General features: G+C 38.4%; 1 protein-coding gene across 1 annotated transcript; it reads right to left on the bottom strand.

The window, feature by feature from the left end:
- Nucleotides 1-32,597: 32,597 nt before the first annotated feature.
- Nucleotides 32,598-51,441, bottom strand: LOC110681252 (glutamate [NMDA] receptor subunit 1-like). Its single transcript, XM_021857020.1, has 4 exons — nucleotides 51,255-51,441; nucleotides 51,069-51,191; nucleotides 44,706-44,799; nucleotides 32,598-32,806 (listed from the first exon to the last, which is right to left on the bottom strand). The coding sequence occupies exons 1-4, from the start codon at nucleotides 51,399-51,401 to the stop codon at nucleotides 32,613-32,615; spliced, it is 558 nt and encodes a 185-aa protein (XP_021712712.1). The 5' UTR covers nucleotides 51,402-51,441; the 3' UTR covers nucleotides 32,598-32,612.
- Nucleotides 51,442-68,640: the final 17,199 nt, after the last annotated feature.

Here is a 68,640-nt window from a genome sequence, read left to right as displayed (position 1 = left end):
AAAAACACGTTTAACAGGAAGCTCCGCTGTGGCCTTTCCAGATACATCCAAGTAACAATTGAAATGCATTAATTCGCAGTCATCATTCAACGAATAGAAATAGTGTTCAAGTATTACCTTTTAACACCTAGGATCGCTGCAATTTTGCAAAAATTAAATGCCAACAAAAACAGAGAGGGCAAGTATAAATTTCTGGTGAAAGAGATTGAAAATCTCCCTGCTAGCAAAACTCGACAATAGTTACATTTCTCAAAAGGTCCCGGAAAATGTAGGCAAAGGCAATGACACTCACATAGAAAGGCAAGCGGCGGCGTCACAATTAAATGCTCCTTCATTATATATGAGCGATTAACGCATCAGCCGAAAACTAAACCTATCCTAAAAAAGTAGGCGCACAATTCTTCTCTCGATTATAGAAGCCTATGCAAAAAGCACAACGAGATGTGCTTCACTGATAATACATCATTCGCAACCGTTATTGCCGAATTCAATGTTTGCGGAAATAAACAATTTACCAAATGAATTAGCCAGGAAAATGAATTTCCGACCGTCTCACCCCGGCAGTCTCTGCCCACGTCGCTCAAACTGGTCTCAACAGAAACGAAATTTTGGAAATTTGTCTATAGAGCATTCGGAGCGTCTTAATAACAAGACCCACGACCACCACCATTATTCATCATACTCTTCGCGTGGAAGCATTACCAAACGTGGTGGTTACCATACACGGATACAATAATCGTGGAAAGATTTAATGATGCGAATCTTATTTCCGCGGGGGGTTTTTCCCAAAACTTAATATTTTTGACAACCCTAATCGAGCTATATGATCGGGCAAATGTGGATCAACCGTCTACGGATTTCTCCCAGGCTCACAATAAATACCAGAACCGCGATCGAGCTCTTAACCAAACAGAGCCTTGCTCCCCAACAACAACAACCTCAACAACAACAGTCAAAGAAATTTCTTTAGGTTCCAGTCAGTGCTTAACCATAAACGATCTATAACTTGCTTCCACACATCTATACATCTTTAGTCGAGATCCTCGCCGGTAGTAGAAATGGCAATTATCAGGCTCTCTACAGCGCGACCTGATGCCGATCTGTCTGTACTTTACTTGTATCTGATTCTCCGGTGCGCGACCATTCAGTCTATATTGTAACAAAAAACTTGACAAAAATTTTAACAATCACAATCATAAACTACAATAGTGTTATAAAACATAAGAAATAGCAGGCATTACAGAAGGAGGAAGAATCCTGAAACAATGGCAGAATAACACGAGTACAGTGTTGAAGTTTGGAAATGGAAAGAGTTAACATTCATTTCAACCTTTAGTTTGATGCGAAATTTGTCGGATTTTTAACAGATCGGTAATTTTAGGAAGAATTTTATTGTCTCTTTTTAGATGCAATATTGGATTACGAATTCTTGGCTATTTGAATTATTAATATTGATTAATATAGCTGTATCTGTTCCAATCCAAATTTACAGTAAAGATGTAATTACATATATTCCGCAGGAGATGTGAAGTGATTCGGAAGATCAAGAGATCTTAAGAAAATCACGGAAGACTGGTTTTAATTTTCTAAGGAAAATTAAGCCTTTGGTCTTTTCTTTGGTATGCAATAATTTCCACAACCTGTCAGTATGTAAAATTTATGAATACTACATCACGACCCATCAACTGTTTCAAATGTTGGACCTAGAATTTATGTTAGAACCATTAACCGTTATCTAAATTGATGTAATACTAGAAAAATTAATTAAAACCCGATGACCACACAGAAAAGTAAATAATGAAATTTTTGAAGGGAAGTTGGACTTAACCAAATGGTTCCAGATTATGCAAAAAATGAATTAAAACAATTAATTACAAAATATACAGATATTTTTTCACTACCCGCATGAACCAGTAACTACAAACAATTTACGAACAGACCATTAAATTTGAAGATCCAGTTTTCCAACTTATATACCAAATTATAAAAACTATTCATTCCAAAGTGAATGAAATTACAATCCCAATAATAATAAATTGTTTGCAAGGAAAATTATTATTGAACCCTCAGTATCCTCATATAATAGTCCAATACCTCTTGCGTTCGAAGAATACAACAGATGATAAGAAAAAATGGCTTTCTTGTCAGTAGACTTTTCAGACAACTTCAACACAAGATTTTTAAGTGACAAATTTCCTTTACCAAGAATTGATTCCATAGATCAGCTCTGGTAGAGCGAAGTATTTTTCAACTTTAGATTTAATGTCGGGATTTCACCAAATCCCATGGATGAAATTCGAAAAAAATATACAGCTTTTTCGAACCCAATCAGGTCATTACCCAGTTACAAGATTGCCGTTTGGACTAAACATGTAGCCCAAACAGCTTTCAAAGATGATGACAATTTGGCAATGTTCTGGGTTGACGCCAGCAACTGCATTTGTTTACATCGAGATATAAGTTGTTGGTAGGTTGTTCAATGCAACACCCTTTACCACAACTTATCAGTTGTTTTTGAAAGAATTCGAAAATATAATTTTAAAAATTAAATTTGTCAAAAATGCAAATTTTTTTTAATACAGAAGTAACGTACTTAGGGCACAGAATAACCGATAGAGGTATTTTGCCTGACATGTAGTAATATTGATACCGTAAAGAACTATTTCCAGTTCCCAAAAAAACATGACGAAGTCAGTAAGTATTGTAGCTTTTTGTAAACTAACTACCGGAAATTCGTTCCCAAATTTTGCACAATTGCATACCCGTTGAATCATTGTGAGAAAAAAAACCATAAAATTTGAATGGTCACCAAAATGTGGAAATGCTTTAATGCTCTAAAATCATTTTTTGATTGTCACCAAAACTATTACAATATCCAGATGTTAAGCAAACATTTATATTGACTACCGACGCATCAGATGTAGGATGTTGGTGCGTTATATCACAGAATATGATGGGGCAACGATTACCCCATAAGGGTTTGCCAGTAAAAGTTTCTACGCCATGGAGAAAAGGAATAAATCAGTAATTTTGAAGGAATTGACGCAATACATTGGGCTATCGATACTTCAAAGCTTTATTTGTATGGACGTAAATTTGAATTCGTACAGATCATCGTCCATTGGGTATTTTTATTTAATATGAAAACAACATCCCAACTGACCCGGTGATGAGATTAGATTTGGAAGATTTCGATTTTACTATTGAATATATTCAAGGTTAAAACAATGCTTTAACTGCCGAGCGTTATACGTATAGTAAACGGACGTCAGATGAATTAAAATCTAAAAGGTAGATTTACTGTTAATACCCGAGCATGACAAAAAAGAAAACGAAGGAGCTAAACGTAGTCTAGGAACTACCTGATGAAAACAAAAAGTCAAACAATGCCAGTTAATAATAAGCCTGATCAACTTGTTATTTTATACGACAGAGAATCCGACTGAAACTTAGAAAATACTTACCAAAAACTTCGAAGTGTCAATGGAAATGTGGAATTTAATTTTTACATTTACATGAAGCATCACAAAAGAATAAAATGAATAATACGAAATTACAACACAACGCGAAGTATAAGACAAACATTAGTTCTTGCACTTTCAGTTGTTAGAAAAAGAAATGCAAATGAAGAGAATTAACAAAAATCGCGCTATCGAGTCATGACTGTATTTTTGAATGGGTTATACCCAAAGAAACATTTAAAGAACTCCAGGTTGTTGAAATCTATAAAAAATTTGCAGATAACTAATACTATATATCCACCCAAGTTCATTAGTGATCTTGAGAGATTAATAAAGAATACTGAAAAAATTACCATTCTCTAAACACCGAACTGGAGACATATAGCGTTCAGCACAGACATATACCTTCAAGTGAGGAGAAATTTTAATTGGCGACAAATATGAAAAGTTTCAATGCACAATTTATAAAGGCTGTGAATTGTGCTAAACTTGAAACAAGATTACCAAACATACCAAAGGAAAAAATTAACAATTTACAATAACTACACCGTCTAAACGTTTGAAGTGGTATCGTATTGATACTATAGGACCACTTCCCACAATCAAACAAAATAATTAGATTGCTATGTAACGATACCAGTGTGCAATTAACTAAAATATGATTTTTAGGTCCCCTATTTCCAACTAAAAGAAGCAAACGTAATTGCTAAATCTTTAGTTGAAAATTATTTAATATATTGCAAAATTTTATAGAGTTTAAAAGTCGGATCAAGGAACTGAATACCAAAAATGAAGTCCTTGATCATAATTTGTAAACTATATACAGGGTAAGCAAACTTTTTCTACAGCCTATCATCCTCAAACCGATGGCTTCGTTGGAAAGAAATCATCAGGTGTTTAAATTGAATACCTGCGACAACTTTTGTCAACGAAACCATCGCCAGTTCAGGATTGGGCACTGATTGGTCTACAATTTTATGCAATTTCTTTTTACATATCAAATACTAGGGCTCCCACTACACTCATCTCCAGATCATGGATTAAGTAAACATGCCATATGAATTGGTTCTTTGGCAGGTCTCATCCGCCAAGCTAAGACACCCATCCTCGAAAGCTAGTTCACAACTTAGCAAGATTAAGATATTTGAATCTTACCTTGTACTTGGTTCTAAATTATACCTTATGTATCTCCTATCATAGTAATAGAATTAAGGATGACATAAACTTCAAAAGATCACATGAAATACCGTCTCGTCTACACACAAAATCATACTTGAAGACATCTAAAAAAACAAATACGAAAGGAATAAATGTATCGTTGTCGGTATAAAGACCATTTACGAAGGTGCAACCGTAATAGGAGCCATACAGTTATTTCGCAAAAAGATAAACAGACGTAAATATAGATTCATAATAGTTCAGGTCCATCGCCATATAAAGTAAAATCCAATAACAGAACCAAAGTTGTGAGTGATCATTCATTTACAAATACAAATCCACCTATCCTTTAGTTCATAAAATAGAGTTAATAAATCCTAGGAAGCTGTTAGTTTAAACCGAGCCTCAAAATCTTCATAAAAAAATAATGAAAATCAAAAAACAGTAAAAAATGAGAAAGGTCAAAATTTCTTAGACGCAAAGCTGAGAAGTGAGAAATTTCGGATATTCAATTAAGCAATTTGTATTATCTCTTGTTTTTGAATACATTTACCCAAATTCTTATCCAAAAAATAACTATATCTACATTGTAAAGAGATTCGAAACAACATTTTTTTTTTTTTTTCTCATTTTATATCACATCATGTGACAAAGATTGAATGTCTTCACTGAGCGCTTACAGTCCTCATCTCACCCCTCAAAGCATCGGGTGATGTTCATGTGACCACCTGTGAAATAACGTCAGATATATGATATAATACGATCTTCAGACAGTCTAGAAATCATAATCTCAAAAGATCATAATTTAAGGATCATGACAGCTTACATTGCTCAACTTCATTCATTAGTGAACAACATGCCCACACGCAAGTTTAGCTGTACTTGCATCTTCAAAGCATTTGGTACATGTTCATTTTTTCAAACTAATTCGACTAGGTTCATTTTTCACAAACCCATCGCATTTATCCAACCAGTACCACACAACTTGAGCACACTTATTTTGTTCTTTCATACGAAAGCGCATTCATGCTGAGGAAGCTTCATAGTTTTTCTCAATTCCCATTAAACGACTCAATTTTCTTACTTTTGCCTGCACTGATTTGACCGACAGTGCAACGGCCCAGCGAACCATAATCAACAACCTAGAGTCAAGTTGACTAATTCGAATACAGTTCCTTATGTGATCAATACCAGACCACCAATCTTTTATTCATGTTTGAATTTCTACATCGCCCGCTAGACAGATTAAAGAAAATCGGGAATTTGTTTGCATCAGACAATTTTAATCAATCGAAACTAACTATGCAAAATTTCGGTTACCCACATGAATCGATATGACTTGTTATCTTGTATAATCAGCACTCTGGCCGATCAAGAAATTGATCTGGACAAATTGTCTCCGCCGAACAAAGCTAAGACCAACTAATTTAATTCCTTAAAGTATCAATACAACATCTAGAATACTTAAGTGCAAAGTGTAGTCTACTAGGATGACGAAATAAATAAATAAATAAAAAAATGCGGTTAGTTGCGTCTTTACAATCCTTGGGTTGTATACATCCTACCTAGTGCCTTCCCCTTTTTCTAAGGTAACGGGAAAAAGGCTCGACTGGACACGAGCCCTTGTTCAAAAAATTGACCCACAAACGAATATCTCAACATCCAAATGATCCTAGGAATCTTGGTGTCTTTAGATAAAAATTATTCAACAGACAAGCACTAAATCTGGTCGATGGGAAGATCTGATTAAGAAATTCAGGCCACCTAGGTCCGGCGCTAGTGACAACATTTTTCTCAATTGTTCTATCTAAACAGCTTGGAAGTTTGGTGTCTTCGTCAAATTGCTGTCAACAGATCAAAAGCTATTCTGAGTAATGAAGAGTCTGATTGAATTCATCCACTAGTATGGCGCTGAGTAGAAAAGGAAATCTTCAATCTTCTTACTTCTGTTAGTTTCTTATTCAGCTAGAAAGTTGTTTGTCTTCGGCAAAGTTATTCAGCATGAATATGATATGTTATCTGGCGCAGTATCCGCTAGGTAGCGCATTCCAATTGTATTGCATCTCAACAACCTTATCAGAGTACGAAGGTTCGATAGTCTGCAGCAAACCTGTTCTGTTCAGACTATATATATCCGAGGGATATACTATTACCACGGGAAGAGGCTGATTCGGAATTATTGAGATCGAGTCTCTTCAAACTTCTTCTACCATTTGCTTCGCAACTCTTCGTAAAAGACCACTTGAGAGGCTATCGAAAATTTTATCAGGAATGCATTCATCCATTATTTTACAAGTTTCTGTTAAATTGTTGTGTATTGATTCATTACGGAACTTCAAAGACAGATTTGCGCATGAGAAAGCGTTTGCGTAATGAAACATTTACAGCGTTAGTTTAAGTTTTCGTTTAATAACTATTCCGCACTGCAGTTACTTTCTTGTGCAAGGGAAAGATGGGCGCTCCATGACAAAGATTGACGTGATGAAATAACACTCATATTACGATAAGAAAATTATCAAAAAAATATTACTTGCTTCACAGGTCACCAGGAGATGGTTAAAGTAAACAGTTTTAAATTCAATATAAATTTAATACCTAATTTATATTGATATCGCGGAATCAAACCATTGGACAAACGTCTAATACTAATTGCATGATGAGACAATTGGATTCGCGACGCAAGATTAAAGTATTCCCTTGCGTGATAATGAATTTTGGCTATGCCAAAAGGGTACCCAAGTTTGACAGATCGCAGTACACTTCATGGCATTCTAGTTTTGCTCTATCTGTTATGTGCCATACAATTTGGGCAACTCCTTGGAAAAGAAGGTCTTTTATGTTCCGTTTTAGTTTGAGTCCAGCGTGCGCGACCACACAAAGACGAAAATAAAGGGACCACCATTGTTCCTAGCAGTTGCCCAAAATTTTATGGCACTTCTAGGTATAGAGAAAAACTAGAAGCCGGAAAAATGTACTGCCGAGCTGTCAAACTTGTGTACTTTTGCTAGTAGCAAGGGATGAAAATGCAGATGGGGCTCTGGCAATCAAAAATTCATTCTCTTTCTTTTTCATTCCCTTCTCCACAAAATTTGTAAACAACAAGGCCGTAACCGTTCAAAATTCCATGCAAAATCAAAACAGTTGCAGAGCCCTATTACTAGAAATGGTACCCATCTGAATCCGGACTACATGTCTCTATTCGTCTTCTTGGTACACGGGCTATAACCGACTGTTTGTTTACTTATAATTTGAATTGAGAAATAATCAAAGCTGCGAATTGGAGGAGTTGCTAGGTAAATGTCAGCTGAATTTCACTGAAATGTGAATGTTACAGATAAGTTTAGAAATCTGCGCGGGATTCTCAATTCTATCAAAACATTTCAATTTTGTTGACAATTTCTTGATCTCATGGTAAAATTTTATGAAAATTTGTGGTTGAGAACCAGTACATGCCATAACTGGCATAACCAGTCCACATTCGACACCTTCTATGACAAATTGGAGTTAATACTATGGCTAGATGTCATTCAATGCATTATTTATAATAACCAAAATCGGCCGCTATGGAAAGCATAGATAGCGCCACCGTAGCCTTGTGTGTTCATGACAGGAAATGAATTGCTCTGTCACAATGTAAAATGCCGCTCCACCGCAGTATACTAATGGCGCCGCTTGTCTGCCATCTTGTACGGCATCTGGCGTGTCTAATGGCACTGTCACAAACATACTCCTTCAATGAATCCATTGATATAATACTTTCGATTCAACTTACTAAATATGTGACATTGTTCTAGAAAAATTGAAAAAAAAAAAAAAGATACCAAGTTGTTTTTGTCGACACATTGCAATTGTAAACCGGCCCCCCCCCACTCACTCATTTTGCCTGCCTAGCTCGCATCCCACATAAACCTGACACCTGTTATACTCAACTTAGTAAATGTTATACACAGCTCTCGTAATGCTCACTTACAGTCAGCAACTGACAATCTCGTCTATTCAAATCTTAAGTATTTTCGCTGAGCCGGATTACTATATAATCCAATTACTCATATCGCGATACTGCAAGCGTGTTACCAAAAACTGGCAATCAGATCGATCGTCCTCAAATGAGCACTTCCTGATACCTAACTCCTACCCGGTACAACCTTTCTACAGGAAATGTCCAATACCCTCCCTTACTGCCTATAAAATGCACACTTCTTCGCAAACCAATGAGTCTCACTAATGCGTTAAGCCATCGGCTCTTTTTAGGTGCGAGATTTCATGTAGCGATCCCACTGTCCTCTAAAGTTATAACTCGCGAGATCTTTCGACAGGTCGACCGGCGTAAGATATATCCATTTAGTCAATGCCCTACTTATTGTCGGACTTCTACTACAAAATATGCACGTCTCGTAGCATGAGTGCAGTACATTACCACATTTCTGTTTTCATTGCTTGCGTAGCTAGTTCGTATATGGAAATCTACCTAACCCGTGGAAATAAAATCTCTGAATTCCTCCATATATCGATTGGACTTTATCACACACATCTAAGAGATTTCGCTAAATTGCGTTTCAGCTCACATAGCGGACTTTCGTGAATCGACTAAGCCAGAATTATGGTTCTCTGGAGTCATTACATTGCAAATTAATCGAATTCTTTCATATCAGTCGGTAATCAGCTCAGGCCAGAATGACAACCACTAAACACGGGACGCACGTGCAGTTTCGACATTCACTGGTCCGCTTTCTCTTTCGCATACTTTATATCTAACGTCCACGTAGTAATTTCCAACACTTGATTACTCCAGTCCATGGGTATGGGTCCTATGTGGTAGATATGTGATTACGGATCTCTCACATCACGAAAATTCTCTGGTGTTCGCTCATCTTCGCTCCTGATTTTTATCTATTTCATTATTTTTTTTCATGTTGGATCATAAACGGTGATGCGCGGCGCCATATCGTATAGGCATGTGACTTCATTAGATTCCGGCAATCGCGCACAAAAAACAGTACGGCGTGTGTGTGCGTTCTGGCAATCTGACTACATGATATCATGAAGTCCACCAATCATGGTGTATTTTTATTTTAAAACGCTAGAAAACTTCACTTTCAAAATTATGATATCGATGAAGTGTCACTAGTCTTGTTATCTGATTACTGATTTCCATCTCGTGTTAATAAAGTTTGTAAAAATACTGTGATCGTGCATATCTGGTTTAAATATTGCGCGATAGGTACTTGATTAATCTTAAAGATGTACCGTCTCGTCCCCATAACTTTTGTATGTAGGCGGGGACCATCATGTTCATCTATCATCCATCATTCTAAACCTAACCGAATTATATTCTCAAATAAGGTTTCTCACCTCCACAAACAATTCGTATTTTGCTATTTTAGCCTTTTTAAACAATTTCTGTTGAATATTTCAGCAAATTCTATGAATCAACTAGCATTGTTTATTCGATACATCTTTTTTACTTGAATTTTCAGCAATATATGGATTGCTGGACATGCTTTTAGCTCGAGGCAATCTGGCTGAATATTCCCTTTTGCCGAAGACACCCAACCTTCTGGCTTATAAGAATGCATCTTGCAGCCAACAATATGTTCAATATGGCACGCTTTTGTCTAAACCAGCAGATTATGCAAGATCGATAGTACCTCGATTTTTTTCCCGCTTAGAGATCTCGATATACGTGTAATTATATATTTCATAATCGAAAGGTTTTTTAAAACAGTTCTTATCATCGCCTATGAATAATATTTATTCCATACCAATTTTTGTATGCGACATGACAATGCGTGGAAAAACGTGATTGTTACCATGGAAGACTCTTTAATGAAAAAAATAGCCTAAAAAAAGTGAAAAAACTCCAATGTTTCACCCCGAATTAAATTCACGAATTTTGTTTTTTATGTTTAGAGTACATTCTTAGCATCTAAAATGACATTCTGTTATAAAATTGGGTGCATGATCCAATGAGTTTTCTCACCATCGTACTTATTTTTCTGCATTCAGTTGTTTTGGCCATTGTCAACCATCATAGAAAACAGACAAGAGAAAAAACCGTGAAAAATGATACAATTTACCCCCGAAATTACGGCTTACATTCAATTTCCATAAATCTGCTGGTTTCACATAGCGTGTATTGTTTCTGATTTGAAACGATTCTACGGACACAAACAATTTTTTTGTACAGTCATTCCAAATCTTTTCCATTAAGCGTTAATAAGGTAGTCAGGCTTTAGACTATAACACACTTCATAACTTTTCAAGTAACGCCATGGTAATTATATTTCTGGTCGGGCATACATAAGCGTCAATATATTTACACATTCCAAATAGCCCTTAATCTGCCTACACATTTCCAAAAGCCATAAACTTCTATCGGACTTCTGAAATTCGACTGAAAAAAATGCAATAAATCAATCAGTCTTATTGCTTTTCAACACCCTTTGATCCCGCTCTGTCTGCACCAGCATTTTTTTTGCATTATCTGAAACCACCCATCAAATACAATCAAAATCAAATTCCAAAAATGTATCCGAAATAATATGATGAATTTTCTTTTGCATGGACATGAATAGTAAGGAATCATCCCGTGTGAAAAAATCTGACAAATATTTTTAATTCCCGCATTCCCTCAGCGCGTTGATCATTGTTGCTGTAATTATGGTATATAAAGCACTTGGGCCACTCGACTGCATACTTTTATCGATTTTTAATCGATTCAAATTAATGAGGTTAAATAAGGGTTCGGATTATTAATACGTTGTAATTTAGTTTATATTTTTACTTTAATGGTTTCGATTATGCGTTTTACTAAGTGATATACTGTGCTATTTCACTTTCTGAAACTTTTAAAAGATACCGATCTTGTTTTTACGCTTTTGTCTTTGTCGTGGCTAGTTGTCTTTATAAAATTTCTTTATTAGTTTTTGAATTATTGGATCGGTTCTTTTAATAGACAAAACCCGTCAAACAGAATGAAGCCCGAAAGATGTAGTTTGGAGAAAAGTAGGACTTGAGTTTCCGAGGTGAAGCTACGGTGCATACTGAAGCCACTAAATAAATCACTTGCTGTTTGTTTAGGTGTCTAGAAATCAACTGAATTTATATTTCATGTTCTGTTTTTACGTCGACCACTCGATTCGCAGATCGAGGGCGATTCAAAACCGATCGTTGACGTTATTCAACTTGCCAGTATGACTACAATTCCGCAGCACAGGGGTGTGCGCATGCATTAACTAGTATAACATTAGTATCATAGAAACATTACATTCATTTCTTATATCTAGGTGTTCTGTGTTATTACAACACTATCATCCTTAATTGGTAAAACAAATTTAAGATTTTATTAACATTTTGTTAACAACTATTACATTTTTTCATTTTGCCGTAGCAGTTCAGATTTTTTTATACAGGTGAGTTGATTTCAACCTGCTTATCTATATACAATAAAAATGGAGTTGGTGTCTGTATGTCACAAATGGCTTTTGCGAACGGGCAGCAGATTTTGAACAATTCTTTCACCTAAAGTATTCGTGAAGTGTTCCGACGTGTTTGTGTGTATTGAAAAGTTCAGAATAATTCGCCGGGCAAAGTCGAAAGTTTTTTTTTATTTTGTATGGACGTTCATGGGGTTTTTCCACAGGCGGCCTACCTTGATGGCAAGACAAAGTTTGCGGGACACTAGTGAGAGATAAAAAAAACGTTTTCAATTTATTTAACTTAACTTAACTTTAACATAATAACGCATTAATCGTGGGCATAGAAGATTGTAAACTATTTTTGCCCTGAAATTATTAATGATTTTATTACATTTGTTCCAATGTTTCACATTGGATTTCTATGTAACCTATTGGTACTTTACCACGGAGGAAGCTCAGAATCATTTAAAAAAAATTATTTTGAATTCCTCTCAACGCTTTCTTCCTGGTATTACAACAGCTAGTCCATATTGGTAGCAGCATACCCACATGGTTGGCTCCTGAAAATTTGTTGAATATCAAAGCTTGTTCTTAAGACAATATTTTGATTTTCTATTTAATAAGGGGATTATAGACATTTACATATTTAATTACATTTGGCTGAAATGCATCAATGTGTTTTTTGAAAGTTAATCTTATCTAGGCATGAGCCCTAGATACTTAACTTCATCTGACAATTTTTGGAACCCCTCTCATTCGTTGACAACATGTCTATTTGAAGGTTTCAATAAATGAAGCTCTTTCCTCTCGAAACGCTAGCCAGAGTCGGCGTGCTTGTCTTGCTACCTACGAGTCAAGTGAAGTATTCTTGCAGAAAAGTGAACTGTTTTTTCCCACGTTGCGTGGTTTTTACGGTTATTTTTATAGTGGCCATATAATCGCTTACCCGCGTCCGGACCACGGAGGCAGCCAGCCTTAAGCCTAGTCTTCTGCTTGACTGATTCAACTTAACAAGGCCATCCGCTTGCTCATCATTCATCAGCACACCAGAGGCCATACATCAACAGGCGGCCGTTGCTGCCAATCGGCTGCTCAATCTTTCATTCCTAAGCAGCACCCGGACAATACATCCATCTGCTGACCAAGCACGATGCGCTATCGAAAACAACGCACCGAGAAGCATACATGATGCATTGAATAGCTATTATACTTCGTTCTGCGCGATCTCTTTGATCTACGGTCTGTCCTTCTCCGACGTAGTTAGCAGGTGATCAATCACCTTACCATCGTAATTTACTTTTCTTTACTATTTTTTTTTCTCATCGTTAATTTCGGTTTTCATTTTTCCAAATAAATTATTATAGCTATTAAAGTCCCCTAAAGGGCAATTCCCTTGTTTGCTTTTTGTTTTTTTTTCTAACGTTATTTTTTTTTCTGCTGTACATATTTTTTCATTATTATTATAATTCATTAATCCGTACATTATTTGTGGTTAATTTACCCAAAGTGCAATTCACAATTTGCATTCCCCTTTATTGTAAATATTTTGTAATTACCTTTACTTTGCAATTTAGTATTATTTTTCATTGTTATTTAAAACTACCGTTAAAGTGCAAAACCACCAAACACGTTACATTTCTTGGTCACTATATTATTTTTATTTTGCACATATATTTGAACTGTCTTTTTGAAGGCGTAGTACTACTCCATTGGAACCAAAAGACAGAAGGCGGGGGTTCGTCGCGCTTCGGAAATTTCCTCGGATGATGAATCAAGTACGAAAACATTCTAACGATTGTCCAAAGTGATTGAGTTCCGCTGCCAAAATTATTGCGAAATGGAGACGATCTGATACAGTTAACTTTTTCTCCATTTCTTCCAGTCGCACTCGGAAGAACACGCAAACAGTGTAGTCCAGCATTGACCCTTCCGAAGATGTGAATCTATTTGAATCTCCTTCTTACAAATTCTTGACCAATGATCAACGTGCCAATGATACGTCCTCCATCACTCGTAAAATCAAAATTCAACCCCTGAAGTGCTTTCCTCTTCTTCTGGTACAGTTAAGGAAGCGACCCCCCGCCTGAAGAAGCTTATCCACCCGGACTAAGGGTCCCTTTCTTGGTTCTTCCGGATCCAAAGGAACACGTTGAACATTACAAATTGAGAAGATCGGCAAAGTCGTTCGGGGATCGAATCAGTAGATGCTCCCAGCCGCCTGACAAACTGGTTTCACGGTTAGTGATTCGTGAAACAGGCCAATAAGTTGTTGCCTACAAACTCTTCTCGATGGAGGTACCAGAGGTATACCTTCCAAGTCGAGAAATTGAGGATCCAGGTGGTCACCGACCGTATTTAAGTTGTGCTGACATCCAAAATCTGGTGTTGGAGGGTTAATAAAACCGGTGCCGTTCCCTCCAGTCGCCATACTTGATTTGGCCAGACAAAATTGAACAGCGTGGCTCCTGATGGCCAAAAAAACAGCCCTCGAATTCATATTTGCGTAACCTTTCTCCGGATCGGCGCTTCCAGATTACCTTGGTGATCGGGGAAACTTCGCCCGTTACCCGTTCGCCTCTATAAACGACGTTATGCAACTGTTGATAAGTGCCAGCAAATTGGTCATACATCACCTTCTGCCTTGCAACCAAAACCACGGTGGCGCAAAGTGCGGTGAGCTACATGTGCAGGGTGCCTGCAGTCTGAACCCAAGTGTGCATGCTGTGGTCAAGCTCCACATTGAGCGTTACTGCGGCCCGAAAGTTTATAGAGCGGGAGAAATATCAAAATACGCTCTCTGAAACAACGGTCAAAGCAATCTTACGGCAGAAATGCTAAAGAAAGATTGCACCTACGTGTTTTCCACCAGCCCGCCAACCATAACTTCTTTACTTCCCTGCCTGATGATGATCAAGGCTTCTGGACTCTGGGGCAGGTGAAAGAATTAGTGTTTACAAACAGGAACAAAGCGAAAACGAGCATATAGCACGAAGGCCACCGTCAGCAAGTTTTCCATGTCCCTGTTGGCTCAACAGAATTCTCCACCTCCCGAAAAAAGTCAAGAGTGATGGAAATACATTCTAAAAAAATACCTCCAGGCTTTATAATTGAAACCTATCGAGATTTTCCATCACTTCCGGGGGAACATCTAAAACCCCAGATGCTCCAGTTTTTTCGCCCGAAAAGAACACCCATCAAACATTTCACAAGATCGACAAGAACGTGTCGAAACTTCCGACAAAATAACGCTTTCTGGGATTGGTGGAAATCATCTTTCGGATAACAATGGAAGTCTCACCCGCCAATAGAAACCTAATAAAAACATGCACTTTCGTTTAGAAAACCTTTTTCTTTAAGCGACTGACTTCCAAATGGCCGATTCTTGATCTTTTCATATCTTTTCGATGGTAATTCAACCACAGTCGGAGATATGATCGAAATCCTTCAGTGGAATTGTAGAAGCATTATTAAAAATAATTGAAGCTTTTAAATTTTTAAGTTCATAGCACACGTGTGAACGCATTTGCTCTTGTGAAACATTGGCTTACTTCTGATAAAAATGTCCCTTTCCACGATTTCATATTATCGCCACGATCGAGGTGACGGTTATGGAGGCGGTGTTATTGGGGTCAATAAGCGCCACTCCTTATAGAATTGATTTTCCCCCGATGACAGGCACTGAAGTAGTTGCATGACCAGGTTATTATACGAGGGGGAAAAAAAACTTTAGATTTGCAAGCGTCACCTGTCCGCCGAGTGCCAGGATATCTCGCACGAGACCTAGCAACATCTGCTGCGCTATGCCAGCCCCACGGGTTGATCGTAGGTGATTCGCACACGGTACAGCCTGGGGGTCAATGTATCGACGACAACCGTTCAACCTTTTATTATGATCCTATGCGACGGACTTCAACGTTGACTATTTTGAACACTGGGGAAGCAACACGCAATTAAACCTTCCAGCTCCTCCAATATTTTAGGACCTCTCAATATGTTTCGAATTCGCATCATTGGATTGCATCGTGGAAAGTGATCAGGCATCCCCATGGTAGTTGATCATCTGCCTATCCAAAATTTCAATCACCAATTAATTCGTGTCAGGTCCGCCAGATCGGACGTCGCATTTGACCTCACGAAACACATTGACTGGGGGATAAATGCCGAGGCGGATTTCGATGGCGAGCAGTCGGTCAATGCTCTTCCTCCGTTGGAAGATATCAGTCCTATTCGAGTTAATCATCAACAGTGCTCTTTTCAAGCGCAAGCGTCGACCAATACCGGGATCGAAAGTTCGACGTCGAGCCACCACCCCGTGGTGGGATGAGAAGTGCAACCGCAGTTGTACCGGGAAAAATCACGCCCGCGTTTTAAAGAAATACCGGAAACCGTGGTTCTAGGAAAACTACGAGCGCTAAACCTCTCTTGAACGCAAGTTGGCGTAGGCTCGTCAAGCGAAGAAACGAGAATATTGGCGAAATTCGTCAACGGGCTTTCGCGAGAAACTTCGATGTACTACATTGTGGGGACCGTCGGAGAAAAATGCGCAACGCTTCTACGGTAAATGAAGATAAAGAACACTCTTCTCGGTTGGGATCTTCCAATTTGCCAAGAAAGTATGTCCTGACTCCGTTACCCGTGTATGGAACGGTTTCGCGAAATGGTTTACAGAGAGAAGCAAATCGCGTATAGTCCCCTTTCGATGCTCGAACTTTCGACTTGCTCTCCTCTGCATTAACAACCTCTGCTCCAGGAATGGATAGAGTTAAGTTTCAACTTGCTTAAAACCTTCCCAGACGTCGCGAAAAGGCGTTGTAACTTTACAATCAGTTCCTGGAAGGACAAAACATGTTCCGGATTGATTTTGGAGAACAAGTGAGAGTGATTGCCATCCAAAAGCCCGGAAAATCCGGTCCGATACAACTCGTACGCCCTATTGCGATGTTGTTCGTGCCTTGCGCAAGCTGTATAAGAGAAGATGATTCTCCATCTGGGCTTGATAAATGCGGTTGAATCTAATGGCTTTCTTTCAGGCTACTCCAATTTTGTTTTCCGCAAGAGGCAAGGGAACGAGCGACTGTCTTGCGCTGCTTCAACAGAATTCCACCTGGGCCTATGCTCGAAAGGAACAAATGGGATCAGTATTTTTTGACATTAAGGGAGCTTTTGATTCAGTATGTTTGATTGTCCTTTCAGACAAACTCCATTGAATTGTGGACTGCCCCGTTCCACCATAGGCTTCGCAACAAACTATTTGGTATAAATTTGTTCGTCTGCAGAAAACCGAATCGAATTTTTCTCAACGGAACCTTCAACAACTTCCACCATTAGCTACATGGTCTCCCCCAGGGCTCATGTTTAAGCCCCCTTCTTTACAATTTCTATATCAGAGATATTGATGATGTCTCATGGAAAATTGCTCGCTTAGGACAGCTTTGCGGATGAATGCCGTGTTTCTGTAACAGGATCAGGGCGGAAAGATCTGCAAGGGACATTGCAAGATATCTAGACAATTTGTCTACTTGGGCCTTAAAGCTGGGTATCGAATCTCTCCGGAGAAAACCAAGTTAGGTTGTCTTCTTCTACAGAAGCATAACCCAGCAAAAGGTAGTGCTTCAAATGGTGGTAAGAACTACCAGGATCTTCATATATACTAGGGGTGGGTCGACTCTAAAGCACCGGGGAAAAGCCATTAAGATCTTACAGAAACGCAACAACGAACAATTCAGCGTACTCTCACTCGGATCATGCGTGGGGAGCCCATCCGGAAGATCTGATAAAGCTGTACGCGCACACAATCCTATCCGTCCTCGAAACGAGCTTTTGTTTCATCCGGGCCTCCGCGCGAAAACACATATTCTGAAGCTTTGAGGCGTATCCAGTATCCGCCTGTCTTCGCGATTTGCGTTAGGCTGCATGAAACTCGACTCATACAATGAGTGGAGAGATCAGGAGTTCTTCCTTTATCAGATCGTTTCGCGGAATTGTCGACCATCTCCTCACCATGTGAAGTATTGTAATCCTAATTGGTAAATTGAACCAAATTTTGAACAAGCTGAACGTAGATATAAAATCCTCAAACTCAATATCATTCATGGGACCACTGTACTACTGATACATGAGTCTGGAGATTAATCCCTTCTTTGAATGCTCCCAATCGTTAGTTGCTTCCCAAATCTCTTCAACCTCCACTACTGACCATGAGGGCGAGAAACCCATGGAATTCCAGATCTACTCCGATCGGATCATTACCACTAATTTTTGCAAACAAGTTTCGGCCAGGTCAGCAGCGACAGAACGTTTATACTGACGGCGGTCCAAAAACAAAATGATTCCACTGATTTTGGTGTATACAACGAATTCATAGCGCCGCTCCACAAACCTTTTCAGAACCTTGTTCAGTATACGGCGGCAGAATTAGGCGGCTATACACTATGCATTAGGCGAAATTGCCTCTCTTCCCTCTGATCGATATTTTCATTTACGGATAGTCTTCAGCTCCATCGAGGCTATGACGTTCAATGAGGCCTGGGGTAAAGCACTCACCGTATTTTCTCAGTGAAATACGATCTAAATGACGTGCTTTGTCGAATCATACCATCCACCTTGGTTTGGGTCCCCTCGCTTTGCTCGATTTCCGGGGCATGAGAAAGCGGACGCACTCGCCAAGGTGGGCGCTATGGAAGGCGATATTTATGATCGACAAATCGCCTTTTGAAAGAATTTTTCACAATTGCTCGTCAGCAGACCTTGCTCAGTTGGCAACAAAAATCGGCTAAAGGGAGATTTGGGCAGGTGGTTACATTCCATTCTCCCGCAGGTTGTCAAAAAGTCGTGGTTTAAAAGGGGATGAAACATGAGGCCGCGACTTTATCAAGATAATGTGCTCGGCTGATTTGTCCAACCACTACTCGTTAGGCTTCGCATCTCTATCGAAATTAGGCTCGCAGATAACAAATCGATTGGTTGTGCAGCTGGTTACCAAGACATCAACCATGTTGTCTGGTTACTGTCCCGAAACGGAATTGCAGATCAAATCTATGTATATCTCTCAGGGCCCGAGAAACCAGAACAAGGAAGACATTAGAGATATGTGGTAGACTGGACTTTGACTACAGTTACTTGTTACAAGTTTCTGAAAGCAAAATCGACGTTTTTGTTTGATTAATATCTTTTTGTTTCGCTTGTCCACCTCGTTTACCCTTCCCGTTTTTGGATGTCCACCTTGCTTTCCTCGAAAACCCGTTTGTTTTGTACGTTACAGGTTGTCGTCCATGTCCACCTCTGCCGTTGATCAGCACATAACGCCATACATATGTGCTGTTGAAGATCACAAGTAAAACCCAAAATTCCCATCCCTTCCAAAATGATTTGTTCTCCTTTAACTCGACCCAAACCGCGAGTTTTTACGGTTTCCCAAACTAACCTAAGATAATAAAGAAGCAAATATGCATTTTGTAAAATAACAATAGAATCCGGCTCCGTAATGCCTAAAGAGCGCTTGAGCCTGCTAAAATAAATGATAAGATAAAAAAAAAAAAAAGAAGTTTCAAATAAAGAGCTTTTGGTTTATGTGGGAATATTATTAGTTGAGTTTTGGAAGCATTAGGAGAAATCTTCCATTTTTGCAAGTATGAAGAAAAAATATCCAAACTTTTTTGCAATCGACTACAGATGACACGCAGGCTTCGTCCTTTGGCGGAGAGGCCTGTGTCATCCGCAAACAAAGATTTTTGACATCCCTGAGGTAGCTCAGGTAAGTCAGATGTGAAAATATTGTATAATATTGGTCCCAAAATGCTGCCTTGAGGAACACCAGCTCTTACAGGAAGTCTTTCAGATCTGGAGTTCTGATAATTAACCTGAAGTGTACGATTTAACAGATAACTTTGAATTATTCTAACAATGTATGTTGGAAAATTAAAGTTTTTTAATTTTACAATCAAACCTTCATGCCAAACACTGTCGAATGCTTTTTCTATGTCTAGAAGAGCAAGACCAGTAGAATAGCCTTCAGATTTGTTGGAACGGATCAAATTTGTTACACGTAAAAGTTGATGAGTGGTCGAATGTCCATGGCGGAATCCGAACTGTTCATTGGCAAAAATTGAATTTTCGTTGATGTGGGCCATCATTCTGTTCAAAATAACCTTTTCAAAAAGTTTACTGATGGAGGAAAGCAAACTGATTGGACGATAGCTAGAAGCTTCTGCAGGATTTTTGTCTGGTTTTAAAATTGGAACAACCTTAGCATTTTTCCATTTGTCAGGAAAATATGCTAATTGAAAACATTTGTTAAATATATCAACTAAAAATGATAAGCTACTTTCTGGAAGTTTCTTGATGAGGATGTAGAAAATTCCATCATCGCCAGGAGCTTTCATGTTTTTGATTTTTTTAATAATAGTTCTCACTTCTTCCAAATCAGTCTCCCAGGCATTTTCGAAAACGTTCTCTTGATTGAGAATATTTTCGAACTCCTGAGTAACTTCATTTTCAATTGGACTAGTAAGTCCTAAATTAAAATTGTGCGCACTTTCAAACTGCATAGCAAGTTTTTGAGCTTTTTCGCAATTAGTTAGTAATAATTTGTTTTCCTCTTTCAATGCCGGTATTGGCTTCTGAGGTTTTTTCAAATTTTCGATAATTTCCAAAAGGGGCTTGAGCCAGGGTTCCAATTGAGAAATTTTATTTTCAAAATTTTTGTTTCTTAATTGAGCAAAACGTTTCTTGATTTCTTTCTTGCAAATCCTGCCATATAATTTTCATAGCAGGATCGCGAGTGCGTTGAAATTGCCTTCTCCTCACGTTTTTAAGACGGATCAAGAGTTTAAGATCATCGTCTATAATCAGGATTCAAATTTTACTTCACATTTTTTGGAATTGCAAATGCTCCGGGCTTCAACAATGGAATTTGTTAAAGTTTCAAGAGCATTTGTCAAATATCAAGTTTAGTTTCTAAAGAAATGTTAACATCAAGATTAGAGTCAACATACGTTTTAATATATATTCCAGTCGGCTCGTAAAATAATTGAAAGTGGAGCTGATAGGATTGAGAAATCGCTTCTTGGATATTTTGAAATGTAACAGGGACATGATCAGAATCAAAATCAGCATGAGTAACTAATTGGCTACAAAGATGACTAGAGTCGGTTAAGACCAAATCAATCGTAGATGGATTTCTAGAAGAGGAAAAACATGTGGGGCTATCAGGGTATTTGAATTGAGAAATATCCTGAAGAGCACTCATCAAATAAAATTCCTGCCGTTGGAATTACTTTGAGAATTATTCCATGACCGATGTTTGACATTAAAGTCACCAATGACAAAAAATTTTGACTTATTGCGAGTCAATTTTCGCAAGTCAGTTTGGAGCAAATTAACTTGCTGCCCAGAGCATTGAAAAGGCAAATAGGCAGCTATGAAAGTATATTTACCAAACTGTGTTTCAACAGAAACACCTAAAGTTTCAAAAACTTTAGTTTCAAATGATGAAAACAGTTGATGTTTTATACGCCTATGAATGATGATTGCAACTCCCCCACATGCCCCATCAAGTCGATCATTACGATAAACAAAAAAGTTAGGATCTCTTTTGAGTTTAGATCCAGGTTTTAAATACGTTTCGGTAATAACTGCTATATGCACGTTATTAACCGTAAGAAAATTAAACAGCTCGTCCTCTTTACCATTCAGAGAACGAGCATTCCAATTTAAAATATTTAAATTATTATTTGGATCCATTAGAAAAACGTAATCCAATAACAATTTGATTTGTAAATTTTACACCTACTTGGACTGCTTCAGTCATAGTGGTGGCTTTGAACATTGCATCAATCATTAGATTCAATTGTTCAGTTAGAAAATTAAAATCAGAGGCAGACATGTCATGTGATTTCCCATTGGAATTTTCGGTAGACGAAGAAGCGGAGTTACCTGTGGCGGTAGGGTTTTTTCCATTTGATTTGAAACAAGTAGAATGGGTACCCATGGATCGAACAGGGGAGGAGTTCGAATTTCCTGCTACGATATCGGCAAAGGATTTACCGTGGGTAGATACATTCGAAATAGAAAGATTCGAACGGCTACCCGACGGAATAAAATTAGTTTGTGAATGAGCATGATTATGATCTTCCTGATGGGTATGATTCATGATCAAGCGATCGTTAACTGAAAAATGAGCATTGTTCGATACTCTACCAGGCAAATTCCGGAAACGACCGTTATCGTAACGGATATTATCTTTCATCTGTCTGGCACGAGCCTCAATGACCTTTTTGCGTGAAGGACAATTCCAAAAATTGGACTTATGGTTAGCCCCGCAATTACAACATATGAATTTGGTGGTATCTTCCTTCACTGGACAGACGTCTTTGGCGTGAGAAGAACCTCCGCAAATCATGCATTTAGCATCCATGCGACAATTTTTTGTACCATGACCCCACTTTTGGCACCGACGGCACTGAGTGGGGTTCTGGTAATTTCCTCCAGGTTTCTGGAAATGTTCCCATGTCACACGGACATCAAACAAAAGTTTTGCTTTTTCTAAAGCCTTAATATTATTTAGTTCTTTTTTGTTAAAGTGAACTAAATAAAATTCTTGAGAAAGCCCTTTCCGAACAATGCCAGATTGGGTTCTCTTTTTCATAATGATTACTTGGACTGGGGAAAATCCAAGTAAATCATTTATTCCATTTTTGATCTCTTCAGGTGATTTATAGTCACTTGAGAGACCTTTCAAGACAACTTTGAACAAACGTTCAGTTTTGTCGTCATAAGTAAAAAATTTGTGCTTCTTCTCTTCAAGATGTTTGAGAAGAAGCTCACGATCTTTAAGAGTTTCCGGCAAAACGCGACAGTCTCCTTTCTTTGCGATTTGGAAGGAAACCTTGATTCCCCTAATGGAGTTCAAGATCTCCTGCCTAAATCCCCCAAATTCGGAACAACTGACCACGATAGGCGGCACTCTTTGCTTCCTCACTTGAATCAAAGAGCCTGGGCTAGAGGCTGCTTCGATTTGGTGTTCGGAAAATTTGTCTAGAGCATCGAACTGATTGCTCATTTCGATACAATTATTCATTTCACCCTTGGAAGAAAGTTCGCATTCCGGGGAAACGTCCTTTCTTCCATTCTTGCCACGTGTAGTGACAGTTTTAAAACCCACTTTTTTTGGAAGGAAGTAGTGAATTCAGAGATTCACCCTTCCTTTTGTTAGTTGTTGATACCATGTTTAATTAATAAACGAAAGAAGACGTGACCTTCGAAAGGTTTTTTTCCCAAGACGGTGTCCAAGAAGGATTACCACCGCTAGCTTTCGCCAACGGGTCCAACGAAAAATCGAAGGCACGGGTCCAAACAAGGATCGTAAAGGGATCAATAGTAGAAAAAATAGTACTGAAAAGTACTGTTTTAGTAGCACTGAAAAGTACCGTTTTTAATTTTAGCACTGAAAAGTACTGTTTTTGTAGCACTGAAAAGTACTGTTTTATTGCTTTAGGTAGTTTTAAAGAAAACTTCCAAGAGCAGAGAGAATTCGTGTACGCACAGCACGAAGGTTTACGATGCCGCACTGATCTGCAAAGTACTGCTGCCACCGAATGTTCAATGACTGCCGAACGCTACTAGGGTGAGCGCAATCTCGACGAATCGTAAACGATTGAGATAAACGTAAATGAAAAGATATACGGAGCGGGAGAGAGCACCTATCCTCTTTAAATTGGAGACACGAAAGAACGCGTTCGCCATTCAATCACTGAAAGCTTCCTGCGAAATGTACAGATTTTGCGTTCACTGAAATATTTCGCCTTGTGTATTACCAGTCAGTGAACACTCTTCAGCTCTCAAATACGAATGCCACTCGTGCGGAATCGGAATGTAAAGAATCATTCGCTACAGCAATCGGATGCCTTCGGCACAAGGAGTCGGTAGTGAATCATTATTTAGCCGTTTTTGTCTAACTTGTCGCTCGGCGAACAAGAAGAAAGCGCATTGGAAATTGAAACACTCAGCTTGGTCGGAGAAACGGCAATCTTGCTCTGACCGCTTGTGGATGTGAGCGAGAGAAATGCAATATTCGAGTGAATGTTTCCCATGCTTGCACATAATTATCAACAGAGCTATTTCAGAACCATGAGATGAGCAGTTCAATTGCCAATATTGTCGCTCCGCCATCAAACTGGATCGCTCCAGTGTGATTCAAGACGCGCCTCTACTCGCCGCATTATAAAATCAGTTTTTTAGTGTGGCGCTGCATTCTTAGGATTTTACTATTCACATACTAGTTGCGACGCTCGCGGCCCGAAAATGAATAAAAAAAGTGTTGGTCTTGATTTCTACCGGACCCATAATAACAGCGATTCTGCGATGGCTTTCGTTGTTGGTGGAAAATGTTGTTCGTTGACTTTTTTGGATGAAGCTAGTCATGGATTCTTTCGTCGATGACGAGACGACGACCTGCTAGAGCTATTATACACGCAGTGAATTGGACTATCGAAATTCATACATTTTGCCTTATGAAGGATGGAACGATTATTGCAATACGAACGCTTTATGTATCGTTTAAGCATCACTCTTAACTAAGGCGTCGATAGGCGCGTGGTGTACGCTTTTCGATTACTATCCCAAGTAACCACAAGCATTAAATCATTGCACTAATTCAATAGAGAATCAACATTGCTAATGCAAATTAGCCCTTAAGTAACAACTGTTAAGGCATGACGCATTACAATGGCATTATGAAAGCTTCAAATTACTGCATATTTTATAATTGCTTTAACCTTGCCTGATTGCATTGCCTCGACAAATGTTTCATGGCACACTAAAGCACTATAGAAGCAACACCTTAAGCTAAGCCTAGGTCTTGTTTACGAGCAGCGATAATTAAACGAAACGAAACAAATATTGGATAGTTTGTTTGAAATTCGATGCTCTACAAACCTAAAAACTGTAGAATAACAGGATGTATAACATATTCTTTTATTTACTCGAATGCATTGTTTCATGTAAGAACTGTTTCTTCAGCCACTGCTGAAGATAGATTTTTTTTTAAATGGATATTTTTGCTTATACCGGAGCGCACAAATATCCCCCAAAACTTATTAATGTTCAACGAACACTTAGCCTTTCGAATTCTATTCTGTTTCTCGCAAAGCTTTCCTAGATGAAACTTCCGCAAGTTATATATTTTCATTCTGGATTCTTTTGTGTGTCCCGCAGAAGCTGGAAAAGATGAGAATAAAATACCCAATGCGATAATTTCGATATCGCCTCATAATGCTTCCTTTTTATTATGCTCTTATATCTTGAAATATTGGAAGCTTCTACGGTACAGAGGATGAAGACGTCTGCAATTCACGGATCACCAACAACTTCAGCAATCCAGGTTCAAACCCCGCTTCAACGCAAAAAAAAACGAAACCAGATGCGAAAAACAGAATTGATGTATGGAGAAATTGTTTTTGTTTATTTTTGCACGCATGCCCTAAATAACCAAGAACTAAAGCATATATAATGTACACCCTAAATGTACATTCTTAAATGCTGTTATGAAGCATATACACTAATATTGCATTAGAAATGGCAACAGTCATGCCAGCTCGTATTGCTTTAATTTGATTATAGTGGGGCCCTTTTCGACTTTAACTCTGCTTTATAAGGCTCTATAGAGTTTTGTCACTTTATAATAAAATTGTATAGTGCTCTAAAAGCAAAATTAAAGTATTCATATATAGCTTCATGGTTACTTGGGATAGATTCTTGGTTCGATTTCAGGTTGCCCCGAAAATATTTTGTTTTCAAATCATGGTTCTATAAGGCAAATTTATGAATTTCAACCCGATTTCTTGTGACGAATTTTCATGTATTTCGATAGTCCATAGATGGCGATTATTTTACCCACGATCTTCAGCCCTGTTTGCTCCATTCGAGTGGCTTTTTGCCCTTGGGCTCATTCACAAATTTCATGACGCTTAAGGGGTGGGTGGGTGTCGTCTTGATGTTACGGCTCATACAAAATTTGTAAAATATTTATACAAAAAGCGTACGAGGGGGTAGATTTTTCGAGGTCATGTCCAAATCACCTGAATGGGCCCTAACCAACGTGCGAAGTTCGACTTTTGACCTACTTTACTGCGTCGCGACAATAGAGGTAATAAACTATAGAGGAAGAATGTCGCTGGCGTTGCTGCAGGAACATCTTTTGCTGGCGGAGATAAGCGGGGCTATAAATGTCAACGCGAAAAAGTATGCAGCTTGACACTTATGTACCCGACATGTTTCTGAGCGAGAACAAAGGAACAGCAGCGACATTCGTCCTCTGTAGTTTTCTATCTCTATTGTCGCGACTCGCTTCGTTATAGTTCACATCTATTCCCTTCGCCGTGTGCATTATGTGCACTCTTGAGAATCATTTTTCAACGCGAAGCAGTATATAGTATAAGGGTATACCCATGTTTCACGCGCGCTTTCATTTCGCTCACTGACATTCTAAAAATGTTTTGTGAAAGATTATTTCAAAATGTGTAAAACATGGTCATTTTTGGCATTATAAATATGTGACAAACTCATTCAATGCATCCACACTAGGGCAGTTCAAAATGTTTGAAAACCCATACTCCCATATTTTTCTTACCATCTATGTTATAAAATAGTGCTCTGTAAAGTTTTCAGCTATTTCGGTGGCCCAAATAAATTGTAGGTTTATATGAAAATTACTATGAGCAATTCTCGCTGAAATCAGGCCACCATCGGCACACATCGTTAGAATTAGTAGTAAATGCTAAAACTAAAGGATGGTCCATTGGTTCTCTCAAATTGGCGGGCCCATCGTATGCTAGCTAAACAGTTTACGAAAAAGTCCATATTTTGATAAATATTAGGTATTCTTTCGCGTGATATGTCTCACGTTTGCCTTGAAACACATGGCAAACTTAGTGGCATCGTATAGAGCAAGAAATTAGCCAGGTTCGTTCCACTCCAGTTCAGATTGGGTTCCACTTCTAGTACTGCATTTGGTCCCTTGGTACTGCAAAAGGAACCCAAGTTTGACAGATCGCAGTGTACTTTTCACGACATTCAAGATTTTACTCTATTACTAAGCCATAAAATTTTGGGCAACTGCAAGGGACATGGAGGTTTTTATTTCGTCTTTGATTTAGCTTTCATTTGCAGCTAAAAATAATTTGGCGGTCATTTTGAATTTAACCGCCATCTTAAATTTCGTCAGAAAACCCTTTTTCACCATTTGCGCACCGCTCGTTTTGAATTCAGAAACCTGGAAAAACTGAGTAGGACAGGCTGTAAAAAGTAGGTGAGCAATGGTATTTCTTCTTCTTCTTTCTGGCGTTACATCCCAACTGGGACAGAGCCTGCTCATCAGCTTAGTGTTCTTATGAGCACTTCCACTGTTATTAACTGAGAGCTTTCTATGCCGATTGACCATTTTTGCATACGTATATATCGTGTGGCAGGTACGATGATACACTATGCCAAGGAAAGTCGAGAAAATTTCCAACCCGAAAAGATCCTCGACCAGTGGGATTCAAACGCACGACCCTCAGCTTGGTCTTGCTGAATAGCTGCGCGTTTACCGCTAACGGCTATCTGGCCCCTGAGCATGGATTTACCCTATGAAATGAACATTTTGTAATCATGTTTACGATTTTAATATATATGACGAGTGCAATCAATGTAAACATCATTGGTTCTACAACAAAGAACAAGTTTCAATCGTTGGTGTTTTCTTTAAGTCAAGTGAAGAATACAAATATCAATTAAAGTGAAAAAATCTGGCGGCCATCTGGATTTTGACGCCATTTGTATCTTAAGTAGTAGAAGAGTTTTAACCTTGTTAGCACTTTTTGAATTTTAAGGCTACCATAACGCTTACTCTTATTGTTCTTCTTTCCTAGTGTTAATCCTTACTTAACAGAGGCTGCTTCTCAGCTTAATTCGTTATAAAACAAGTTATGACATAGCATTTTTGTTATTAATGCATATTAGGTATATTAAATAAATCTCGGCATTTCATAGAGTTTATGAATAGCATTCGTACTTTCATTTATTTGGTCTAACTGTTTATTGAATGAACCAATCATTAAACAGCTGATGATAAGATAAGATGAAAGAATCTAATTGTTTTTTTTCAACGGAGGCCTAATAATTCAACATGATGAGCGCCAAGATGGTAAATAATCATTCAACTGTTTAAAACCAAGATGGCGTCGAATTTCAAGATGGTAGCCAGATTTTTCTATCTTAAAATGATAGTCCTGACGTATTGGCATTACGTCCAAATTTAGACAATGCCTGCTTCTCAGCTGTTTTAATTTTGCTATTTTTGCCCTGTGGTATGTTGGGCGACAGTTAAAACGATATTTATGGCTCAGAAAATCAAGGACTGGTCAGAAAGTTTTTTTTGTGTATGCCGGTCAAAAATGTTTTCTTCTCAAGACCCCTAATGTTCCTTGAAATAATTTCTGGCTACGCCACTGACATCATGTAAATAAAATAACGAATAAAGGTATATGAAAGTTCTTCCAATCGCATATTTGATTTTTTCTTTTAGTGATTCGATTATCCGGAGGATTCAATTATCCGGAGTGGAAAAGAAAACGATATTCCGGATAATGGAGTCCGCCCTGTGTTCTTGAATTCAAAGATATGTCGAAGAATCATTCTGTTATCAAAGAAGCATAATAAAAGAAAAATTCCTATTCAATAACCTGTTTTTATAACTAACTAGTGGTCCCGGCAAAACTTCGTCTTGCCAATGGCAAGTTGCCATCAAGTAGGCTGTTGATAAACGCTATGGATCGTCCCATTCAAAATGACAGTTCCTTCCATTCTCTTTTTTCCGACTTTCCCGGTGAATATATTGGGGATTTTTATACACACAAACACGTCGGAACCGCTTGACGAACAAACGGAGAAATAATCATTAAGATCAATAGACCCGCTCGTAAGCCATTTCGTGACATACAAACAATCCATTTTCATTTTTATTTATATAGACTAACTAGTGGTCCCGGCAAACTTCGTCTTGCCATCAAGTAGGCTGTTGAAAAACGCTTTTGATCGTCCCATATAAAATGACAGCTTCGTTTGCGCTCGTTTTTTCAACTTTCCCGGTGAATATCAATGGGATTTTTATACATACAAACACGTCGGAACCCTTGATGAACAAAACTGAGAGAAAAATCATTTAATCCGTGGACCCGTTTCGAAGCCATTGTCTGACATACAAACACCATTCCATTTTTTATTAATATAGACTAGTGGTCCCGCAAACTTTGTCTTGCCATCAGTAGGGCTGTTGAAACATGTCATGAAACATCGTGCACAAAACGGAAGTCCGTTCACTCCTGTTTTTTCAACTTTCTTGTTCAATATCCTGTTCTTTTTATATACACAACACGTCGGAACACTTCAGGAACATAACTATGGAAGAATTTTTAGAATCCGATATCTCGTTCTCAAGCATTTCGTGACATACAAACACCACTCCATTTTTATTTAATATAGATTAAGCTGAGAAGCAGGCTGGGTCCCCAGTAGTGACGTAAAGCCAGGAAAAGAAGATAAAGATGACGAGTATACGTAACCTGATTTTACTGGTAGCCTGGAAATTTAACATCTTCTTCTTCTTTCTGGCGTTACGTCCCCACTGGGACAGAGCCTTGCTTCTCAGCTTAGTGTTCTTATGAGCACTTTCCACAGTTATTAACTGAGAGCTTACTATGCCAATGACCATTTTTGCATGCGTATATCGTGTGGCAGGTACGATGATACTTTATGCCCTGGGAAGTCGAGAAAATTTCCAACCCGAAAAGATCCTCGACCGGTGGGATTCGAACCCACGACCCTCAGCTTGGTCTTGCTGAATAGCTGCGCGTTTACCGCTACGGGCTATCTGGGCCCCTAATTTAACATATTGAGTGCTAATAAGGTGGAAAAACTCATTCTACTACTTAAAATCAAGGATGGCGTCAAAATCAAAGATGGCCACCAATTTATTCAACCAAAAGTAATAGCAAACAAATTTATGAAACACCTCTTCTCCAATCCGTCGGATTGAAATGCTTTCATGAGCAACTTTCTTTATTATGGTTTGAAGAACGAGTTTTCACTATGAGATGATAAGTTTGTACCAACGTGTTGTGAAAATTTTTCAATATTTCTCCATAGTAATTTCCGTATCAACCTACATTGTCTTTGGGCACCTTCAAATGGCCACCGAAAAAGCTAAAAATTTCATAGAACATAATTTTAATGATACGGATGGTAAGGAAGATATGAGAGATTGGATTTACAAACTTTTTTGAATTTTGAACCGCACTACTCCAAACGTTTGTGATTATTGCCTTAAGGTACTGTTTTGGAATCAATCAGCAGAAATAACATTTGCTACGGGTATGTGCTGTTTTCGTATCACAAATGTGTTATCATTGTTGCGGTCTACCTGTCTTAAGCAGTGTTCTCTATTCTACCTCATAAGTTTGGTACCTTTTACTTGTTTAAACCTTAAGGGATTTCTGTACAACAACACATCCCTGATTGATCACGTCGTAGCTACTACGAAGTGTACGTTTCAACAGTTGATCGTTTTTTTATCCCAAAGTATCTAATGACACAGGTACCGGATTCCAGGAAAATGTTTTTTTTTTTCAAAAAAAAAATCATCTAATTTATATTCTAAATACTAGCGCAACGTATTCTGAGCACTCGTGATATCTCCCCGATTTTTTACGCGTCTGGATAGCGCGCAAATAATTAAAATCACTCGTTGATGTCCGGTTTACACCATGAGAGTTCGTTTTGGGCAGAATTCACATAGATATCTTTACTTGTGGAAAATTGAACACACTACGTGTATTTTAGGATATTATGTGGGTCGTTTGTTTTCGAATTTAAAATCAATTTATAAAATAGTTCTTAAACATTAAAAACAATAAAAAACTCGAATGTGACCCGCGTAAGCAATGTGTTTTTTTTATTTTATTCTTAGTCCGATATTTTAGCACAATTTGCTCAGTTCAATTTTTTTTACATATAAATTTATTCAATCAATTTTGCGTTTAGAATTAGTTTTGAAGTTAATTGTAGTTCACGTGAATTTTCTACCAGTTTATGGTGTAGACGACGGAACAAATAATGTAATTTCAATATAGTTATGTTATGCTACATGTTTTACGCAATTACTTAAAAACAAATCGAAAAAGTGATACTCCCGTACAATTTAAAGCGAACTTCATAATCATTATATATCCAGCTTTTTACGCTAGTCATAAATTTACGAGGGGTGAATTGAATTTGACATTTCTTGCCTTCAAATTTTATAGCTTGATCTTAGTAGGCTGTTTTAAGATTGTTGATTGAGCTGTCAAGAATTTTCAATATTTACATTTGTTTGTACGTTTCTTCGTAAGTACAGGAGAATCAATTTCTGAATTTAAAAACATTAACTTTCTCTACGTTTATTTTTAAGGAATACAAAGAGAGCAATCACGAAACTGTACAATGAAAGAATATGCCAACAAAGACGTTGTTTTGTTCGATATTTTCGGAATATCGACACTACTTGATGTTCAATTCTGGTCCATCAATAGGTCCGCTCGTCTTTATTTCCAGGAAGCCGTTCGTAATCTTTTCATGGACTTTAAGATAAAAGGGATAAAAACTGAAATGTTCGATAATGGATAAACGTCGAGTTGTACGAACTCCTTATGCCGTACATGGCTGGTTTTGTTACGATGAGTTTTAATTAAAGAAATTATGATTGATCGAAATATTATTGAAGGCTTATTCAAACGTTTACTGTATCATTTAGAAGAGGAAGTCAATGGAAATGAAAAAGGTTAATTATAAGATTAATGCAAAAAAAGAGAGAGAGGGAAAGGTGCGGATTCTACACAGCACTGCTTAATTTGAATATTGGCAGAATACCGCGGTAAAATGGAAGCTATCACATGTAAACCAGCCATGGATACGCTGCGTCCTAAGGGTCTTGTTCGTCGTCTATATTCAGGTGGAAAATCACTAGACACCTTATAAAATTGATAATGTCCTCTGGGCTCATTAGAAAGACAACATAACGTTCAGTAATGATGAAAAATCTGTTTCCCAGTTGAAGGACTCGCTGAAGAAACCATTTCAGCATCATGTTTTTTATCCCGGTTCGTATAGTCATGTTATAAGCTTCATGTTAATTAGAATCTTATTCTCCAAGTTGCTGTTGTTAAACGCTTTTCATTAACCTCAAATTACAGATATAATATAATTGTAAATAATGAAATGTTGATTTTCAATTTTAAAAAACCAACAGTGAAAACCTCTGACGTTTAACAAATTTTCAATATCACGAAGCTTACTTTGATCATGCCATAAACAAATTATAGTGTCGACAAGAAATGTCAGAAGAGGGTGATTCAAATTTTATGGCATGCTAGCGTAAAAAGCTGGATAGCACAGAAATTCTTTGGGTACTAACAAGTAAAAGGCACCGAACTCAGGTAGGTAGAATAAATAAAACTACTTAAGCTATCTTAATACAGGTAGACACTTCTGAGATGTACATTTAGCGTCAAGATTCACGATTTTGAAAAGAATTGTAAAATATTAATAAAGATGTATTTGCATTTGTACAAACCTTCGTATATCCGAAATGGCTTAACATTTCAAGCCACACATCAGCTTGATGGTAGAAAGGCGGCACTGTTCGCAAAAATGAAACGTGTATGTTTTTATCCGAAAATGCTGCATCCCGAGATGAAATTCCTGTAAAATATAACAAATGAATGAATTACTACCTTTTACACCTGGATCAGAAATATGTGCAAATTTTCTCGATGAGTGATTGCATCTCAACGTTACGTACCCCCCCCTACTGCTTTGATCATTAAGTTCCCAGAAATGTATAATCAGTTTTCATAGAAATAGTGATTTTTGAAAGCTGCTAAAATTAGTCCTTATAATCTTCTAAAGCTACAGTCAATGTGATTGCTGACAATGTCAAAAATAAATAGCCTTTGCAGAAAAGTGCGACGACTTGACAAGGAGTGTAGTCCTTTTTTTTTTTTAATTTCTTTATTAGTATCATTCCAAACATTACATTCATTTCTTATATCTAGGTGTTCTGTGTTATTTGACAACACTATCATCCTAATTTGGTAAAACAAATTTAAGATGTAATTAACATTTTGTTAACAACATATTACATTTCATTTGCCGTAGCAGTTCAGTTTTTTTTACAGGTGAGTTGATTTCACCTGCTTATAAGAGAAAAAAAAAAGGTTTTTAATATACTTAACCTAACTTAACCTAAACATATAACGCATTAATCGTGGCAATAGAAGATTGTAACGATTTTTGCCTGAAATTGTTAATGATTGTATTTGACATTTGTTCCAATGTTTCAACATTGGATATTCTATGTAACTCATTGGTACTATACCAGGGAGGAAGCCTCAGAATCATTTTCAAAATTTTATTTTGAATTCTCTGCAGAGCTTTCTTCCTGGTATTACAACAGCTAGTCCATATTGGTACAGCATACAACATGGCTGGCCTGAAAATTTGTTTGAATATCAACAGCTTGTTCTTAAGACAAAGTTTTGATTTTCTATTAATAAGGGGATAGAGACATTTTACATATTTATTACATTTGGCTTGAATGCCCTCAATGTGATTTTTGAAAGTTAAATTCTTATCTAGCATGAGCCCTAGATACTTAACTTCATCTGACCAATTTATTGGAACCCCTCTCATCGTGACAACATGTCTACTTAAAGGTTTCAAATAAAGAGCTTTTGGTTTATGTGGGAATATTATTAGTTGAGTTTTGGAAGCATTAGGAGAAATCTTCCATTTTTGCAAGTATGAAGAAAAAATATCCAAACTTTTTTGCAATCGACTACAGATGACACGCAGGCTTCGTCCTTTGGCGGAGAGGCCTGTGTCATCCGCAAACAAAGATTTTTGACATCCCTGAGGTAGCTTAGGTAAGTCAGATGTGAAAATATTGTATAATATTGGTCCCAAAATGCTGCCTTGAGGAACACCAGCTCTTACAGGAAGTCTTTCAGATCTGGAGTTCTGATAATTAACCTGAAGTGTACGATTTGACAGATAACTTTGAATTATTCTAACAATGTATGTTGGAAAATTAAAGTTTTTCAATTTTACAATCAAACCTTCATGCCAAACACTGTCGAATGCTTTTTCTATGTCTAGAAGAGCAAGACCAGTAGAATAGCCTTCAGATTTGTTGGAACGGATCAAATTTGTTACACGTAAAAGTTGATGAGTGGTCGAATGTCCATGGCGGAATCCGAACTGTTCATTGGCAAAAATTGAATTTTCGTTGATGTGGGCCATCATTCTGTTCAAAATAACCTTTTCAAAAAGTTTACTGATGGAGGAAAGCAAACTGATTGGACGATAGCTAGAAGCTTCTGCAGGATTTTTGTCTGGTTTTAAAATTGGAACAACCTTAGCATTTTTCCATTTGTCAGGAAAATATGCTAATTGAAAACATTTGTTGAATATATCAACTAAAAATGATAAGCTACTTTCTGGAAGTTTCTTGATGAGGATGTAGAAAATTCCATCATCACCAGGAGCTTTCATGTTTTTGAATTTTTTAATAATAGTTCTCACTTCTTCCAAATCAGTCTCCCAGGCATTTTCGAAAACGTTCTCTTGATTGAGAATATTTTCGAACTCCTGAGTAACTTCATTTTCAATTGGACTAGTAAGTCCTAAATTAAAATTGTGCGCACTTTCAAACTGCATAGCAAGTTTTTGAGCTTTTTCGAAATTAGTTAGTAATAATTTGTTTTCCTCTTTCAATGCCGGTATTGGCTTCTGAGGTTTTTTCAAGATTTTCGATAATTTCCAAAAGGGCTTAGAGCCAGGGTCTAATTGAGAAATTTTATTTTCAAAATTTTTGTTTCTTAATTGAGCAAAACGTTTCTTGATTTCTTTCTGCAAATCCTGCCATATAATTTTCATAGCAGGATCGCGAGTGCGTTGAAATTGCCTTCTCCTCACGTTTTTAAGACGGATCAAGAGTTTAAGATCATCGTCTATAATCACGGATTCAAATTTTACTTCACATTTTGGAATTGCAATGCTCCGGGCTTCAACAATGGAATTTGTTAAAGTTTCAAGAGCATTGTCAATATCAAGTTTAGTTTCTAAAGAAATGTTAACATCAAGATTGGAGTCAACATACGTTTTATATATATTCCAGTCGGCTCGTAAATAATTGAAAGTGGAGCTGATAGGATTGAGAATCGCTTCTTGGGATATTTGAAATGTAACAGGGACATGATCAGAATCAAAATCAGCATGAGTAATCAGTTGGCTACAAAGATGACTAGAGTCGGTTAAGACCAAATCAATCGTAGATGGATTTCTAGAAGAGGAAAAACATGTGGGGCTATCAGGGTATTGAATTGAGAAATATCCTGAAGAGCACTCATCAAATAAGATTTTGCCGTTGGAATTACTTTGAGAATTATTCCATGACCGATGTTTGGCATTAAAGTCACCAATGACAAAAAATTTTGACTTATTGCGAGTCAATTTTCGCAAGTCAGTTTAGAGCAAATTAACTTGCTGCCCAGAGCATTGAAAAGGCAAATAGGCAGCTATGAAAGTATATTTACCAAACTGTGTTTCAACAGAAATACCTAAAGTTTCAAAAACTTTAGGTTCAAATGATGAAAACAGTTGATGTTTTATACGCCTATGAATGATGATTGCAACTCCCCCACATGCCCCATCAAGTCGATCATTACGATAAACAAAAAAGTTAGGATCTCTTTTGAGTTTAGATCCAGGTTTTAAATACGTTTCGGTAATAACTGCTATATGCACGTTATTAACCGTAAGAAAATTAAACAGCTCGTCCTCTTTACCATTCAGAGAACGAGCATTCCAATTTAAAATATTTAAATTATTATTTGGATCCATTAGAAAAACGTAATCCAATAACAATTTGATTTGTAAATTTTACACCTACTTGGACTGCTTCAGTCATAGTGGTGGCTTTGAACATTGCATCAATCATTAGATTCAATTGTTCAGTTAGAAAATTAAAATCAGAGGCAGACATGTCATGTGATTTCCCATTGGAATTTCCGGTAGACGAAGAAGCGGAGTTACCTGTGGCGGTAGGGTTTTTCCATTTGATTTGAAACAAGTAGAATTGGTACCCATGGATCGAACAGGGGAGGAGTTCGAATTTCCTGCTACGATATCGGCAAAGGATTTACCGTGGGTAGATACATTCGAAATAGAAAGATTCGAACGGCTACCCGACGGATTAAAATTAGTTTGTGAATGAGCATGATTATGATCTTCCTGATGGGTATGATTCATGATCAAGCGATCGTTAACTGAAAAATGAGCATTGTTCGATACTCTACCAGGCAAATTCCGGAAACGACCGTTATCGTAACGGATATTATCTTTCATCTGCCTGGCACGAGCCTCAATGACCTTTTTGCGTGAAGGACAATTCCAAAAATTGGACTTATGGTTAGCCCCACAATTACAACATATGAATTTGGTGGTATCTTCCTTCACTGGACAGACGTCTTTGGCGTGAGAAGAACCTCCGCAAATCATGCATTTAGCATCCATGCGACAATTTTTTGTACCATGACCCCACTTTTGGCACCGACGGCACTGAGTGGGGTTCTGGTAATTTCCTCCAGGTTTCTGGAAATGTTCCCATGTCACACGGACATCAAACAAAAGTTTTGCTTTTTCTAAAGCTTTAATATTATTTAGTTCTTTTTTGTTAAAGTGAACTAAATAAAATTCTTGAGAAAGCCCTTTCCGAACAATGCCAGATTTCATAATGATTACTTGGACTGGGGAAAATCCAAGTAAATCATTTATTCCATTTTTGATCTCTTCAGGTGATTTATAGTCACTTTCAAGACAACTTTGAACAAACGTTCAGTTTTGTCGTCATAAGTGAAAAATTTGTGCTTCTTCTCTTCAAGATGTTTGAGAAGAAGCTCACGATCTTTAAGAGTTTCCGGCAAAACGCGACAGTCTCCTTTCTTTGCGATTTGGAAGGAAACCTTGATTCCCCTAATGGAGTTCAAGATCTCCTGCCTAAATCCCCCAAATTCGGAACAACTGACCACGATAGGCGGCACTCTTTGCTTCCTCACTTGAATCAAAGAGCCTGGGCTAGAGGCTGCTTCGATTTGGTGTTCGGAAAATTTGTCTAGAGCATCGAACTGATTGCTCATTTCGATACAATTATTAATTTCACCCTTGGAAGAAAGTTTGCATTCCGGGGAAGCGTCCTTTCTTCCATTCTTGCCACGTGTAGTGACAGTTTTAAATCCCACTTTTTTGGAAGGAAGTAGTGAATTCAGAGATTCACCCTTCCTTTTGTTTGTTGTTGATACCATGTTTAATTAATAAACGAAAGAAGACGTGACCTTTGAAAGGTTTTTTCCCAAGACGGTGTCCAAGAAGGATTACCACCGCTAGCTTTCGCCAACGGGTCCAACGAAAAATCGAAGGCACGGGTCCAAACAAGGATCGTAAAGGGATCAATAGTAGAAAAAGTAGTACTGAAAAGTACTGTTTTAGTAGCACTGAAAAGTACCGTTTTAAATTTTAGCACTGAAAAGTACTGTTTTGTAGCACTGAAAAGTACTGTTTTATTGCTTTAGGTAGTTTTTAAGAAAACTTCCAAGAGCAGAGAGAATTCGTGTACGCACAGCACGAAGGTACGATGCGCACTGACAACGTTACGTCAATTTGTTTATGTCTTTGGGGCTCTTATTCTTTGTGCAGCAAGAAAAATAGATTTCTATCAACATCCAAAGCACAACTTATTCAACGTGGTTGAAAAATTTTCAAGCTTCTACGGAAAATTCTAAAAGATTGAATTTTCAATTCTTGAACATAAAATCTATGGTTGCCATCCAATTATTTGTTTTAAATAAGTTTATTCTTGATAATAAATCTTCGAGCTGTTTAGTGGAATACCTACAACTAGATGAAAAACCGAATTTAGTACTATACCATTCAATTCCACTAGAGTTTGTATCCTTTGACAGATACGCGTATTTCGACCTCAACTGTAAGGCCGTCTTTAGTGTCGTGTCCTAGACAGAGATGCATTTGAAAGTGTTCTGTTCATGTTCTGTTCAAAGCTTGTGCGCACGAGCTCAAGTTCAAACAATTTGTGTTGTTTGATCACAGTGCACTGTTCATCTCGTGGCAACCGTTATTTCATTGCTTTATTGTGGTACTCTGCGAGCTCTGAAAAACATTGGGATTTATCTTTGGAATATGACTGGCAAGTCAAAATTCGTTGTATTTAAAGCTATTCGCTCCCAAAACCTCAATTCGACCGCTGGGATGTGCTGCTGTCGTCATGATGATGGTTTCCGAAAGCAATGTCAAACCCATTCGCGATTTCAAACCACTCGAAATGTAATGTATGGAATTTATTGAGATCCACAGGTAGAGATTTCATTTCTACACACGACAGTATTTTTGAAGATAGCGAAAAATATTCCGAAACGTGTTCTATTTGAGCGCAAAAATCGCTCAGGCTAATGGTGCTAATGAAACTAACCTCACATAGCCTGGTTTTTCCAACCTCAAACTAGTGCTTTTACCAGCCGGATCTCAATTTATATGGAAGTAGTAGAATAATATGAAAAACAAACGAATGTAGAATATAGAAAATGGATATTTCTACCTTTTCCACCCAGCTGTTTCACTGTCAACAGTATTTTATCAGGAAAATAAAATATTTTCCCCTACAGAGACATGTGATGAATGCGTAAAATATCAAATCTATCATCCACTAAATAGCTGCGCTACCAAAGTATAGATGGCTAATAGTATGTTGCGTTTTGCGCTTGGAGGCCTATACGTCTGAATAAAACACGTTTCAGGACATTCTCCGCTGCCTCTAAAAATACCATTGGGTAGATAAATTAATTCTCTACCATCGGATCTCATTCAATTTCATACATTACTTCACTTAAGCGGTGAAAATAAACATTTTGTTCCGAATGTTTTGAAACCATGAATGAGTTTGACATTGCTTTCGTAAACCATCATCATCGACAGCAGCACACCCCAGCGGACGAATTGTCGTTTTGGGAGCGAATACTAAAACGCTTCAGGATCATACTTTTTTTTATTAAAGAGCGCCCGGAACTAGACGAATATAGTGGTAAAACAGGGACGCGGTTCGACACGGTGTTTCTATGCCTGAGTGTGCCATTCACAGCCCCACATTCTGGATTTTTATTGGCTCTATAAATTGCTGGTCAGCACATGACGTAAAATCGCACAATTTTAATAATTTAATCAATAAAAATGTCCTATATAAGTTTAAACATTGCATTTTCCACCGACCATTAAAATTTTCAATGAATTTTATTCGAAAATCATTTAGCAATAGAAATAATCAACAAATCAACGTTATGGATTGATGTCTATTGGAGGGAACTGACTATTGAATAAAGTTTAAAAAACTGTATCTCGGATCTGATCGAATGGCTGTCATCCGATTTTCAAAACGTTTCTTCAAAAGGAATGAAATCAGTTTTTGTGCGTGTTCCGCGATAATCTTCATTCCACATGCATGATACAGGAGTATTATTCTAGTTGTTAGTTGCCCATACTAGCGTACATTATTCGTTTGTCGGGGCGCTGTCGTGACCCACAAAGCATCTGCGGAGCACTAAAATCTTCAAGGAATTTATGGTGGAACTCTAAGGTCGAAGAGCATATTTCGTCAAACATTTTGAAGATCACGACACCATGAGCAATCTAGTAGTCGCGTGTTTGTTCAAAAAACTGAACATGAACACGAGAGCAATCAAAGGATCATTTACGAACGCTCACAGAACATGAGCGTTCAAAATGCATCTCTGGTACTAGACTGGAAGTCGAGTCTAGTACACGACACTGAAGACGGCCTTACAGTTGAGGTCTAAATACGCGTACCTGTCAAAGGATACAAACTCTACACGGAGCCACAAATCAACCCAACTTTGACGTCTTTTGACGCAATTCGGCTCTTCCGTGGGATAACCCAGATTTGGGTTAACTGACATATCAGTAGGAAACTCTGTTTGACAACAGCAAAACAAACAACTCAGTGCAAAAAAAAATCTACCCAGCGTTAGCTTTCGAAGTCTTCGTAGTGGGTAAAAACAACTTACAGACTAAGCTCTTACGGTGAATTTCACCGTAATCTCAACAGCTGAACAGTTCGGTGAAATAAAACACCGTAATTTCGTCGGAATTTTATGGATTCCGGTGAATTTTTACGGAATACTGTGAAAATTTACCGTACTCCGTTAATTTATATTACCGAACCGTTCAGCTGTTGAGATTTCACAGGAATCCGTAAAATAATTTAAGTGTGTAACGTTAGGTAAACTTGAAAGAACCCAAATTTGGCTTATTCCATTGAACTTCGACGATGGGTCGGTGCATCTCTCTCTGTTTTTGACAACATTGCTGTTGCGAGAGAGGCAAAACAACCATACCGTGGGTAAAAACTAAATGCAGTTTACCCAATTTTGAGTATGAAGAACTTATTTTTTGGGTAATCTGATTTCTTCGTGTAGTGGAATTACATGGTACAGTACTAAATTCGGTATTTTATCTATTTAAGTTTATTTTTGTCAAAGAAAATGGTTTGTTCAAGGATTTCACTAAACATCCAAATATTAGAGTATAGAACCACTTGTGCACTTCCATGATTCACTTGGGTAAAAGTAGTCGCAAACAATCAAAACAGTCTCAAAAATATTGGGTTGAACCCACAAACAATTTTTTGATCAGAAATAATTTACAATGTATTTAAAAAATATGATGCGGTGATCTTGCTTCAATAAGGTGGTATTTTGTAAGATAATTTTTCAAATTACTAACAGATGACGATGAAAATCTTGGACACCTTTGAAAAAATTGATATGTTATAAAATGTGTTGAATTTTAAGAAAAAATGGTTTCTGTTTATGCTAATATATTCTGTGCCACAACTCTCGTGACATAGTGTAAAAATATATTGAAAAATACATTAAAAAGCATTTGAGAGCAAATACAAAAATCGAAAAAAGTCTATTTTTAAGGACCTTGTTTTTTTTATTTTTTCTATCTACACGTTAATGGTAATAAGTTTGGAACGAATAATTTATTTTTGATTGGAAAAGTTTCTTTCCATATTTATGAAGTAACGTAAGCAAAACATGATAATTACCGCTGTATATGACAGAGCTTCAAAAGTTGATTATACAAAAGTGACTTTCTAAAACCAACTTTATTCTAATAATTGAGCTTTCTTAGAGCAATAGTTTATCATGTTGTAATCCGTTTTACGTGCTGTAAGAAGTAAACATATTTTCCGATAGAACAAGCTTTTCATCCTATTTTGTTTGATATAAATTTTGTTCCATACAAATCATAGAATCTTCACACACTTCAAAAATGTAATTTTGTGCAAGATTTTATTTGCTTTGCTTTGTAAACCTTGTTGTATTCATATTAGGACTGCATAATATTCCATTTTTCTAAGTGCTTCAATACATGATGACATAATGAAGATTTGTGTGAAATAAGCTTTTAAAAAGATATAAGATTTGCATTTTTTTTTAATTTATTTATTAGTATCATTCCAAACATTACATTCATTTCTTATATCTAGGTGTTCTGTGTATAAGAAAACACTTGCATCCTAATTTGGTACAACAAATTTAAGATTTTATTAACATTTTGTTAAAGTGAAGATGGGCCCAGATAGCCGTAGCGGTAAACGCGCAGCTATTCAGCAAGACCAAGCTGAGGGTCGTGGGTCCGAATCTCATCGGTCGAGGATCTTTTCGGGTTGGAAATTTTCTCGACTTCCCAGGGCATAGAGTATCTTCGTACCTGCCACACGATATACGCATGCAAAAATGGTCATTGGCATAGTAAGCTCTCAGTTAATAACTGTGGAAGTGCTCATAAGAACACTAAGCTGAGAAGCAGGCTCTGTCCCAGTTGGGCCGTAACGCCAGAAAGAAGAAGAAGTAAGGTGAAGATGAATCGAAGCCAAAGTTCAAATTTTCAAGAGCACGGAGCTGGAGAACCAAACATTCGTTTGAGCTGAAAACCTAATCGATTGGTCACCAGCAGCTAGTGATGGATGTTTGGTTCTCCAGATCTGTGCTCTTGAAAAATTAAGGCTTGGCTTCGATTCATCTTCACCTTAACAAGATACTACGTTTATTTTGATGAGCAGTTCAGATTTTTTACAGGTGAGTTGATTTCACCTGCTTATAAGAGAAAAAAAACGCATTCAATTTATTTAACCTAACTTAACCTAAATATACAACGCATTAATCGTGGCAATAGAAGATTGTAACGGTTGTTGCCTGAAATTATTGATTATTTTATTTGGCATTTGTTCCAATGTTTCAACATTGGATATTCTATGTAACTCATTGGTACTATACCAAGGAGGAAGCTTCAGAATCATTTTCAAAATTTTATTTTTATTTCTCTGCAGAGCTTTCTTCCTGGTATTACAACAACTAGTCCATATTGGTACAGCATACAACATGGCTGGCCTGAAAGTTTGTTTGAATATCGAAAGCTTGTTTTTATGACAAAGCTTTGATTTTCTATTATAAAGTGGATAGAATCATTTTACATATTTGTTACATTTGGCTTGAATGCCCTCAATGTGATTTGTGAAAGTTAAATTCTTATTTAGCATGAGCCCTAGATACTTAACTTCATCTACTTCAACATGTCTACTTGAAGGTTTCAAATAAAGAGCTTTTGGTTTATGTGGGAATATTATTAGTTGAGTTTTGGAAGCATTCGGAGAAATCTTCCATTTTTGCAAGTATGAAGAAACATTATCCAAACTTTTTTGCAGTCTTCTACAAATGACACGCAGGCTTCGTTCTTTGGCGGAGCGGAGAGGCCTGTGTCATCCGCAAACAGAGATTTTTGACATCCCTGAGGTAACTCAGGTAAGCCAGATGTGAAAATATTGTATAATATTGGTCCCAAAATGCTGCCTTGAGGAACACCAGTTCTTACAGGAAGTCTTTCAGACTTGGAGTTCTGAAAATTAACCTGAAGTGTACAATTTGACAGATTACTTTGAATTATTCTAACAATGTATGTTGGAAAATTAAAGTTTATAAATTTTACGATCAAACCTTCATACCAAACACTGTCGAATGCTTTTTCTATGTATAGAAGAGCAAGACCAGTAGAATAGCCTTCAGATTTGTTGGAATGGATCAAATTTGTTACATGTAAAAGTTGATGAGTGGTCGAATGTCCATGGCGGAATCCGAACTGTTAATTGGCATAAATTGAATTTTCGCTGACCATCATTCTGTTCAAAATGACCTTCTCAAAAAGTTTACTGATGGTACCTTAAAATCGGGTGAAGTTGATCACTTTGGAGCGATTCTGTTATATAATCCCTAGTAGGATTCATGTATTATCATCCACATATTTTTAAACCTGTCATCGAATTATACAAACGAATTTTGTATGAAATTTTATCATAATAATAAAAACAAATTTTAGAAATCAAGGGCCCAGATAGCCGTAGCGGTAAACGCGCAGCTATTCAGCATGACCAAGCTGAGGGTCGTGGGTTCGAATCCCACCGGTCGAGGATCTTTTCGGGTTGGACATTTTCTCGACTTCCCAGGGAATAGAGTATCTTCGTACCTGCCACACGATATACACATGCAAAAATGGTCATTGGCATAGTAAGCTCTCAGTTAATAACTGTGGAAGTGCTCATAAGAACACTAAGCTGAGAAGCAGGCTCCGTCCCAGTGGAGACGTAACGCCAGAAAGAAGAAGAAGAATAAGAATTGTGGAATTTTTGATTCCGGATTCCGGAGAAGTCAACACTGCGGTCGTATCTTGCACGCAATCCCTCCAACTTGTTTTTTTTTGAAAGTAGATGAAAAACCGAATTTAGTACTATACCATTTAATTCCACTACTGTTCGTATCCTTTAACAGATAATCGTATTTCGACCTCAACTGTATGGCCGTCTTCTGTGTCGTGTACTAGACTCGACTTGTACACGACACTGAAGACATATGCGATAAACAGTTGTGGTAGAAATACGAGTATCTGTCAAATGATACAAACCCTAGTGGAATCAAATGGTATAGTACTAAATTCGGCTTTTCATCTACTTATAGGTATTCCACTAAACAGGTCGAAGATTTATTATCATTTTCATTTTGCTTAAAATGACTAAGTCGATGGGGTATTTCCTTATCATTTTTTGCTAACAGACAATAATTTCCGACGTTTTCCATATTCAGTAATATATTATTTATTATTAAAATAATAAACATAACTTAATTTTGCGAGAAATTTCATTGCCATTACATTACGAGTTTCATGTAGTTTCATAATAATCTCAATGTTACTGTTATACGGTTGGAATTAGCAATGTGACAAAACAACTTGGTACATTTTTCAAATTTTCTAGAATAATCTCACAAATTTCAGTAGGCTGATCGAAAGAAAAATTAGAAAAACAAATTTCGTATGAAAATTTAAGGATCTTACTAGATTTTTGTGATAGTGTGCAGATTCAGGAGCTGCGCAGAATAAGGGCAGTCACGATACTTACCAATGATTGGTATTTGATAAAACCCATTAGTATAACTAACGGCAGCAGGCGAAAGATCCCCGGTTGGTTCATGTGATACTACAACAGCGTATACCTGAAATGAAAACCAAATTCGTATTGCTTTCTTATCCTCTCAATTAAATTCAAGTTGAACATAGGGTAAGGTGAGATAAAAGTTCGACCTTAGTGGTATAATCAAAATTTCAATAAAAACAATAGCAGTTGAAAAGAAATAAATACCACACAGTGAATTTTCAACATATTGGCTATAATTTTGCAGAATAAAATATTTACCCATTTTTGGTTATAACAGTTTCAAATATATCATAATATGATATGCATATCATATGCTGATAAAATTGTATTACATTTTTTGTTACAAGCCTCTTGTCGGGTACCCATCAAGCACTGCTTCAGCACCAACACAACTGAACCTGCTTCTTTCTTTGCGTGCAACCAGATACGTTTAGGTAGACTAAATTGCATTTAAAGCTTATCCTAGTTGCCCCTTTCTAAAATTGTAAAACCCTGCTCTACTGCACTGCGATCGATTCCAATAAAGTCATCGTCTGCAAAATCAAAGAATATACACTAAAGTCTTTTTTTACACGTTTTTTTTGCACTCTTTATTTTTACACGGCTTTTTTTACGGAATTAACACGGTACTTTTTTTGCGCAAAATTCGGAAATAACACGGTTTTTTTACTTATTTACACGGATTTCGGAATTAACACGGCTTTTTTTCCTATTCACACGGATTTCAGAATTAACACGGTACTTTTTCCACGGATTCTAGAATTACCACGGTTTATTTTAACACAAATTCCAGAATTAGCACTTTTTTTTTTGCACGGATTTTTTTTGCACGGCACGGGGGACCGTGTAAAAAAAAACCTTAGTGTATGTGACAAAACGCAATATTGAACAGTAAATTCGGAAATACATCTTCTTTTCATTCCATGTTATTTAAAAAAAACACATTTGGCAACTCGTCTACAATTCATACATTTGATTGATTTATTAGCTTAATCACCTCTCCCAGTCCATGTTAAAATATTACCATCTTCTTTTCAAGTCCAGGATATTACTTGTCACAGCTATTTTTTCTTTACTGACTCGAACGGATCCGAGAAATCAATAAAAAGATTGACGATGAATTCTACTAAAACAAAGTAAATGAAAGCGGGTATAGAGAATGAAAGTCCTAGTGATGTTGATAGTTGAGTAGCACTTATTGGATTGTTTTCAAGAATCATTTTCACTGGGTTGTTATCCGACATTCTGGTGACATGCCCGGCCCACCGCAACCTCCCAATTTTTGCGAGGGGGAAGGTGGTTGGTTCGCCCAGCAGCTGGTGCTATTCATGGTTCATTCTGCTTTCTTTGCTGGTATTTTTGTCGGCGGTCACCTGTGAGCCCAAGTACACTCAGAAACACGGGTAGTCACAGAATTACTAAAGTTTAGTAATCTATGACTATTTTCTATCTGCCTCTCTTTCATTCTGCAGGGAATTTTATTCCTACTAGTCAATTCGCCTGGGTTGAAGCATCGCTAAGCTTCAACCCAGGCGAAATGACGTTTAGTGTAGAGATTCACAGCAGAGAAAGAGAGGCAGATAGAAAATAGTCATTAATGCATAAACTTTAGTAATTCCGCGACTATTTTTATTTTTAAGTGTACACGAATTCTTCGACAACCTCGATTTCATCACCATCAATGTGAACTCGAGATGGGGCGTGCCGTGTCTCTTGAGCCCCTCGCTGCCATGTTTTTCGTCTTCGACACATTGATGTTCAGTCCGATTAGCCTCCCTTAGTCGGATGTACGTATTCGCCATCGTCTCAAAGTTGCGTGCAACAATATCAATGTTGTCGGCGAAACCAAGTAGCTGAACGGACTTCCTGAAGATCGTGCCACTCGTGTCTATCCCCGTTCTTCTTATCACACCCTCTAACACCATGTTGAATATTAAACACGAAAGGCCATCGCCTTGCCGTAACCCTCTGCGAGATTCTAAGGGACTCGAGAGCGTTCCTGATACTCGGACTACACACATCACTCGCTCCATCGACGCCTTGATCAATCTTACAAGTTTATCCGGGAAACCGTATTCGTGCATAATCTGCCATAGCTGTTCTCAATCGATTATATCATAGGCCGATTCAAAATCGACGAATAAATAATGTGTGGGTAAATTGTATTCGCGGCATTTCTGCAACACCTGGAGGATGGCGAATATCTGGTCCGTTGTTGCTCGTTCGCCCATAAATCCTGCCTGATATTGCCCAACGAATTCTCTAGCAATTGGTGATATACTGCAGCATAAAATTTGGGAGAGTACTGCTCGATGCCCGCTTTTCCACACCTTCTGCCCAGTCCAACAAAGTTCGTGCAAAGGGGATATCGAAGTAACGGGGATGTAGTTCGTCATGGATTAACCTGTCGCAACCTGCGAAACCAAGTGACTTGCAGTTCCATGTTCCAAGTTTCCAATCGTAACCTTTATTTCATCGCGTGGGTCTTTGCCGATTGTTCCGGGTCGTATTATCTCCTATGTTATTCGCAATAAGGTTTTTTACGGGTGGCTTATTAGGCCTACGCCAACCCTCCTGTCTCGCCGGAGCGCCATCGTGAAAGCTCTGTTTAAGGTCCCAACTAACACTCGGACGATCGCACTGCTGGATCTACCACCTTTGATTTAGCTGTGCGCGATTCAGCATTTCTTGCTCAGCCGCTGGATACTAGAACATACGCTGTTTGAGCCGCACCTCCCGGTGAACAGACGCTCGAGACATACTGCTTAATCTAGCTGATGTCAGAAGAACAACAGTGCCCAGGCTGCACTGTCAGCTAGGTACGCAATCCTTAGCTGGCTGTCTTTGTCATTGTTTGATCCTGTTTTTGTCTAACTTGTCGCTCGGCGAACAAGATGATAGCGCATTGGAAATTGAAAAACTCCGCTTGGTTGGAGAAACGGCAATCTCGCTCTTGACCGCTTGTGGAAGTGAGCGAAAGAAACCCAATATTCGAGTGAATGTTTCCCATGCTTGACCAAGATGGCCACATCATCGGCATATCCAATTACCTCAAAACCTTGATCTGTTAAATTTCTAAGGAGTTCGTCTACTACAAAAGACCACAGTAAGGGCGATAACACTCCTCCTTGAGGACATCCCTTCGTAGATCTTGTAGATATTTGCGCACCTCCTAGATCAGCAGAAATTGTGCAATCCTTGAGCATAGTCATAACCCATTCGATAACACTTTTATCCAAGCCCCTTGCTTCCATGGCTGAACTCATAGAGCTATAGGATGCATTATCGAATGCTCCTTCAATATCGAGAAAAGCAACCACGGCTATTTCTTTGGCTTCAAGAGATTTATCGAGGACTTATTCAAACAGACTCAAATCAGAAAAGTTAACAAACTTACTTTATCAATCCTACGTGTTTCGCAGACCAAATTCTACACGTTCCGCTCTAAACCAACTCGATTGTTCACTCTTAGATCGTTTAATTTCCGGATTTACAAAATGGCGAAAGTAAGATTCTCCACTTTTGCAACCTAACCGCTACTTTCGCCGCTCCGTTGTATGGGAGACAAAGTGACTTAACCACGAATCAAAACAAAACACTAGGTACTTGAGTCGATTTTACACTGGTACAAAATCGTCGAAAGTAACTGATTGAAACGGCTTATCATTTTATCATACAATTTTTGTGGGAAATGATAGGAACTACCTAGTGTTTTAACGCGAGCTGATTGCATGCAAAATTTAAGCGATATACACGGTAAAAAAATGTTAAAAAGGGATTCATTTTAAAACAGTTTTAGAAGAAAGGTGTGATTCTTCTTAATTGACTTTCTCAAAAGCGTATGAAAGTTACTTACGTCGATTTGAAAAAGTAATCGAGATTTCTCGATTTTATTTGCCAGCGACTGCAGCGCCGTGATGGTAGATTTACCTGATTGATACGCAAATTGGTGTTTACAAAGAGGCGTTTCTATTAAACTTGTTGACTTGATGAAGTCATCATTATTTTTTCCATTGTCTTTAAAAGAACAGAGGAAAGGCTTATAGGTCTAAAGGCTTTGGGAGTTGTTTTATCCTTTCTTCCAGCTTTTGGAATGAAAACAACTCGAACCTTTTGCCACGCTTTTGGAATATATGAAAGCGTAACACTTGCTTTGAATATTTCGGTTAAGAGCGGACAAAGCGTATCTTTTCCTTGTTGCAGTAGGCCTGAGAAAATATCATCTTTCCCGGAAGATTTGAAAGGCTGAAAAGAACTCAATGCCCATTCGACCCTCGAAGGCGTGAAGATTCCACTAGCTTTCTGATAGGCATTTATCGACCATACATGTCTTGCCTCATCTGAGACCTGTTCTTCATCCGAATATGGGATCGATTCAGGGAAATGAGTACTCATCATTACTTCCAGTGTTTCAGAAGAGTCAACAGAATAACTGCCGTCTTCTTTTTTAAGGCTACCTAGACCATTTGAATGGTCTTTTGAAAGGACTTTGTGCAGCCTTGCAGCTGCAGGAGCGTTGTTGATGCTTTCACATACCCGTCTCCAATCTTTTCGTTTGGCGTGCCTTAGTTCTTTGTTGTATTCTGTTAGGGCTTTTTTGTATTCAACCCAATCTAAAGTGATCTTTGCTCTATTGAACAACCGCCTGCATTTCTTCCTCAATCCTGCCAGCTTGCCATCCCACCAAGGCACATCCCTGTTAGATGACCTTTGTTGAATAGGACAGCTAGCATGATAAGATGAGACCATTTGGTCAATGATCCCATTAGAGGCATTTTCCAGTTGTGAAACAGTCGTGAACTGCTCACCGTTATACTAATTCTTATTCGTTAAATGAAAACGATAGAGATCCCAATTGGTTTTCTTTGGGTTTCTATAGATTTCTGTTATTTCTGATCCAGCTTTAAAATCGAACCGGATTTGTTTATGATCTGACAATGATTCTTCATCAGAAACATGCCAGTTCACAATCTTCTCCGATAGCAAGTCGCTACAGATCGTGAGATCAAGAACCTCTTGTCGGATAGAGTTTACAAAAGTAGGAGAATCGCCTCTATTACATATGTCTATGTTGTTAGACGACATGTAGTTTAAAAGATCTTCTCCTCTTTTATTAATATCTGTTCCAAATTGTATGATGGGCATTTGCATCGCACCCTATTATAAATTGGGCATTAATTTTCTTACAGTAGTTGACAAAATGAACGACAGAGCATGGAGGCACATCTCCAACATCTCCAGGAAATTAGGCAGAAGCAATAAATACCTCCGTTTGCCCACGGAGAGTTGGCACCTATACTTTGATCGCAACAATGTCCCTACGGATAAATTCTGTAATTAGGACAAATTTTGTGTCCCTATTTACAAGAATAGCTGTTCGTGGTTTGGACTGAGTTTCGTCGTACAAAACTCTACAATTCCTCGAAGAGTAACCAAGTACCCTACCATTATTTACCCAGGGCTCTTGAATTAGTCCCACATTGATATTTTCCTTGCTGAACCTTCTGCTGAGCACTGCTGATGCGCCCTTTGCATGATGAAGGTTCACCTGGATAATTTTTATTTGATTCATATTACATTAACATGCTCCCACTCGTATCAAACCTCTGATTTGAGGCTAAATATGAGTAGCCGATTATTTCGGAGAAGTACAAGGTCAACTGCGCCATTGCTCCGGGTAGCACAGTAAGGGCATAATACTGTGGAGGGTGCCCCGGTACTCCACAGGCACCGTTCACGGTTAGGTTTCTTTTGACCCCCCTAACCATTCATTCCTCGGCACGGTTTGCTTTTAGCCGCATGACACCATGAATTAGGGGCCACCTGTATGATGGTCTTATACCACCGGAACAGGCAATCCGTAGTGTTATTTCTAGCTTTGTTGCAATCGGCTACCGACACTACACGGCTATCTAGGCTATTCGAGTACAGAAGCTGATATTGAGGATCAACTTCCATTGAGGCCGAACAGCCGACAATCGACAGTTTAAACACAAGATGATAAAAATGCTGTTCTTATTCTTAAATAGCCGTAACATCTCTGTCATTTTGAAATCTCAGGTACTCCCAATGATTCCAATCGAGCAAAAAAAATTGTTAGGGTCTGCAAATTTTAAATTAAACATTATTCATTGTATTCACCCGCTGGTCAAAACATCATTCATTCGCATTAATCCTTCAGTAATCCTATAAAATAAAAATCATTTTAAGACAAAATAAAAACTCAGACTAACTTTCAGGGATTTATCACCTTGACAAACGGGTCACCATTACTATAATCTATGAATATATTTCTATTCGATCGAAAAATAATTGCAAACAACTTACCCTTCGTGAAATTAAATGTTTGCATACGTCCAAAGCAGTTTTTATTGGGTTCTTATCGATTCTAATCGTTTTATCGTAATATGTGACGCCTCTTGGTACATATGTTTGATCGAAGTTCAGATGCTGTCGGTACAATAAGACGTCTGTAATTACTCGTTTGGCGGAATGTATACTTCTGTTACTTACGGCAATAACCAACGAGAAATGGGTTTCGCTGTCATTGTTGCTTAATACTCCTCCAATGTTGAAAAACGATGGATAATCTCCCCCTGGCCGTTGTGCAGAGACGTTAATAAAAAAGAGGCAGAGCAAAGATAACACTTTGCGCTCCATTTCTAGATTTCATATATATATATATATATATATGACAAGCCTGAAAATTATGTATGAAAATTGAGGCACACTGGTATTATTCCGAGTATCTAAACAATGTGCAGAAAATGCAACTCAAACCATGTTATTACATCCAAATCATCAAATTATAGCGAAAATAAGTCATTCTGTTCTGTGTGATAAAGCAGTTTTTTTTGCTATACCAGAGCATTATGATGCCTATATTTTACCTATTTTTAAGCAATTGACCTCAATGAATAATAAAACTGTTATTTTTTGTAAAATGGAGTGTTTTATACTGTAAAAATTCCAATAATAAGTTTTCATATTTAATTTTCTACTGTATGTGCTCTAATTGAAAACTACGCATGCCACACCTTTTTCATTTGTTTTTCATAATGACAAATAAGATGCTTATAATCTTAAACTTTTCAGAAAACCATTCTCAAACTATTATAATACGTCATAACTAAACAATTCTGTTGTAATTGAAACGTTTTGTACATTTTAACACACTTTTAAAATGATTTTATTTGGCACTTTGTAATCAGTAACGAAACTGTAAATCCTGAATAATTATGAAACATGGGAAATATTGGACATGCGCACAACGAGAATTAGGTAGGTACAATCGAATTTCGTTCATTGCACTATATTTAGGTGCGCTTTGTTTTAATTGGGCTCCCGTTAGGTTGGCTATAGCCCACATAAAACGAAGGCAAACGCCATTCTTTGACTTAAAGCTCAATTTGTCAATGATGGTAAATCGAGTGCACATTTTGAAAACAATACATTTTCTATTGCTATAGATAACTTAGCCCAATGAATGCAAGTCTTTCAAAAGGTGGGCTACAGTTTTAATACAACGAACGGAAGTTGACTGTATTGTTAATATTCCGATGCAGTAGAACTAACACGTTTCCCTTTTTTATTCACCACTATTCTTGCAGCAGTTTACAAAACATAATGTTATGCTTTCTGGAAATTTATAGTAGTTAATTTTTATTGCAACAATTTCTTGAATTCTCAAATTGACTTAAATTTAATTTGTTTCATATTGTTTTCGAGTTTAAAGGGGGATACTGAACTATTTTTGTTGCTTGTGCAATGCGCAATACAGATTCTACTTCTATTTATTGCGATATGCTCAGGGGACCGACACGGCTGTCATCCTGCATACATTTAGGCTCTTCCTCACATAGTTTTGGTACTTCGCGTTTTGGTACCCACTTTCTGGCCGGTTTGCCCTAACATTGCTCCTGATTTTCGAATACACGGCTCATACGCTGCTAGTGCTAGATTCTGGCAATTAAACATATTGCATTGAATCGTCGTATTTGACGACGCTATTCATTAGTTCATCATTTTGTTTCATGTTTTACGCATCAGCGAGGTATCATTGATGTCTCCTATCCATAAAACATATATTTTGTCCCTCCCAAAATAATCAAAACAAGAACACTGGACGCCATGTTGAATTGATGTTGGGTTGGTAAATATTGGCTCATGCCACCCCCCTGGATATGCTGCACTTCATCCATTTGTCAGAATAGGGGAAGATTCATATTTGACGTCCATCGTTTTTCTCCTCTCTGTCACGCTTTTTCCAATATCTAATACATGCACTGTACCACTATCGTAAGCCCCCTTCCCCAAATGATGGACGTCATTTTTGAATGACCCCTAGGCCTATTCACGAGACATTTCAAATCAGCTGATTTTGAAGCATTTGGACAGTTCTTCTATGGAGATGACAATCCCGTGTTTGCACCGGTCCTCCACCGATGTAAACAAATGCATAGACGCCCCTGTCACATTATAAGGCCTACACGAAGAAAACGGGAAACCCATATTTGCGTATTTTTTTAACTTATTTTGAGCTCTCTCCCTATTTTATTCGCTCATTTTATTTTATTTTATTATTGTCAGAGAGCGAAGAGTAAAACAACCCAAAACCGATCCTTAGTGCGTTACCTCAAATTTGAGTAAGTTGTATAGTACTGGGAGTTATTTGATTTGCCGGTTGAGTGAAAAGAACTTAGGTGTTTTTTCGCATGGCTGCAAATGAAAACAACTTCTACTAAATTGACAAAAACAGCCCCATGGTTCAGGACTAGTCGTGCCACCAGATCGATGGAGGAGTCCCCGAGACGAGCTATCAGGTATCAGGTATCAGAAGCCCGGCTCCAGAGGCGCGTTCTCCGCCATTAGGGAGATTTGTGTAATCGCCATATTTGAGCCTATTTCATCATCCACCCGATGGGAGAAGAGAAGGAAGGGAAATATTGGAGGAAATAGTCCATTTTACGAAACGGCAACACTGATGATATTGCTGTTACTTTCACACGCTACGACACCGCCTACTGTCAAAATTTCATTCATAAAATAAGCGATCAGCTGTTCAAAAACGTCTCGTAAAATGGACTATAGGGGAGAGGGTCCCTTGAATAGGGAATACCGCATAAGTAAAATGAGAGCATGTAGCTCCATACCACAATGGGTTCAAATAGCGTCCTTAAAAGGGCACTGCAAAACGCATGAGCGTAAATAAAGCCCATAGCTCATTACCACAGTGGGTTAGATAAAAACATAATATGCTGAAAATCCAGGTTTCTAAAATCAGTTTCACTTAATGAGTGTTTACTAAGCTAGCAGAATCGCAATTGCAATTGGATAGTTATTGTGTTTTCCCGACTAGAGGCTTGTAACAAAAATGTAATACAATTTTATCAGAATATGATATGCATATCATATATATCATCATGGCTGTGTAATGGTGAGCCGACAACTAGGAAGGAGCGTCCAACATAGCTCTGGTCCTCACAAGTCCCTACCTCACGCTTCCACGGGTCAAATGATGACAAAGACCGCCAGCTAAGGGTTGCGTACTTAGCTGGTAGTGCAGCCTGGGCACTGTTGTCCTTCTGACATCAGCTAGAGTGAGGAGGTGCGTCTCGAGCGTCTGTCCACCAAGGAGGTGCGGCTCAAACAGCGTCTGTTCTGGCATCCAGCGGCTGAGTATGAAATGCTGTATCACGTCAGCTACACCTAAGGTGGCAGCCCCACCATCGTGATGTAGGTATCGCGACCCTGGTAAGGTAGCATATCGAATTTCTTACCTACCACGAAAAATGGAGAAAGGAGAAATAACGAACGATATTTTCGGCAATCGACCTGGCAACGAAATAAGGACTATGATTGGAAACTCGGTACCTGGAATGTCAGGACGTTAAATGAACCCGGACGAGTGAGCCTTTTGGCTCGTGAATTGCAGAAGGTTGGAGTGAGCGTGGCTGCTATTCAGGAAGTAAGATGGCCTAGAACTGGAGAACGTGAATTCAGGGCGGTGGATCCCGTCGCCAACACAGCTTTCAAATACAACATCTACCATAGTGGCAGCGATAAGGCAGAGATTCATAGTGATCGGGAAGCAGATGAAGCGTGTTATGCGGTGGAAACCGATTAATGAACGAATCTGCGTATTGAGGATACGGGGCAAATTCTTCAACTACAGTCTGATCAACATCTATGCGCCGACAAACGATAAACCCGACGACACGAAGGATGCGTTTTATGATTGTCTCGACAAGACCTACGGAGAGTGCCCAAAACATGACGTAAAAGTTGTTATCGGGGATGCCAACGCTCAGGTCGGAAGAGAGGATTTTTTTCGCCCTATAATTGGTACGGAGAGCCTTCACTCCGCCACCAATGACAACGGCCTAAGGCTAATAACTTTTGCTGCAGCTAGAGGGATGGCCATCAGCAGCACCTACTTTGCACGCAAAGACATCCGAAAGCACACCTGGATGCACCCAAATGGCGAGCTCTGCAACCAAATAGACCACGTTTTGGTGGACGGTCGGCATTTCTCGGATGTCATCGATGTGAGGACCTTTAGAGGCTCAAACATCGACTCTGATCACTATCTCGTTGTTAGTAAAATTCGTGCACGGTTGTCTACCGTGGCGAACACAAGAACACAGCGACCGTTGCGTTTCAATATCCAGCGCTTATCAACAGAAGGTGTAGCAGACGAGTACCGCCGGAAGCTTGATGAGTGGATAAGGGGATACAACGTAGGCGAAAACCTCAACAATCTGTGGGAGTCTATCCACGGTGCGATGAGCACAGCAGCGCGAGAGGTGATAGGTACTGCTCAGAGACGACCCAGAAACGGTTGGTTTGATGAGGAGTGCCAGAATGTGACGGATGAGAAGAATGTTGCCAGAAGTCGGATGTTAGTGTCTGGTACCCGGCAGAATAGAGAGCGGTACAAGGAAGCTAGAGCAGCCGAGAAACGAATTCACCGCAGAAAGAAAAGGCAGTATGAAGAAGACATCATTACTGAGGCGCAAAACAGCATCGAACAAAACGATATGCGGAGATTTTACGAAACTGTCAATGGCGTACGGAGAAAAACTGCGCCGTCTCCCGTCATGTGCAATGACCGCGAAGGTAACTTGCTGACAGACAAAATCTTGGTGGCTGCCAGGTGGAAAGAACACTTCGAGCAATTGTTGAATGGAGAGGACACGAGCGCGTCTGAGAACAGACTAATCATCAGCAACGATGGACAAGCTGTGGAGCCCCCGACGCTAGATGAGGTTAGAAGAGCGATTAAGGAGTTGAAGAACTGTAAGGCTGCTGGAAAAGACGAGCTCCCGGCCGAACTTTTCAAGTACGGTAGTGAGCAGCTGTACGAAATGCTGCACCGTACTCTGTTAAGGATATGGGAGGAAGAAGAATTGCCTGCTAGCTGGCTGGAGGGCCTCATCTGCCCTCTGTATAAGAAGGGCCACAGATTGGAGTGCGCCAATTACCGAGGAATAACACTCCTCAATTCGGCGTACAAAATAATGTCACGTGTTCTGTTCAACAGATTGAGACCGCTGGAGGAGTCCTTCGTCGGCGAATACCAAGCTGGTTTTCGTGAGGGCCGATCAACGACGGATCAAATGTTTACCTTGCGACAAATCCTTGATAAGTTCCGGGAATACAACTTGCAGACACATCATCTGTTCATTGATTTCAAGGCGGCGTACGATTCAGTAAAGAGAAATGAGTTATGGCAGATAATGGTAGAACACGGTTTTCCGGCGAAACTGATTAGACTGATTCGTGCAACGTTGGATGGATCGAAATCAAGTGTGCGGGTTGCGGATTAGACTTCAACCTCCTTCGTAACCTTAGATGGATTGAAGCAAGGAGATGCGCTTTCGAATCTTTTGTTCAACATTGCTCTCGAAGGAGCTATAAGGAGAGCGGGCGTGCAAAGAAGCGGTACCATCGTCACCCGGTCGCATATGCTCCTGGGTTTTGCGGACGATATCGATATAATCGGAATTGATCGTCGAGCCGTAGAAGAGGCATTCGTGCCTTTTCAAAGGGAGACAGCGAGGATTGGACTTACCGTCAACACCAGCAAAAACTAAGTACATGATCGCTGGTAGACAGCGTGGTTCCAATCGTGACGTTGGTAGTGAAGTGGTGCTAGGTGGTGAAAAATTTGAAGTAGTAGAAGAATTTGTGTATCTTGGTACTTTAGTGACTTGCGATAATGATGTTACCCGCGAGGTGAAAAGGCGTCTTGCAGCTGCGAACAGGGCTTTTTACGGGCTCCGTAACCAGCTTAAGTCCCGTAGCCTGCAGACAAAAACAAAATTCGCGCTATATAAGACTCTTATCCTTCCGGTTGCCCTATACGGCCATGAATCCTGGACGTTAAAAGAGGTCGACCGGAAAGCGTTTGGAGTTTTTGAACGTAAAGTGCTGCGAACAATACTCGGCGGTAAACAAGAAAATGGCATCTGGCGGCGTCGCACGAATCATGAGTTGTACCAAGTATATAAAGAAGTGGATATTATCAAGCTCATAAAACACGGCAGGCTGCGTTGGGCTGGTCACGTGGTACGAATGCCGGAAGAACGACAAGCAAAAATAATATTCAGTAGAGAACCCGGACGAGGCCGTCGGCTTCGTGGTAGGCCGCGCACACGTTGGCTTTTTGCAGTTGAAGAGGACTTAAGGGCACTTAACGTTCAGGGCGACTGGAAGCGATTGGCTCAGGACCGAGCCCAGTGGAGAAGCATTATCCATTCGGCGTAGATTCAACGTAGCGGATTGTAGCCCATCAAGTATCAATTAAGTATCATATTATGATATAATTTTTTTAGGCTCCGTCATCCACAGAACATATTAAATCAAAAATATAACATAGTGTGTTTTATTTCCCTTCAAGATACATTTTTGTTCATTTTTAATAACTTTATAACAAAATTAAATAGATACTTATGCTTTTCAGTAATGTACAATATTACCGTATATCGAACAGTATAATAATTTTGATACTTTGTATCAAACATTATAACTTGGTTTGATATGTTTTTGATATAATTAAAACACATTTTGTTATGTTTATGTTAGTATTCATACACTTTTTGTTATAATTTTAGTTATTTTAACAACATCCTGCATCAAAATTATAACAACCTATGTTCGAAAAAACTTTTTAACTTAATAACGTGTGCTGATATAATTTTGTTATGTACCCTTAGTCGGGTTCCTTTCACTACTGAACTGCGAAGTGCGGCCTCATAAATGCGAAAGTGTGAATAAAACTGCGGGATGGTTATTTTTTGATTTACGAAGAATAAACCCCCGAAGACACCTACCCGATTTGATGCAATTGCGCACTTTTATTAGCGTTTCCGCACTTGTAAAAACTTCTGCGTCCAGTGCTGAAAGAAATGCGCATACATACCAGGTGATACGAAGTTCCATAATTGGAATCACAGCTATCATACACAAATGAGTCAGCACGCTGAATATTAGTCATAAGATAGTTGAGTCGGCAGTGTTTAGTCAAGGCTTTGAAAAAAAGACTGCAATTCTGCTTTGACAGACAGTGCGCATCGTACCTTCGTGCTGTGCGTACACGAATTCTTTCTGCTCTTGAGAGATTCCACGGAGGCATGCAAGTCGATTCTGATCGACCATTTCAAAAATATCTGAAACTTTGCACAGTTTTTCAGTTCCATCTAAATCGTCATTTTCCGATATCAAATCTTCAAGTTGAGTCACGACTAACTATTCAAAAGGTTGTATGTGAAAATGGTTCAAAAATATTCAAAAAGCTGCACAGCAAAAACGGTTCGTTCGATTGTTAGACAACTAAAGAAACAAAGTTAGACAACTAAATAAAGATTCCAAAATAAATACACACAGTAAAAAAAAATTTTTTTTGCATTAAAAAACATCATTTATGTCACAAAAACTCAAATATCTCAAAACCCTATCGGAATACCAACGTAATTTTTTGAGGGAAAACGGTCCATTATATTAGCTATCTACCATAAAAACTTTCTAATAGATGCTATAATAGTTATGAATAATTAAATAAAATATCATGAAAACAATCTGTTAACCTCATGTGGTACCCTTAACAAAAAATTCAGCAACAAACTGCGGTCCTAAAAAAAATTAACAATAAAAAAAAAAAAAAATTTCACTAAGTGTCAAATTTGTGAAATATTTGAAATGTCATAACTGTTTTGTTTATTGGTTTACCAAATTTTTATGGTAGATAGCTAATATAATGGACCGTTTTCCCTCAAAAAATTACGTTGGTATTCCGATAGGGTTTTGAGATATTTGAGTTTTTGTGTCAAAAATTATGTTTTTTAATGCAAAAAAAAAAAAAAAAATTTTACTGTGTGTATTTTTTTTGGAATCTTTATTTAGTTGTCTAACTTTATTTCTTTAGTTGTCTAACTGTTTGAACCGTTTTTGCTGTGCAGCTTTTTGAATATTTTTGAACCATTTTCACATACACCCTTTTGAAAAGTTAGTCGTGACTCAACTTGAAGATTTGATATCGGAAAATGACGATTTAGATGGAACTGGAAAACTGTGCAAAGTTTCAGCTCAATAGAAAAAAAAATGAATTAAAAAAATTACAAAATTTTGGTGCTGTTGCTTGGAATCACTCTCTTGGAAGTTTTTTAAAAACTACCTAAAGCAATAAAACAGTACTCTTCAGTGCTACACAAATTGTACTTTTCAGTGCTAAAATTGAAAACGGTACTTTTCAGTGCTATTAAAACAGTACTATTTTTCTACTATTGATCCCTTTACGATCCTTGTTTGGACCCGTGCCTTCGATTTTTCGTTGGACCGGTGGTGAAAGCTAGCGGTGTTAATCCTTCTTGAACACCGTCTTGGGAAATAACCTCTTAGGAGGTCTCGTCTTTCTTTCGGTAAATTCACTAATTATGGTTGCAACTACAAACAAAAGAAAGGGTGAATCTCTGAATTCACAACTTCCTTCCAAAAAAGGGGGATTTAAAACTGTCACTAAACGTGGCAAGAATGGAAGAAAGGACGTTTCCCCGGAATGCGAACTTTCTTCCAAGGGTGGAATTGATAATGTTGATAATTGCATCAGAATGAGCAATCAGTTCGATGCTCTAGACAAATTTTCCGAACACCAAACCGAAGCAGTCTATAGCCCAGACTCTTTGATTCAAGTGAGGAAGCAAAGAGTGCCACCTATCGTGGACAGTTGTTCCGAATTTGGGGGATTTAGGCAGGAGATCTTGAACTCCTTCCAAATCGCAAAGAAAGGAGACTGTCGCGGTTTGCCGGAAACTCTTAAAGATCGCGAGCTTCTTCTCAAACATCTTGAAGAGAAGAAGCACATTTTTTTTCTTATGACGACAAAACTGAAGATTTGTTCAAAGTCGTCTTGAAAGGTCTCTCAAGTGACTATAAGTCACCTGAAGAGATCGAAAATGGAATAAATGATTTACTTGGATTATCCCCAGTCCAAATAATCATTATGATAAAGAGAACCCAATATGGCATCATTTGGAAAGAGCTTTCTCAAGAATATTATTTAGTTCACGTTAACAAAAATATCTGAATAATATTAAAACTTTAGAAAAAGCTAGACTTATGTTCGATGTCCGTGTGACAGGGAACATTTCCAGAAACCTGGAGGAAATTTCCAGAAGCCCACCCAGTGCCGTCGGTGCCAAACGTGGGGTTATGGTACAAAAAATTGCCGCATGGATGCTAAATGCATGATTTGCGGAGGTTCTTCTCACGCTAAGGACGTCTATCCAGTGAAGGAAGATACCGATAAATTCATATGCGTGAATTGCGGGGGCAATCATATGTCAATTTTTGGGCAAGCCCTTCGTGTAGGCGAGTCGTCGAGACTCGTGCCAGGCAGATGAATGATAATGTCCGTTACGATAACGGTCGTTTCCGGAATATCCCTGGTTGAGTTTCTAACAATGCTCATTTTTTAGTTAACGATCGCTTGATTAGGAATCATACCCATAAGGAAGATTATAATCATGCTCATTTACAAACTAATTTTAATCCGTCAGGTAGCCGTTCGAATCTTTGAATTTCGAATGTATCTACCCAAGGAAAATCCTTTGCCGATATCGTAGCAGGTAATTTGAACTCCTCCCCTTTTCATAATACGAGTACCCGTTATAATTGTTTCAAATCAAATGGAAAAGCACATAACCACAGGTAACTTCTACTCCGCCTCCCTGTCTACCGAAAATTCTAACTGAAAATCATCAGATAATGTACCCACTTCAAATGATATGTCTTCCTCTGATTTTTATTTTCTTACTGAACAATTGAAACTAATGATTGATGCAATATTCAAAGCCACCACTATCACTGAAGCAATCCAAGTCGGTATAAAATTTACTAATCAAATTGTTATTGGATTACGTTTTTCTAATGGATCCAATAACTAATAATTTAAATATTTTAAATTGGAATGCTCGTTCTTTGAATGGTAAAGAGGACGAGCTGTTTAATTTTCTTACAGCTAATAACGTGCATATAGCAGTTATTACTGAAACGTATTTAAAACCTGAATCCAAACTTAAAAAAGATACTAACTTTTTTGTTTATCGTAATGATCGACTTGATGGGGCATGTGGGGGAGTTGCAATCAACTGTTTCGTCATTTGAAACTAACGTTTTTGAAACTTTAGGAGATTCAGTTGAAACACAGCTTGGTAAATATACTTTCATAGCTACCTATTTGCCTTTTCAATGCTCTGGACAGCAAGTAAATTTGCTCCAAACTGACTTGCGAAAATTGACTCGCAATAAGTCATTTTTTTGTCATTGGTGTCTTTGATGCCAAACATCGGTCATGGAATAAATCTCAAAGTATTTCCAACGGCAGGATTTTATTTGAGGAGTGCTCTTCAGGAAATTTATCAATTCAATACCCTGATAGCCCTATACATGTTTTTCCTCTTCTAGAAACCCATCTACGATTGATTTGGCCTTAACCGACTCTAGTCACCTTTGTAGCCAACTGGTCACTCATGCTGATTTTGATTCTGATCATGTCCCTGTTACATTTCAAATATCTCATGAAGCGATCTCTATCCTATCAGCTCCACTTTCAATTATTTTTGAGCCGACTGGAATATATATATGAAACATATAACTCTAATCTTGATATTAACATTTCTTTACAAACAAAACTTGATATTGACAATGGTCTTGATACTTTAACAAATTCCATTGTTGAAGCCAGCATTGCAATTCCAAAATTTGAATCCGTGATTATAGACGATGATCTTAAACTCTTGATCCGTCTCAAAAACGCGAGGAGAAGGCAACTTCAACGCACTCGTGATCCTGTTATGAAAGTTATATGGCAGGATTTGCAGAAAGAAATTAAGAAACGTTTTGCACAATTGAGAAACAAAAATTTTGAAAATAAAATTTCTCAATTGGACCCCGGCTCTAAGCCCTTTTGGAAATTATCTAAAATTTTGAAAAAACCTCAGAAGCTAATACCGGCATTGAAAGAGGAAAACCAATTATTACTAACTAATTGCGAAAAAGCTCAAAAACTTACTAAGCAGTTTTAAAGCGCGCACAACTTTAATTTAGGACTTACCAGTCCAATTGAAAATCAAGTTACTCAGGACTTCGAGAATATTCTCAATCAAGAGAACGTTTTCGAAAATGCCTGGGAGACTGATTTGGAAGAATTGAGAACTATTTTTATTAAATAAAAAATATGAGAGCTTCTGGCGATGATGGAATTTTCTTCATTCTTATCAAGAAACTTCCAGAAAGTAGCTTATAATTCTTAGTTGATATATTTAACAAATGTTTTCAATTAGCATATTTTCCTGACAAATGGAAAAATGCTAAGGTTGTACCAATTTTAAAACCAGACAAAAATCCTGCAGAAGCTTCTAGCTATCGTCCAATCAGTTTGCTTTCCTCCATCAATAAACTCTTTTAAAAGGTTATTTTGAACAGAATGATGGCCCACATCAACGAAAATTCAATTTTTGCCAATGAACAGTTTGGACAGTTGGCAACCGTTCTTCGCACGCGGTAAACGTTTTTTCGTAGCTCCCGTTTTTCGCGTTTTCTTGCGGTGTCTGTGACAGTAGAATTTTGCATTTTTTGCGAAATGTCTGCACACCGACGAAATACACTCGTTGTGGATTTCAGCGTCCTGCCACAACGTCCAGTTTTGGATCAGGTCGAGGAATTCCTCAAAAGAAAACTCAAGCTCGACATGGCCGACGTGAAGAGCATCCAGTTGCACCATCTCGAAAACTGCGTGTTCATCGAGATGAATAACGCAAGCGTAGCGCCACGGCTTCATAAACTACACCATCTGCAACATTCGTTCATCTACCAAGGGATTGACTATTACGTCCCAGTGTATGTGGACGGACCTACCACTAACGTAAAGATCCACGATCTGCCACCGCAGATGCCCAACACGCGGATCACCAATCATCTGCAACAATACGGTAAGGTTCTTTCTATCCATAACGATGTCTGGAAGAACTATTTTTCGGGCGTACCTAATGGTGTTAGAGTGGTTCGAATGAGGATAGAAAAGCCGTTACCAGCCTACATTGTCGTAGACAATCAACGTACCTACGTAAGTTACCCGAAGGATGTGAACCAAAAGCGAACATCATCGACCGCTACCGAAAAATCGACTCAACCTCAACCACCGCGCAGCTCTGGCAAAGAGCAAAACAACGATTGCAAACCACCGTCGGCTCAAACCGACTCAAGTGGTGACGACGATCACGACGACGACGATGACGACGACGACAGCGACGACGATAACAACAACAGCAACGGACATGGAAACGAGATTGATACTACAACAGAACTCATCGGGAAGAGACGGTTGTCAACTGAGACTCCAAATGGTACGAGGAATGAGAATGAACCAAAGCGATCTTGCAACCAGGGTAGCCAGAAAGCCGATTCGAACTGGAAGGTGTACCAAACGCGATCAAGAAAGAAGAATGGAAGTGAAGCAAGTTGAAGATGTATTAAAATGTAGATTTATTTTATTTAAAGACACGAATGCACCATAAGGTGTAAAATGTCTATAATAAATTAAAAAAAAAAAAAAAAAAACAGTTTGGATTCCGCCATGGACATTCGACCACTCATCAACTTTTACGTGTAACAAAATTGATCCGTTCCAACCAATCTGAAGGCTATTCTACTGGTCTTGCTCTTCTAGACATAGAAAAAGCATTCGACAGTGTTTGGCATAAAGGTTTGATCGTAAAATTAAAAAACTTTAATTTTCCAACATACAGAATAATTCAAAGTAATCTGTCTGTGTTTGTGGGCTTCGTGGCCGTGCGGTTAGTGTTACCAAGCATTTAGCCACATCGAGTCAAGGAGTGTGTGGGTTCGATTCCCTCTTCAGTCCGGCAAACTTTTCGTAAGGAACGTATTTCGACTGTGCCACTGGGCGTTGCATGCTAGTCCATTGTCTAGTGTGTTGCTTCCTTCAAAGGACATAATCCCCAAGAAACAATTGTAGGCGATTAATAATCTTCTCTGCTTAACTAAAGCTTTACAACAGCCGTGGGAGTTGAACAAAAGTATAAGTTGTATAACGTGATGTTCAAATGTTGCATATATTCTAAGCAGTGCTTTAGTTCCAAACTTTCATGGAATTTTAATAGCATGTAGAACTAAAGTTGAAGCAACGTTGGTTGATAACTTAGTTTGGTTGTCTAAAAGCCTCTCTATTATAATTGAAGATGAGATGTTTCTATAGACCGAACTCTGTTGTTCCATATGCGACGTACAATTGAATAACAAGCTTTTTTAATTTTTAGCAAGCCAAGCGTGACAACCCTTACCACATTTTCGGAGCACTCATACAAAAAGTGTGACAAAGGGGGGTTGTCCAAAATTGACATAATTTGTGTACCATTCCATACTACTGCCCTCGGAATCAAAAGTAGACCTGTCCGGCGGTATGGATGTATTTTGTACCATATTTAAACTAAATGTGGACAAACCAAAAAAGCTGAAATTTAGCGTGACATAATTTGTGTACCATCCCCTACTAAATCACTCCGCGAATCACGCCACTCCCCCCTCCCCCTCCCAACTGCACTGCGCGTAACACGTTTGATCTTGACAGCTTTATTCGCCCCCGCAGGAGCAGGCGACGCTTTCATAGGATCACACACTACTAAATCACTCTGCGAATCACGCCACTCCCCTTCCCATCTGCACTGCGCGCGTAACATGTTTGTTTCTGACTGCTTCACACGCCCCCGCAGGAGTAAGCGTCGTGGTCAAAGAATCACACACTACTAAATCATTCCGCGAATCATGCCACTCCATCAACATCATGCTGTCTACTCTATCACCAGTACATTGATGGTGATAAACTATGGATATCACTGATGGGTTAAGTTTAGCCTTAAATTAAGCAAATAATGGCAATTTATCAGTACGATATTTTTTGACATTGCTGCAGACAGATTAAAATTATGTTTTGGTCACTGAAAAACATTAAAATCAAGGATAATTACCACCTGGGAGGGAGGCACCGATACTACACACGAAATATAGAACAATGTTTGTTTGAACTGCAAAATAACTCCAGCTTGCCAACAACAATCAAGGCAGGCTTGGGGAAAATCGCTAGGTTTCTTTTGTTGTGTACTTTCGATCTTTCTTGACAAACATGGAAAAAGGGCCACAGTTTTCTATGCACTAAATATTCATTTTTATTGGAAAAAGTAAAACGATGCGTTTTTCAATGCTTTATATTCAATCAGATTGAAATGTGCTCACGTGACATTACTTGCATTGTGTGCATGAATTGATTTTCATTCGATTTTTGTCACTTTTGAAGAAATTGCGAAAATGTGTTTTAATCAGTTACGCGCTTTTTTCAAGTTAGTCCAATGTTTGAGATCTGGGCTCACAGTGACAGTTCGTGACAGCGGGATCCCGGCTCACTATGACGTACAGAAATTTTGTATTGGTTTCTCCCTCCCAGATTACCAAGTGATCACTCATTCTGCAGTGATTATGATCTAGTGTGCGATGTCGCATCACTGCTGTTCCAACCGTCAAATCAAAGTGATACTAATAGCTCGCAAGTGATATTGATAGTTTTAGAGCATCAGCCATCAGCTGATATGATTGATATTAAGCAACTCTGGCGGTAGTTAAGCGAATTGCTAAAGACTTTTCCTTTAAATTTCAATTATTCCAAGCTGCACCACTTGCAGAGTACAGAAATATCGGAATGTCGATTCCTATAGGAGATATTTTTTAATGGTAATCATGGATCCACTGGCTTCGGTGTCTTCAATGAATACTCTTTCGCGCCCGCCTTCCGATAACTTCATGAACTTTGCACGGTCTGCATTGCTGAGCTGGAAACAATCAACTTCTCTTTGAGAATGATCCCGCCACATACCCCTACAGAGGTTTGAGCAAGACGATATATCTTTTAGATAAATAATTATCTTCTTCTTCTTTCTGGCGTTACGTTCCCTTTGGGACAGAGCCTGCTTCTCAACTTAGTGTTCTTATGAGCACTTCCACAGTTATTAACTGAGAGCTTACTATGCCAATGACCATTTTTGCATGTGTATATCGTGTGACAGGTACGAAGATACTCTATGCCCTAGGAAGTCGAGAAAATTTCCAGTCCGAAAAGATCCTCGACCGGTGGGATTCGAACCAACGACCCTCAGCTTGGGCTTGCTGAATAGCTGCGCGTTTACCGCTACGGCTATCTGGGCCCCTCCATACATAATTATGATTAATGTTAACCAGATTTACAATCAATATTCGGTCTGATTATTATAACAGATGTAAACAACATTATAAGTTTTCATACTATCAGCAAAAAAAAACATATATTTCAAAACACTGTTGGTCTCAATCATCAATATTCGTAAGCATTACTAGTATGTATGTAGGTAGCCACTAAAGAGTCTAAAATACAAAGAGACGAAATCTGATCTTATTCAAAATAAATCATCTAGTAACTATGCCAAATCTATTACGCAGCACTGCCAATGTTGAATCCCACGCTAAATGTGGGTCACAGGTTTCTTGTGTTGAATTTTCACAGGTTTGGGTAACGAATGAAAAATTGACTGGATGTGTGGAAAACCAATGTAATGAGTTAAGAGCATACTTTATGCAAAGCATGCAAATTGCAACCGACACTCGTGTATTCAGAAAATATGCTACTTCAGAAGAAGCAAAATTTTCTAGGGCGGTAACATATTTGTGTGTGCCTTTTTTAACTTGTGTGAAAAAGTGTTTCACAAGTCTCCTGCTCGATTGGAATAACATTGACAGTAAACTTGGAATTCCAATTGGAACATTTCGCTTCTTTGCTTATAGTTTCTTTAGTAGCCACCATCCTAGCTTGAGTCTTGCTCTGCACGCGGCTCCACTTTGCAGTAAAGTCAAACTTCTTAATCAAAATTAATTCATCATACCATTGTTTGAAGGACCAAAAGGGGGATGTGGCGGACCCGTAAGTGAAGACACTTATACGAAACCCGCGGGATATAGAGAATCTCCTTCCAATAATATGATCAAACAGAAAGTATAATATATACCCGCGGGATATAGAGAATCTCCTTCCAATAATATGATCAAACAGAAAGTATAATGAAATTTGCAATATCTGTCAAGTTATCCACGGGATGGTTTGTTATAAGAAGGGCGCGTCGAATCCATTACAACTGTTGGGATAGAAGAACCCATCTACAAGGATGTTACTGTTACTTAAACCCTTGACTCCGGCTGGTACTCCACTTCATTGTCCAGTTGTAACTTCAATGATGCCCTGATGCTCCCTCCCGATATCACCCATGTTATATGATAAAATTAAATCATTTGATCGTTATATATTCAAAATGAGATACAATAATATTAATATGTTTTATGAATGAACGCAGAGCTCGTAAATATAACGTGTGGTTTATTCAGAGGTAAGTTTGAGAATGATAATAACTACAAAATGTCAGAGGCCAAGCTTACTGAGATGGGATTAACGATTGCTTCAAACCAACAGGTTACTTCGATGACATCCCCTCTCAATCGTTCAGCCCTAGATTCCGTCGCAATTCTTAAAATCTGCTAAGTATCAGCGTATTCACTTGGGTACGTCCTTCCGGAAACCGACTTCTTGTCCTCGTTGTCCGCCGCCCAGTCGGCATCTCTAATCACGGGCGGAGCATCGGTGCACTGGAACGTCAGTACAGTGTTTGAGCTTCGTCTTAGGTAACGGACGACACTCTGCAAACATATCCTGTGAGCTTCCGTTGAATGTGGTTGATATCGACCCAGGTAACAAGCTGGAAAGCAGCTGTCCGGGTAAACGCTCAACACAAGTACGCTCCCGGTAGGGTTCTCTTGATGTCCCCTCTCGTTTCAGTACTTTTTTTATGGGTGACTTGACGGGATTACATTTAGTCATTCCGAAATTGTCGACGAGCTTCTTCACACGCGCCTGCTGCGAAAGCCGAAGAGCTCCTGTTTTCTATTCGAACTCAATCTTCATAGGCAAAACAGCTTCTCCACAATCCGTCATACGGAAAACATTTGAATATTGCTTCTTCAATCGAATAATGGACTCCAATTTCCTTCCCGCAATTAGTTGTTCGCCTCAACGTCGCTTGTCCATTGGACTCGAGTTGTTCTATTTGCGAAGGGAGCGCTCCGGTTTGATCTGCCTCGAAAACGTCCTCGTCATCAGTAACCGGAGAATCAGCGCGTAACAGTGCACTATGGTCCAGAAAGCAGTTTTACGCGGAATGATGCATTTTGAGCCTTAGAATGACACATTACACGAAAACGGTCTTCTACAAAGTTGTTTGTATTAGTAAGGCCCTTTGTTTGGTGTTATTGA

Source organism: Aedes aegypti, unplaced genomic scaffold (genome assembly GCF_002204515.2).
Source record: "Aedes aegypti strain LVP_AGWG unplaced genomic scaffold, AaegL5.0 Primary Assembly AGWG_AaegL5_hic_scaff_609_PBJ_arrow, whole genome shotgun sequence".
NCBI lineage: Eukaryota > Metazoa > Arthropoda > Insecta > Diptera > Culicidae > Aedes > Aedes aegypti.
Note: the sequence above shows the minus strand (reverse complement) of the source record. Positions and strands in the feature narration are given on the sequence as shown.

What these genes read in the sequence shown, in the direction of transcription:
- LOC110681252 (XM_021857020.1), bottom strand. Translation starts at nt 51,401, where the DNA reads ATGGAGCGCAAAGTGTTATCTTTGCTCTGCCTCTTTTTTATTAACGTC. An exon ending in ATTTCTCGTTGGTTATTGCC is followed by an intron (nt 51,192 to 51,254) that starts GTAAGTAACAGA and finishes TTGTACCGACAG; the next exon opens with CATCTGAACTTCGATCAAAC. An exon ending in AACATTTAATTTCACGAAGG is followed by an intron (nt 44,800 to 51,068) that starts GTAAGTTGTTTG and finishes TTTTCATTTCAG; the next exon opens with GTATACGCTGTTGTAGTATC.